This window comes from Monodelphis domestica, chromosome 8 (assembly GCF_027887165.1).
Source record: "Monodelphis domestica isolate mMonDom1 chromosome 8, mMonDom1.pri, whole genome shotgun sequence".
In the NCBI taxonomy this organism is placed as follows: Eukaryota; Metazoa; Chordata; class Mammalia; order Didelphimorphia; family Didelphidae; genus Monodelphis; species Monodelphis domestica.
Genome location: NC_077234.1, coordinates 107,047,166 through 107,119,254, shown reverse-complemented (window position 1 = coordinate 107,119,254; position 72,089 = coordinate 107,047,166). Strand labels below are relative to the sequence as shown.

Sequence of the window (72,089 nt, the reverse complement as noted above, 5' to 3'; positions counted from 1 at the left end):
AATAGACTTGAGGTAAATGTCCTTAGCAAGATAGTATATGATAAAGGCAAAGATCCCACTGTTTGACAAAAACTACTGGTAAAATTGGAAAACAGTATGGGAGAGATTAGGTCTAGATCAACATCTCACACCCTATACTCAGATAAATTCAGAATAGGTAAATGAGTTAAATAAAAAGAAGAAAACCATAAGTAAATTAGGTGAACACAGAATAGTATACCTATCAGATCTATGGGAAAGATAAGAATTTAAGACCAAGATAGAAATAGAGAATATCACAAAATGTAAGATGAATGATTTTGATTACATTAAATTAAAAAGCCATTGCATCCAAAAATAGAAGGGAAACAACAAATTGGGGAAAAAATCTTTATAACAAAAACCACTGACAAAGGTCTAATTTCTCAAATATATAAGGAACTAAATCAATTGAACAAAAAATCGAGCCATTCCTCAATTGATAAATGGGCAAGGAACATGAATAGGCAGTTTTCAGATAAAGAAATCAAAGCTATCAATAAACACATGAAAAAGTGTTCTAAATCTCTTATAATTAGAGAAATGCAAATCTAAACAACTCTGAGGTATCACCTCACACTTAGCAGGTTGGCTAATATGACAGAAAAGGAAAGTAATAAATGTTGGAGGGTATGTGGCAAAATTGGGACACTAATACACTGTTGGTGGAGTTGTGAATTGATCCAACCATTTTGGAAGGCATTTTGGAACTATGCCCAAAGGGTTTCAAAAGACTGCCTGCCCTTTGATCCAGCCATAGCACTGGTGGGTCTGGACCCTAAAGAGATAATAAGGAAAAAGACTTCTACAAAAATAGTTATAGCTACATTCTTTGTAGTGGCAAAAAATTGGAAAATGAAGTGATGCCCTTTGATTGGGGAATGGATGAACAAATTGTAGTATGTGTTGGTAATGGAATACTATTGTGCTAAAAGGAATAATGAACTGGAGGAATTCCATGTGAACTCGAATGACTTTCAGGAAGTTATGCAGAGTGAGAGGAGCAGAACCAGGAGAACATTGTACACAGAGACTGATACACTGTGGCACAATCTAAAGTAATGGGCTTCTCTAATAGCAGCAATGTAATGATACCAGATAATTCTGAGGGATTTATTAGGAAGAATGTTACCCACAACCAGAGAAAGAACTGTGGGAGAAGAAACAGAAGAAAATCATTTCCTTGATCACATGGGTCAATGGGGATATGATTGGGGATATAGATTCTAAATGATCACTCAAATCCAAATATTAATAATATATAAATAGGTCTTGATCAATGATACATGTAAATCCTAGTTAAATTGCTTGTTGTCTACATGAGTGGGGAGGGATGATGGGAGGGAAAGAATATCAATCATGTAGCCATGGAAAAATATTCTTAATTAAATATTTTTTTTAAAAAAGAGAATCATTACTGTCATTATTGTGAAGATGATTTTGTGTAAATGAGAGTGACAGGGTCTCATAAATTATAGTGACAAAGATGAGGAGTAGTATCCCCTTCTAACAGTGTTGCTCCAATGACTGAAAAAATTTAAATAAAACCGTATTTTAGTGGTTTTTGTTTGGTAATTTAGAACTATTCATGTGGAGGCAGAGTGGAGAAAGGGACCCAGCCTAGAGAGTGAGTAGAGATTCTTAAATCTAAAATAAGGGTGTGAGACACTACAGAGTAGAGACTACAGAGTAGTCACTGCATATATTTATTACACAAAGTTTCTGAAGAACATAACACAAATAAGTTAACTTTTTAGTATTTATTATAAAGAATTGACATTTTTCACCCCTATCTGTTAAATGTTCATTTTGCCCCAATCTTGAAGCTGGATGCTGGAAATGGAAACATTTCATCCACTCTATTTACTACTGTGCTGAAAACAAGATGAGCACTTGATAAATTAAAATAATAATGATTATGCTCATCATCATAATTATCTTTATTCCCCTAGGCAACTCCAATAGTGAATGAGAAAATGTAGAGGAGGCTCTCTTTTCTAAGAAATGGTCACCAGTTTGATGACAAAGAATTCCTTTAATCCTTTACTGTTTTCTCCTCAAGGCATCATTATAAATATGTCCTGAGGCATCTATGCCAGACAGTGATAAATGATGACATGAAGTAAGGAGGAGCAGAGGGGAGTGGAGAGCAAAATTACTTAACATCCAGATGATGTTATCTTTGCCTTAAATGCTCTTCAACATGATTGGTTTAAGGAGACAGAGTATCACTTCCCCTTTCAAAATTTTATATAATTTGTGCTCCATACCAGCCATAGGACACTTAGTCTCTGGTATAATGGATTAATTCACATCTCTCTGTGAGTTCCATCTCCTCAACTACATAGTCATAACTTCAGTGCTGGAGAATTTTTTTTTTAACTTTTAAAATTGTTGGTATATAGCATTATTTGGTATGAACTCAATAAATATATTTTTTAAACAATCATGATGGGAGGCAAGCTAGACTATTATGAGTCATGAATTTAAAAACCTACTTCCACTTCCTTCTAATCTTTGTGATCTTGGTTTCAGTTTTCTCATCTAGAAAATAATGGAAAGTGGACCAGATCAGGGAAGTCAAATTCAAATAGAAATGGTGATCACCTACTCTGTACATGAGAATCATTGGAGGCCACAGATTGACTTAGTTTAAACATGCAATATTAACTATCTCTTATTGGATTTTTATATCTTTTGTTAAATATTTCTCAATTACACTACATGGTTCAGGGTATATTCAAGCATAATATGGGTCACATGTGAGTCATGATTCGTACCGATTTGAAATTTCTGGCCTAGATGATTTCTCATGCCCCTTTCTTTTCTTAGGCAAGCAGGTAAGTGAAAGGATAGAATGTTTGGCCAAGAGTCAGGAAGACCTGAGTTCAAATATATAAAATTTCTTATTGTACGACCCAGGGAAAGTCACTGAATCTCTATGTTCTCAATGCCTTCATCTGTAAAATGAGGATAATAATAGCATCTAATTTCAAGGGTTTTTGTATAGATAAAATGAGGTGTTTATAAAATATTTAGCAAAATGTCATAAATACTAGTTATTATTATATATTATTAAATATAATTATTTATGACATAGCTGCACACATTTATTTTTAATGTCCATTTGATTTCTGGTTCCATGTTTTGCTACATTTTTAAGATGAAATAATTTTTTTTCCTCCTGTAACAAAGGCTGAAAAATCATAAGATCTAAGGGGACAAAGAAGAATTATCTCCTGCTGAGGAATTCAATAAATTGCTACTTCTCTTGCCATTGATGGAAACTTTATTATTAATTGATTATAGGTGGTATGTGTTATGAGAAATAGGCATATTTTTCAAGTTTTTCTACAGCAGCCTATACTTCCATAATCACAGAGTTCACTGAAAAAGATAGAGAACAGAAAATCCAATTGTATTTTTTTAAAGTAATGAATTATTTTTTCTTTGATTCCATGAGTTATCTCTTAAACAAAGACCTGGTATTGGAGTCTGGAAAACTTGTGTTCAAATTTTGCTCTGGACACTTTCTAAGTATATGACCTGGCAAAATAACTACATTTCACAGTCTCAGTTTCCTCCTCAATAAAATGTGCGGTTATAAATTACAACACTTAATTCAAAGAGTAGTTGTAAAAATCCAATGAGATAACATAAGTAACTGACTTTACAAACCTTAAAATTCTAGCTTTTTAAATTATTATTTTTGCTGTGACTATTAAAAACTATCTTCCTAAAAAGGATTCAATCAGGTAAATATATAAAAAAGATGATTCAGAGAATATATGATTTGAAAAGGATATAGGATAAATGATAGTCTGACCTTTTACCAAGTCTAAGGAATAGCCCTATAATGGCATTAGTAGCCCAAGAATACTAAGGCATGCCAGAAAAGCTCTAGTTCTTTTTCAAATGGATATTTATGGTAAGATTCATATATAAATTCCATAGGAGTAAAAGGCATGGGTAGACTGGGATATGCACTATTATGTCCATATTAGATATGTGGAGAAGACACTGAGGTTACTACTAAGGGTTTTATTCTGTGATTCAGTATAATACATGTAGGGGGTGGACCTCATGTACTGTAGCACCCACCCACCCATATAGCATTTGTGAATCCTTTTTGTCTAGACTTGCTTATGTATTTATTCTAACTTGCAGATCTAGATTCCCTAACAACTACCACCATGCAGTTACACTCAGACTCTCTCAGGATCTTAGTTATAACCATATTATGGAGGAATATACTTACTCTCTTAATCATTTCCACAGCCTTTGTGCCATCATAATTATGTTTCCACTAATGCAAAACTAACATTTTCTTACATCTAAAAAAAAAACTTGAGGCCTAACTAAATCCCCCCCATAGATTCATCCTTTATATAGGATTTTTCTCCTGAATTGATATTGTCGGGTATTATTAAAAATGATCTTTGAATTAACACTGTGCCATAGCAATTGGATTTTTGGTTATTTCCTCTGTATGCATGCTAAGAAAAATGTGATTACTATGACACATAATAATGACACATTTTGATCTTAAACACAAGAATTTACTTAATAGAAAAGTAAATAATAATAATTACACAACAGACATTCATCTATTAAAGCAAATACTCAATATATATCCACACAAATACTTAATACATATATACACACACATACCTGTCTACATGTACATTTAGGGAACATTCTCCCACAAATGCATTCAGAATCTAAGAAGAAAGGAATGAGCATACACTAAAGGCATCAATCTTGCCAAGGATACAAATGAGAAAAACCCATATGTTCAGGGTCACTCAAAACCTTAGAAATAAAAACTTACAGATTCTCTTTCTGTCTCACAAACTGTTATTAAAGTTCATCAACAAACATAGCTTTTATGTTGAATGGATGCTTCTTTTGGGAAGTTGAGATAATATAGAATGTGACTAAGACCTGACTAGACATGGAATAACAAACTAGCTAATCTGCTACTAAGCAGCTTTGTTTCCAGATGATTCCTTTCTTCCTTTGCACTTTCTCTTCTGCAATAATTGTACTATCCATCCCTTTCCAATTTTAGGCTTAGTTGGTACCATTTGGAATCCTGTTCCTTCTCTCCTCTCATCTTTCTGGATCAGGCTCTCTTTCTATATGCAAATGAATGAGCAAAGCACTTTTAATTGATTACTACATTCAAAGTATTATTTTAATACTTTGTTTATACTAAGTATATTTAGTATACTAAGTAAACTTAGTAATACTAAGTTTAAGGGATACAATAGACAGATAAGAAAGTTCCTGTTCTCAAACACTTCACATTCTTTTGGTGGAGAAAACACCTATGGAAGGTTTTCTTCTTTGCAAGTCAAAAGGAAAGGTCTCCTTTCAATATAGAAGCAAATTCAATAGTAATGCTTTTTTTTTTCAAATAATTTTTGGCTACCTTTCTCAGATACATATGGGCCTGAGGCAAATTTAAGAAAATACAAGCTTTTGTCAATTGATAAATGGTAAAAGGGTGTGATCAGACAGTTTTTAGAAGAAATCAAAATCATCAATAACCCCATAAAAATACTCTAAACCACTATTGGTTAGAGATATGCTAAATAAAACACCTCTGAGATACCAAATCACATCTATCAGATAGACTAAAATGACAGGAAAGATAAATGCCAAATTCTAGAAAGGCTTTGGAAAAATTAGTATATTCATGCACTGATAACTGTGCTTCAAACTTTTTGGAAAATAATTTGGGACTAAAATAAAAGGATTATAAAAAAAGTACTTACCTTTCTGTGCAGCAATGCCTCTACTTTATCTGTATCCCAAAGAGATCAGTGAAAAAAAAGGAAAAAGTTCTATCTATCTACCTATTTATCTATACAAAAATATTGATAGCTACTCTTGTTTTGTGGTGGTAGATAATTGCAAATCAAGGAATTACCCATCAACTGGGGAATGGCTAAAAAATCTGTGGTCTATGAATGTGACAGAATAGTATTGTGACAAAGAAATGATCAAAAGGATGTTTTCAGATAAATACTGAAAGTCATATATCTTAACAATGTGAAGTAAGCAGAACCAGGAGGATATCATATATGGTGTTCAACCGAGAAAAATTCAGGCACTCTAATCAACACAATGATCCAGACAATTACAAAGTCTTATAATGAAAAATTTTGTCACCTCCAGAGAAAACACTGATGGAGTCGTATTGAAGCATCCTTTTTTTTAAGCTTTCTTTTCCTTGTTTGTATTGTGTGTGTGTGTGTTTTCTGTTATAACATGACTAATATGGAAGTATGTTTTGCTTGACTTCACACATATAATTGATTTCATATTGCTTATTTCCTCAAGTATTGCTTGTCTTCTCAAGGGTTAGAGGAGGGATGGGAAGGAAGGAGAGAATTTGGAACTCAATTTTTAAAAAAATGAATGCTAAAAGTTCTAAATATAATTAGGAATAAATGAGATAAATATATTTTTTTTTAATTTTTCTCTCACTAAACCAAATGAAATTGATACTGAAAAATTTGGTAGTACCAAAGATTTTTATAATAAGAACTTTCTTTTGGGGACTATCAAAAATGTGGCTACAACACTTCTGGGAAAAGATGTCAGACTAATGATATCTGTAAACACTAGGCTAGAAATACTGCTATCCCTAAAGTTTTTCGTTTCAGGGATCTGGGTTGTCCTCATCAAGGTAGTAGAGAAGATGGTGTTCAAGATGGTAATGGTTTGATTTGCTTTGTCAATGTTTCCTCTAGTATCTCCCTTAAGGTTCTTCTTTTAGTTAGTTTAGTTGAATGATCCACATTTGCTTATTATTAGTAACTAAGTTCCCATCATTTCTCTATTGTTGAATAAACTACATTTATCCTACAATCCTAGAAAAGTTCTATTTATTATCTCCAGAATACTAGAACTTGTTCCAGTCAAAATAAGAAAAAAAAATTTTATAAAGAATTCTGAGTCAGAGTAACTTATTCTATTTGAACCCTGAGCAAATATGATATGGAAAGTATGTTTTCTAATTCTTTGAAGATGCTTTTAGTAGGTCCCAAAGACCATTAGGAAAATCTTTGGGAACATGATAAAAAACAATTTTTGACAAATCAGCATGCAACCCATCACCAAGAATCTGATTATAACCCCCCAAAAAACAGATTCTAAAAGGATTAAGAGCACTAGAAGCCTTGTAAAACTGAATTGACCCCTGACTACGAATCAAGGCTCTTGAAATATCATTCAGCCTAGCCAAGACTGGGAAATTGAACCTGAAGAGAACTAAAACATTGTGAATTGTTAATTGTTAATTCAGTGAATTAACAAAGCTAATGTAAAGAAATTTGAATCATTTATAAATTGCATCAACTAAATCTCTTATATTTTAAAGATTTGTACTTTAGTAACTTATCCTTTCTTATCCATCTATACATTCAATAAAAACTCATTAATAGCAAATTTAGTAAAAATTCTGAAGTAGGTTCTTGTGGAACTAGTAAGTTAAAGAATATCTTTTCATTTTAGAAATTTTAGAGCTTGTAATTATATAAGGATATGATAAAAGGACATCATAAAACCTATTCAGATAGTATTTATAATATGCCTTCTATAATAACATTGGTGTATATATAGTCATTGGTAAATAAAACCCTTTTTAAAGCCAAAAGAAGAATGGATGTGTGTTCATTTCTAGATCATCAGAGAAAGTTAGAGATACACTGAAATAGGGGGAATGAACTATGAATAAAATGAGGGGGAAATGGTGACAGAGCTGGAAAGGTGGAAGGATAGTTTAATTTTCCATTATATACCAGAATGATGTTCTATATGTAGCCAGACAGTATTTGGTTCTCCAAAATTTGAATGTAGGATGATTTCTATAACTTTACTTATTTAGTAGTTGTATAAAAACAAATGCACCCTGATTACAAAAAGCTAAGTCCTACGATTTTATTCTGATCATATGGATCATTCATAAATCTGAATCCTTTCAATAAAACTCTCACAATTTCATTGTCTAACTCCTGCCCCACTTGCATCCTACATAACATACAGGCTATAAACAAAGGATTACAGATTCAGAAAAATCAGTGTGATATCATTTACCTTTAAATTTTCATTTCAATAAGGAAACATAGCTAGAAAAATATGAACAACTGTAGAATGAGACCATTTGAACTAGTTACATAGTCCTGTATTTAAACTTACAAATGGACAAATGAAGGATGGTAATAGTCTAGAAAACCTACCACATAAGAATTTTAAATGTCTATCTGCAATAGATTTTGGAGCAAAGTTAAAAACCTCTCAACTTAGGAGCTTATAATGGAAATACAGAAAAACCTTTAAACACAAGAGGAGATTTTTAGCAATACAAAAGGAACCCTTTTCTAACAAAAGACTGAATGTATAAATCATTGTTATGAAAAATACCTTTCTTCTTGGTTATATTCAATCTGCAAATCATAAACTCATTTTTCCTAACAAGAAAAAAATCACCTGGATTTGATTTTAACATTTCCCCCCCCCCATGTGTTTCATCATTTTACATCTGTAGTGACTCTTTTTCCATCATTTTCTTTGTGATTGTTCAGCTTCATGTTTCCTATATTTGGTTAGACTAAACCATAATGTACTAAAAGTTTATATTGGCAGGTCCAAGCAGCTAGTCATCTCTGAAGCTAGCTTTCATCACAAATGGGCAAAGAAAAAAAAATACCAGCAGAAAATGGAGGTAGAGGGGAAGAAAAAAACACATTTATATTTCTGAAGTGGCTAATATGCTTTGTTGCATGAGTTATTCTAGAAGAGAATAACTCTCTCAGATAAGTACTAGCAGCTGTGCCATCTGCAAAGCAAGATACCTGTTTCAAAAATGTGCAGCCTGACTTCTTTTTCATGGTGTAATATCTGTCTCCTGTTTACTTATATATGGCCAAGCTGACTCAGTTTTGCTGACTTCATTAGCTTCCATTTACTCTGGTTTTGGCTTACCTTGTATACTTCTGTCAACAAGGAACTAATGGGCTTTGGGTGGCATCTGGTTGGGAAATCTTTTCTATCTGAAGCCCTTTCTGGTGTTCCAAGTTATTTGGTCGCCATATTAACCACTCAGGAGAGTAGCTTTCATTTGATTAAAAACAAAAAACAAAATGCTCAAAGAGCAGCAAGAAAAATCAGTCTTTGCCAAAGAAAGACACACACAAAAGAATTTATTTTTATTCCTGACTTTAAGAACCCCCTTGAATTTCCAGAGATTGCATGTGAAATATAATACCAAATTTTACCTGTTTATGCGAGCAGTAATTATATATTCCGGAAGGGAAGACGGCATTCTGCTGGGCTCTGATGAAGACTGTTAGTCATTTCATCATGTAATGCAGCATTGATCCTGCTGACTGCACACAGTACTAATAAAACAAGTTAATGGAGTTTATTCTGTCACAAATGCTACCATTTAAAAATGATGATTGCCAGGTACAGGAAATCAGGGTCTCTAACGCTTTCCTAAAGACATATAGAAGTCTGAAATACCTTCTCCCCTATAGAGACTATACATTAAAGAATACTAATCTAATGTACACACCATGGGCCCTGGCTTTTTACAAGGCAGCATTTGCAAAATCCTTCAGCAATCAACAGTGGCAAAGTCTCTGGAGAATGATAGCTGCTTATTTTTCATATTTACAAAATCCACAATGTTGAAATGATAGTTTGTTTGAAAGTCAAATTATCTAAAACACAGAAATGAGAAACTCACATTTTATGAGCGGCATTTAAACCAAATTGTACTGTTTAATAAGTAACTTGCAGCTTGGATTGATGTTGATAAAGATGTAGGAACCAAACGCTATTTCGCAGGCTGCAAAATTGCATGTTATTCATGCTAAAATATGAAGCTGATTATAAGATTCAATGGTAATCAGACTGAATTAATAGGAGTCCTTTAACAAACCTTCATTTTCTCAATAGTCTTGACAATTCTAGGAAGTAAATATTGAGAGAATGTACCAGCTCAGAAAATGGATTTAAAGTGTTACATGATGCTGTAGTATTGGTCCGCCTAATCAATATAACTGGCTAATTTAAAATATTTCTTAATGGGCTGGAAGGTTTAGTAGGGATATTTCTTTCTACCCATTCAGTCTAAACATCATTAGTATCTAATCAAGAACTAAAATGATATTTAGTTATTTGGTGTGCCTAAAGATCAGAGATTCATTTTCATTTCCAGAACATCACTATTTTAATTTAACACTTCCCTATAGAACTCTGTACTTCTTGGCCTGCTGCCAGGACATTTGAACTGAAAGAATGTAGTTCTAAAAATCTCAGAACCAAGGGTGGCTCATATTTGACAATTCTTTGAAGTTTCTGTTTTCTAGTGAAAGACTCTATTTAAGATTTAGAAGTTCTATAACCACATTTTGATGGCTTTGAATTTAAATCAGTAGAAGATGCAGTATAGCATAGAAAAAGGACAGCAAACTTGTAATCAGAAAAACCTTAGCCTGATCCCCCTCTCTTTTCCTTCTCTCCCTTTTCCTAGTTCTATGACCTTTGAGAAGTCAAGTGCTACCTCTGAACCCAGGTTTCCTCATCTGGAAAAGGGTAATAATACCAATAAGCCCACCCACCTCTAAGGAATATCTTATGAAAAAAAGCTCTGTAAACTCTCTAAAGGTGAACTATTACTAATTCAAGAGATTGAAAATTGCATGGTAAAGATTGTTCCTGGGGTCAGAAATTCTTGAGTTCCATTCTTGTCCTAGAATTTGAAGAGAAGGTGTTGATTTGAGGTGATAAAGGAAGTCCCTTATCTAATCATAGTTTCTCCTCTTTTTTTCTGTGTCTCTGTCTCTCTCTCTGTATTTCTGTGTACTCACTCCCCTAAATTCTCTTAACTTTTATAGTCAGGCTAGTAGGAAGAAACAATTCAATGAATTTTATGTTTTTACTTCAAAATTGTGCTTTTTATATATTTCAACTAAAAAAACCCTTTTATTTAGTCATCTTTTTTTTAGTTTTCCTTCATCAATTTATATTTATAATCTGTCAATTTCCATCTATATTTTAGTAGCTATTGCCTACTAGCCCCAAATTCTCTCTTCCCTTCTTTATCAAGAAGATTACTGACTTTTCTCTTTTGCCACAACTCCTATATTTATAGTGGAAGAGTTTCATTTATATGTTAGAATCTCCTTAAATAAGTAGTCAGCTTGCACTGTGGATAGAATACTGGGTCTGGAGTCAGGAAGACATCTTCCTGAGATCAAAACTGGCCTCAGACACAAGGTTTTTTGACCTTTGCAAGTTACTTAAATCTTTGTCTCAGGATTTCCTCATCTGTAAAATAAGATGGAGAAGGAAATGGTAAACCACTCCAATATCTTTGTACAAACAAACAAACAAACAAACAATAACAATAAAATGGGGTTACAAAAAAATTGACAAGACTGAAAATGATTAAAAATTCCCCTTCAAAAGACTTGCTAACCTCCTCATTTTCCATGACCATCATTTTCATTCCACCCCAGCTATACACTATAATGTAGCCTGGATATCACTACCCACAATTTTTCCATCTCCACAAGCCATAATTTTTAATTGTCTCTGACCAAAGATTCCTACTTGTCCCTGTGCCTTTCTTTTCCTAAACCCATTTTTTATTTCACTAAAACTTTCTCTCATTCTCCCTCTCCTGATTTTCCCAGGACATCACCTGTGTTCTGACTTCATTTTTTTTACCCTTCAATATTTTGACCCTTAAGTTAACCAATTCAGTCATCCCCTGACCTTTATCCTCAAATCCATGGCCTCTTCACCTGATCATGTCTCATCTCCCTTTCAAATAGTAAAGATGGATTACACCTAACAGTCACTTTTTCTATTTGGGGCTTTTTAGCACATCAGTGAAGGAAGTCACATAATGGTGTTAACTAGGTGCTCTGCCTAGTTCTTATTTTGCCTCAACTAGGTATTAACTCCTCAATGCCAATCATTTTATTCTTCCTTAAATGATTGCCTATTGGTTGTTTTAGGGGAAAAAAGGCTGTTAAAATATTTATTTCTCTCTTGAAGTCATCCTCATTACCCTTTCCTTTCAGGACAAAATGTTCACGTTTCGCTAAAATAATATCCATAAAAAGTTCTCTATTCTGTACCAGTCCATAGTCTCTCTTCCTCTGCTCAAGTCTCATCAGTAGAGGTGACCCTTCTTATCAATTCCACACCTATACAAAATAGTCCAAAATACAGAAGATTCCAAAAATCTCAGTGCAATATTAAGCTTCTAAATATTAAATGAGATGGGGATGGAGAAAGTCAAAGACTTTCACAGAGTTACAGAGACAGGCCAAGATTACATATCACCATGTTAGAGAACTAAAAAAAAAAAAAGATGCATAGTATGCTGATCTACGTCCAACATACTTCCTCAAGAGCCCCTACATATATCTTTAACTACAATTCCATAGCCAGAATTTCATGTATATCTCTCCTGAGAGAGACAAAAATGCCTGTTATTATTAGTTGTTGTTGTGTAACACACTCATCTAACCAGAAAGAGTAGACATAATTCTGCTATTTTGGAATCCCCTTATTTCCATGCATAGGGTGTGCCTTAGTCAGAAGAGACAACTCTTTCCTTGTGTATCAATGGAGATTTTGAACCTTTGGACTTCATCCCTCAGAAGTCCCTTAGTATTTCCCAAAATTCCTTTTAATATCTCCACCATGTTGTGTGGTCATATTTGTATAAATGCTGAGGCTTCACCTCCCTCGCACTCTTCTTTTACAGGCAGGCTGGGTTAGCACCTTTTTAGCTAGTTCCTTTTTACTTTTGCTATTATTAATAAATCTTATTAATATAATACTCGAGTTATTGTATATTAAATTTAAAAGCCACACTTGGAAATGTATAAACAATCATGACACATTTACAAAGGGATCACCGGAATGAAATCATCATGGTTCAGTTATACAAAGATATATTCTTCCACAACTTTAGGAGATTTGCTCCTACACTTCTTTATGGTCATCCATCTAGTATTCTATTGCAATACTTCCACAAGTGACAATTTCTCCTTCAAAAATCATTGCTTTGAAGGCATTATCTTTCTCTGCTTTTTACCATTAAATCAATTCCAAATGACATTATTGGGGTATTCTCTAACACCCTAAGCAGCAATGATGTCCTGATCTTCCACTCACAAAAATCATCGTGAAGGAGTCTCTTTATTTCCTGAGCTTTTATGATCTAAATTTCTATCTTGAGTCTTTTTTTTCAAATTGACTGCTTTAACCTCCCAGTTATGGTTGGATAGCCTATCTTCTGATTTTTTTCCCCTTCAATAACTTTGCTAATTCCTTTGGTATTTTATTCCTATCCCACTCCTAACTGTAATCCCAATTTATATGCTCACTTGCACATACACACACGCACACACACACATATACTACAGTCAGCTAGAATGAACTTCACATTATGCTTAGACACTGGACTTATTGTCCTTTCCGTTGGCAATCACTGAGTACTAACATTATTATTTCTTATCTCCTCCTGTCCATTAGATTCATTTAATACCATGAAAATAGATGATAGAACACACACACATGAAAACACCAATAAGATTTTTAACATGTTGTATTATCATGAGTTTAAGACAGAAGCTGAGTTTGTAGGCAAATATTGAAACTAAACTGTTTTATAAAGGTGTTATACTAGTTTCAACACTCTCCTTTTCTCTTTCTTCTCAAACCCCACTAAGAACAAAGAGACTTTGGAGGACTTTTACAAAATCATAGAGAATCTTTGTTCTAGAAGGCTTTCAGAGTTTCAAGGGAACCAGTTTGTTTGAGAATTAGAATATTTTAAAGCCAATGTTTTCAGCCAAGTTTAAGGGCACAATTTGTGGAGGCAAATGGAAGAAAGGAGTGGATGATTATATAGACCAGAGAACAAGACAGGTGGGATAGCTGCAGTGGACTGAAGCTAAGAGCAAACAAAACCAGCTGTTACAGTAATTGGTGAGAGGGAAATCCAGTTCCTTCCTTCTCCCTGTTTTCCCAGAGAACAGACCTGGAGAAATTCCCTGTCATGGTAAAAGCTGCCCAGTCCTGTTTTTTCAGTCCACCTTTCCACCAACTAGGAAGGTTAGAGGGAATCAGACTAATGGTCCTGGATTCCTATTCAAATACCTTGGCTTAGTTGTTTTTTGTTTTGTTTTTCCCCATGCCATATGATTGTGCACTAATAGTAATGTCTTCCAACTTTGTAAGCTTTTAGTTTAAGTTGGATAAAGAGGAGAACCATAATCTATGGGCAAAGAGATTTCCCAAGATTTATTTCAGGTTGATCCTCTGGCCAATTAGAGAAGTTATTTATATAATAACTGATAATACTCCAGAGAATAGATACTAGGCTGACTTTGAATCCAGAAGGGAAAAAATAAAGATATAAGCCTGGAGTAGGCAGTATAAGGAGAGGAGAATTGGAAAATAATCACTCCTGAGGTGCAAAATAGTCCAAACTCCCAACCGAACTATAACTTCATGGGAAAATCCTCCTTTGTCCCTTCTAATTTTTCAGAATCCCTTCTCCCTTCGTGGCCTATTTTCAGAATAGATGAGGATTTGGCATTCTAATAATTCATTGGAATGAATATGATTCTTGGCAAATAAAAATTAAGGGAATTGGGAAATAGGAATTAAGGAATATTTCCTTAATTCAGTGGCAGCTTGTCTTGGTCTCATTGCCCACTATTCATTTCCAAAGGTATTGGTAAGATGTGGGTTGCACCGAAAGGCATTCCGTTGTGTGGTAGCTATCTCTAGAAGGTGGGACACTCAATTAGTGGCTTATAAGAAGGTTCTCTGATCTGTGAAATTATTTGCTCAAGGCCACCAATTATTACTCCCCCCTCACTTTGATCTATTTCAATCTTAAATGTTTTCAAGATTTGCTTCAGTGCCATATTCTAGTCAGGAACTCCTAAGATCAGTCCTTCCAAGTCTTACATTCCCATCTCTCCCCAACAATTGCTAAATTTCCTCTAGGCCTGCCCAAATTACTTTGTACATGTTTTCTATTTGTTTATCAATATATGTGTTTTATTTCATTACTCTACTCTTCTTGAGGTCAGTTCTGATTCTTTTTTTCCTTTTTCTTTTTTTTTTGTCTTCGTATCCCCAACACATTGCATGATTCCTGAAAAGATTTGGCACTTATTACATAGGGACACATAAATGGGGACACACATATATAGGGACAGCTATGCAGCACAGTGAATAGAGTGCCAAGAATGAAATAAGGAAGCCTCATCTTCCTGAGTTCAAATCTGGACTCAGACACTTAATGTCTGTGTGATCCTGAGCAAGTCATTTAAATTTGCCTCAAGTTTCCTCAGCTGTAAAATGAGATGGAAAAGAAAATGGCAAGCCACTCCAGTATTCTTGCCAATAAAACTCCAAATGGGGTCACAAAGAGTTGAATATGATTGAAATGACTGAACAACAAAAACACATGTTTACAGTATGAATGACTAAATAATTTGATGAATGCAAGGTAGATTAGAGGGGGAAGGGCTTTATGTATTGCTTTATTCTGGACTATACTTCAAAAAATGAAGGGTGGTAAAAGGGAAAGTCTTACATCTTGACCAAAAGTAGAAATTTCTTGAGTCATCTATTAAATACTTCCTTTTATAGGTCAACAGAAAGTGATAGCTTCTCTTACAGACTATCTTAAATGAGTCTAATCCAGTTACTTGATTTGTAATCAATGAAACCTGTTCTCTAGGAATAGCTATACTCCAGGTGTTTTCCAGGTATATATATATATATATATATATATATATATATATATATATATATATATATATATATATATATATATATATATATATATATATATATATATTCTCCAGTTATATATCTATAATCTCAGAAGGAAGATATAAACAAAAATCTCAATATTTCTCCTCCTTTAAAGATCCTTAGGTTGATCTGGAACTTTATTATAGTTGGGGGCATATAAGAATATGGGTTAAAGTGGGTACCCTGAACTATGAAACATTTCAATGACTACCTCCAAGGAAGAACAAAAGCAGAACCAAAGTAGAGGACAAAATTTAGCTCTCACCTTATCGGACATGAGGTTTTCCTGTTTTGTTTTATAATTGGGATTTTTATGTCTAAATTAATTTACTTAAATTTAATCTCCTTGATCAATGGTGTTGTCCCCTTTAAGAGTAAATAATGGGGTTAATGCTGATAGAATCTTTCTTAGTCCTTTTGAGTCCTTCCCAGATATCTCTATTTGATGATGGTAGTTATTATAAAGAAGAGCTGTAGCTCAACTTTTTTTTTTTAATAAGGGAAGACAATAGAGCAGCAGGAGTTTCATCCATTAAAGAAATTTATTGGTCTTTTAAAATTTTTTCATAGTTTCATATCTCATGAAGTAAAATAATCTACTTATAAAAAGCCACATTTAAATGCATTCTGAGTAACCTTGCATGAATAACTCCCCCCCCACCACCTAAGTTATAAAAAGTCCTTAATGTTCTTATAGTCACAGTGAAGTTTTAAAAGTAATTTAATGCTTAGAAACTATTAAGGGGTCATCTGCCTCTAAGACTAATGACAATTTCTTTCAGTCATTTTATTTTTTCCTACGTCAATCTGCCTTAATTACATTTAACCTAAAAACCACAGAAATGTTCTCAGGTTGACTTTTTTTAAGGCTATAGAGTAGAAAATCTTAATATGGATGACTTTGGGGTAATAATCTTAAAGACAAACTTATAATTTATAGACAAACTAATCAGTCTATCGAGTATTTATCAATAAGCACCTTCTCCATTTCAGGCATTATGCTAAGCATTTGGGTGTTACTGTGTCTGATGCTATAGATGTTTTATATACAGTTTTGTTCTGTTTCGGAGAATACTGCATGGACCTTGGATAATATTTTGGGTAAAGATGTAAACAAGAGTTTTATCTCCACACCTTGAAAAGGAGATAGTTTAAGCCAATAACTAAAAGCAAGAAAAGCATATCCAGGATTTGGATTCCTTCTGTCAGTCTAATTGTGTCAGTGTGTTAGAACATAGGCACAGTACAATAGGAAGCATGATATCAGGAAGAGGAACTGTCAGGAAAGGACTTTTTAGGAATAGCATTAAGCTTTGAGAAGGATATAGCTTGATATACTAGTCTTTGGCCATAGAGTTTAATTTTCACTTCAGATAGTGATTAAAAACTGGAAATCCCTTACCAATTACAGATCAATCAATAAAGCACTTATATGTGTTCCTGTACTGTTCTCAGAACTAGACATACAAAGAAAGGCAAAACCATTTCCTGATTTCAAGAAACTTACATTCTAATGAATGAGAAAATATTTAAATAATGTTATAAACAAGAAATGTAGAGAAAGCAATGGTGGTAATATCTAAGGCAATAGCCCCAGGGAAGGTTGGAAAGGGAGAATAAGAATCCAGCTAAGAGAATTTGTTTCAGGTAGAATAATCAAAAATTATGAAAATGAATTGAGTCAAGATAGCAAGAGCAGAGATCTAGAACATCTGGACTCTGAAAGAAAGGTCACAGAGACAGAAATAGGGTTATATCTTTGGGGACTTTATAAAGAAGAGATCCCTTCTATCTAGGAACCAGAGAGAAAAGAAGACATCTGTGATCTCTAATTAGGGGGTCTCCAGTTAGCTATTTAGTGGAATGGCTACACTTGTCAGGAATAAAGGAGAGAGGAGCCTTCCCCAATCTCTTGGTTCTCATTCTCAAAGCTGAGGGAAATCAGAGTAATGAAGATCAAGAAACCACATATCTTGCCAGTCAGTTTACACATAGAGCAACTGAAATAACTTCAAGGACAAGAGTCATCAGAAAGAAGTCAGATAGGAATTAAGGAACAAGGAAGCATAATTCATTGGTTGATTCATTGACTGGTTCCTAAGACTATAAGAAGTACCCTATTAAACTACACATTTTGTCTTGTCATCTGATTATTTTATATTCTTCTGTCATTCATTTTCTATGAAGCTTTTTCTTAATAAATATTTCTCTTCAATAACATCAGCGTATCTTTCTTTTTCAATCTTTTAAGTAATTGGTCTTTTTTAAAGAGCACTGGAAAAGTAGGGACAAGAAAGGAAACAGCTTTTCTTGTTTGAGGGATTTAGATATTTATAGAATGAGAGGAAAGAAGAGTAGTAAAGTGTCTTGAGAAGACACTAAAAAACTAAGTTTTTGAGGTTTTGAAAGTTCTGAAGGGAAGTCATCACATGAATCAAATAGGAATGATGAGGCATCATTACCTTTCTCTAGATTTCACCTCTGACTTTACATAATAAAGAAAAAGACCTTTGTCTTCAATGTAAATAACAATGTTATGTGTTTTAGTCAGTTATGCTGAATATGTTTTAAATATCTGTGGATATTACTTAGAGAATTCTTTGGCTAATCAATATTCATTTAAGTAATGCATAAGTAAGATGGACTCTAAAATAGGAGTTAAATTATTTCAGCTAAAAACCGGAAAGAGAGGAGTTCATATTGAACTAAATAGCACAAGTGATTAACAGAAAGATAACTAAAGTGAGTTTTTGAATTGACAATTTGCTCTGTTTGGCTGGATCATAATCTATGTGTAGGAAAATAATGAGAGATGACTAGAAAAGTAAGCTGAGCTCAATTTATGGATGGCGTTGTACAATGAGCAAAGATATTTTGACCTTATTTGGAAAGGAAGAGGAACAGGAGACTGCTCTGAAAGATATGCCAGGAGCATGAAAGGTTGAGTGACAATATTAGGGGCAAAAGCAAAAATATATTAATTATTTTGGTATCTCCTTTAGTGCTTAATATAGTGCTATGCATATAGTAGGCTCTTAATAGATATTATTAGAATATGACTTTTTGAATTGCCCAAATAGTAAGTAATCTGAAGTTCTAAACTAATATGGTACAAAGCAAATGAAATGAGGTACTTGCTTAATTTGTGATCCCTTATATCTGAAATGCGTATTTAATAGAGAGGTAGCTAGGTACCATAGTAAATTTAAACAGGAAGCTTCACTAAATGGAGTCAGAAAACAAAAATATTTATAGCAGTTCTTTTTGTTTTGGCAAAGAACTGGAAATTGAAGAGACATGCATTATTGGGAATGGCTGTACAAGTTGTAGTATATGCTTGTAATTGAATTCTGTTGTGTACTAACACATGACAAACAAAATGATCACCAAAAAATGGAAAAAACAGGAAAGACTTATGTGAAGAGATGCAAAATGAAGTGAGCAGAACAAGGAGAGCATTATACATATTAATAGCAATAGTATATGATAACCAACTATGAATGGCAAAGATTCAGGACAATTCCAAAATTTAGGGCATAAAAAGGATATCTCCCACTGTAGAAGGAACAGACAGAGCCTGAATATAAATTGAAACATACCATTCTTTGCTTTATTTCCTCCATGAACTTTTCCCAATATAAGCAATATGAGTCTTTTCTCAAAATATGACAAACATGGAAATATGTATTTATATTATAATATATTTACCACCTATTTCATATTACCTTTCTTCTTGGAAATGGAGCAGGGGTGGGAAGGAGCAAGATAATATGGATTGTAAAATATTAAAAAATGAATTTTTAAAAAATATGTTGACATTTAGTCCAAAAAAAATTTTTTTTAACGTAATAGTAATCTTTTTTTTTTTTTAAGATTCTGGAAGAAGAGTCAAAATCCTGCCTCAGACACTATTGCTTTGACCCTAGGCAAGTCATTTGAACTTTCTCAGTCTCAATTTCCTGATCAATAAAATGGGGATAATTTTAGCACCTATCTCACAGGATCAAATGAGATAACACATGTAAAACTCTTTGCAATCAATAAATGTTAGTTATTATTATATTAATTCCCCCTTTCGCATTCCTCCTTCATTTTATAATATGTAGATTTCCCATTCAATCTGTATATTTGTCTTCCATTTATGGCTATCTACAAAAACTGAATAGTTTTGTCAATTTGGTCCTTTTCCCAACCATTTTCCTGACTGGTTGCTTTTAGAATAATAATGGGGAAATCTGAGTCATCATTTAACATGAAACAAACAAACAAAAAAAACCTTATGATAATGAATATTTTTCTAAGCACATGGACAATCTTAGTGAATTTCTATTTGGTATACATGTAAATCTCTTATTATTATTGCAATAACTGCCTTTATGTTTCATTCAACTAAATCTGCATAAACATTTCTTCTGAAAAATTTTGAACATACTTTATGTATAATAGAGCCTTTTTTTATTTTTTGGGATTACATAAAGTGTATAAACCTCTTGTACCTCATTTAAGAACTATTATATGTGTCATTACCATCATTTTGGAAATTGTGATATAATGCTCAGAGATATATGGTTTTACACCAGTCACTAATCAGTGAGGGTAGTAAGAAATAGAACCCAGAAGTATATATCATCATCACTGCCATCATCAAAAATATTTTATTAATCATTTAATTTGATGTAATGTTGTACAATAAGACCTAGAGGCACAGTTATTTGACCTCTAGCAACTTATAAGACAGGCAACACTACTGATGCATGACCTATAGAAAGAGGAACAATAACAATAAACTAGTGCATCAGAAGACAAGAGAACTCAAAAAGAAATATTGTTTCATAATTTACAACCTCATTCATAAATTTAGATTTGAAAATACTTGAGTACTTAAAAGTTAAAAGTGATCTAATTTTTATAATTAAAAATTAATCTATGGAGATTTTATACTAAACTTGTAAGTATTTATTAGTAAAGAGAAATACAGGAAGAAAGAAAGATAATATCAGATCTTTCTAACTACCATAGTTTCCTAGGCATGCTGCTGCTTCATCATATCCTAGATTTCCAACCTGCCCTGGTCAGTTTACCAGTGGCAACATGGAGCCCCAGCTAACCACATGGTCTGGCCAGATTAACTAAGGCTAGCCAAGGAGTGGGCTTCAGTTCAGGAAGGGACCAGAGCTAAAAAGACAGTTCTCACTTGTCCTGAATCATATCTCTTATGAAATTACACCTAGTTGGTTTTTGATTGGAAAGTCTGGGGCATGTGTTCTGATTTCTAGGCATGTGATCATGCTTTGCCACTGGGTCAGAGGTCATGCAGGGGGGCTTCTACTAGTCCATTCTGGAATTTAGAAACTACCCTGTCTCTCTGTATCCTACCTTAATATGCTTGTGCCAACTAGGAGTTATATTTTTATGTTAATTTCACACATAATCCAAGCATAATGAGTAACTCAAGGTAAGGCAGAAAGGATTGGTATACCCCTAAAGACCCACTTTAATTTATAGACAAAAAATGATTTAGCAGAAGAATCATCATCTATAAATGAGATTTCTGATTTGATCAATCGTATTTGGGAATAGTTGTAAAGAATCATGGAGTCATGATTTACTTGAGTTTGGAGGAACCTTCTTAAGCATTACTCTTCAGCTAATTAATTTAAACTAAAACAAACAATTTTACTCTCTATGAAGGGAAGGGTTTTAGAATAAACAAATTTCAGTCAACCAAGTCAGAATTGTTTTAATAACTTCTAATGTCAAATTCAGATAGATGTAGTGTATTTTAAGGCAAATAGCGGAATGTGTAAGGGTGATATTAGAAGATAAGTATTGTTTTATTAGTTTAGAGATAAGGAGTAAAGTGGCTGCTTGAGAAAAGAACTGGATTTTGAAGCAGAGCTGAGAGAGCATGTTAATTTCAACTAGTGACAGTTATAACCATTTTTATATGTCAATTACTCTCTCAGGCAGTTGGCAGAGACACACTCTCAGGGACTCTCTCTCAGGGCTGGAGGAGGTAACATCTTTGCCTCTATCTCTGTCTGAGGGAAAGATCTGAAGTAGCTCAGTGTTTTCCTTTCCCAACTTGGGAAACACTATTGACTATATATGGTGGGTTTTATAGATTCGTTTATATCTGAGAAAACCAAAGAAAGATCTGGTCTTTGGTTTGGACTCTGAATCTGAACAGACACAGAGTCCTAACTGGATTCTTGTTGAGACTCAACCAGCTAGACTTTTCTATTTCATAATTTGAAGGCAAAGTTAAGATTTATAAGGTAGTTTTACTTTGATAGTATATATTTGGGTTAGTCAGACCAGGGAGGATTAGTGTAGTCTGTGAAACACAGGAGAAGCAATTGCAGAACCTGGGAGTTTATTTGGGTGGATTCAGAATCCCTTATAATTCCAAATCCTTTATTTATCTTAATATATTTCAATAGACATTTTATGTTTATAATAAGAGTATCTTTAGTGTCCTTGCACCTGGTCCTGAAGGGAAGTTCATATTTGAGCTTCACTTCATCACTGAGGATACTTTTGATTACCTCTATCAAAAGTATCTGAACAGTTTGAACCTGATTGGTGAGTTAAACAGTTTTGAACCTATATTGGAACAGTTTTTCCATCTAAATATTTTATTTTTATAGCTCATCATATTTTATTTTTACAAAGGGGAAACTAAAGGAAAAGTATATATAGGCAATCAGGAACAGATTGAGGAGATATTGTAGAAGATCATATAATGCCCTGTCTTCTCTCCACTATATTGATTTTTATATATGTTTGCCAATAATGAATGATGGTCTGTCTGATCATTTTCATTTAATTATAATATTAAAAAATAAAAGGTCACACATGAAGTAATTAAGGAACTCTATTTTCCTTGAGATGTTATAGTGCATGATAAAGACATTCAAGATCATCTTTAAATAGCCATTTATTATTATTAACTGGCTTCACTATAGTGAAATTCTTCAGTTTCCCCTAGGTATTCCCCCTCTAAGGATGATATTAGAAATTGTCTTGTTACATTAATTTAGAGATAAGAAGTGAAGAAACTAGCTTGAGAAAGAATTGGAGTTATTGATCTGAGACAGTGTCAGTTTCAAATGTTGACAGGATGTGGGGCAGGTGTAATGATTTTTCTGTGGCAGTTACTCACTCTGGGTGTGGCTGTTGCTCTGAGTTAGTTGGCAGTTACTCTCTCTCTGAGTGATGGGAGCAGGTGACATCTTTTCTCTCTCACCTCACTTTTTGAGGCAGAAGTAAAAGAGGGAAAAAAAAAACCTGAAGTAGCTAAGTGATTTCCTTTTCCAACTTGGGAAACACTAGTGACTGTCTATAGATGTTTCATAAATTGTTTTATCTCTGAGAAGACCAAAGAACAACCTGGTCTTTGGTTTGGACTCTGAGTCATCTAAGGCTCAGAGTCCTAACCTGGTTCTTGCTGAGGCTCAGCCAGATAGCTTTTGTTATTTTTATAACTTGGAGAAAAAGTTAAGACTTATATAGTTCCTAGAAGGATTATAGTATTAGTTTATTGTAGAATAGAGAAAATTTGGATTAGTCATATCAGGAAGGATCAGTGTAGTCTGTGGAAACAGGAGGAGCAGTTCCTTCAGGAACCAGGGAGTTTTATTTGGGTGGAGTTAGAATCCCTTAAAGTTAGAAATTCCTTTGTATCCTTATATTCTCAATAAATAGTTTATTTTTGTATAACAAGAGCCTCCTTAGTGTCCTCCACTTGACCTTGAAGAGAAGTTCATTTATGAGCTTCACTTCACTTATATAAACTGAAGATACTTTGTAAGCATAGCAATCAGTGTATCTAATCAGTTTATAATCAATAATCAATTCATTGAGACATTATTTTTATAGTCATTGACATTTTTACACCCATAATATAATAATCATTATCATTGTTATCATCAAAATCATTTTATCTTAATCAAAATAATTTATTAACATTATAGGACAGTAGAAACAGAAGAAATCTTAAAGAATATCTTATCAAAATAGTCAACTTTCAGTTTATCAGTAGTCATTTATTAAACCCTGACTTTGGCCTAATCATTGTGATTAGTTCTAGAAATAGAAAGAAAAAGAATAGTCACAAACCAAAGTCTGATCTCTAGAAGCTCATAGTTTAATAGGGAGACAATATAAATAACTTTGTCCATATATATATGTAAATATATATACATATATAATTGTAGTTAATAAATATTTAAATAGATATATGCATATATCTTATATGTATTATATATATTATTTTAAAGTTTGAAAAGCACTTTACATGTATCTCATGTGATCCTTAAGACAATATTATGAGGAAAATATGATTATTATTTCCACTTTATAGGTGAGAAAGTACAAACAAAAGTACAGAGTGATTAAGCAACTTACAAAGGGTTCCAATACAACTAAGTTGATAAGCCTGAATTTGAATCTATTCCTTCTTGACTCCAAGTTCTGCACTGTAACCACTGTACCACCTAGATGCTTAATCTCATAAGGAAGGCATTAAAATTATGTAGGGCTAATAAAGGCTTCTTACAGAAGATGGAATTTTAGCTAGGCCTTAAGAAATCTAGAAAAGCCAGGAACTGCAGATAAGGAAGGTGAAGATTCTAGGAATATAGAGTAGCTAGTGAAAAATACAGAACTGGGGGGTGGGAGGGGAGGAAGGTTAATAGGAATCTGTCCCTGTATTACAGAATATAATAGAAGAGAGTAAAAGTAAAAGGAACCAGGAAAGGTAAGAAACTATTCAGGTTATGAAAGGCTTAAAATCCAAAAGTGATTTTTTCTTAAAAATGAACTAATAAATAAGATATTATTAGTTAACTTGATTTTAAAAAAGAAAGAAAACTAAATTACCAGTATCAAAAAGGAGAAAGGCAGAATCACAACCAATGAAGAAGAAATTAAATAGATACTTTATTTAGAAACAAAGGGTAACATCATAAACAAATTTGGGGGAACATGGAAAAGTTGTTGTTGTTGTTTTTTATCTGTTGGACTTGTGGATAAGGGAAGAATTTATGACCAATTGGGACATAGAGAATATTGCAAAAAATGATATGGATAATGTCTCTGAAGTGTAGTTATGCTGGAAATCATAGTTTTTACGTTAACAGATTCTAATTTCACAACCCACCCTGAGATCCTTTAAGAGTTACATCTACCTCTGTTACCCACTCTATGCCATCCTCTAGGGCATAGGGCACTTACAGAATATAAGGGCCAGAATGTGAGGGGTAAAAATAAAAATAGCTGGATAAGATATTTAAGAGTGTGGTAGCCACCAGGAATTATTACTCAATCCCAAATTATTTTTTATGGTAATATAATTACAAAGGGAGAAATAGTGAAGGTACAAAAATCAGAGAGAGTAGATATTTACTACTGCCTGGTCAGAATTAGGCAGGGTATAAGAGACCCCAGCAAAGGGTGCCCATAGGTAAATTAAACAAGGGTTTTATCCACAAGCCCCCTTCCAAGGCTAGTACCTCCAGAATAAGCTAAGGAAAGGAGTCAGCTTTTTTACACTCACACACGTGGTAGTTCTAATAGAAAATCGAAGTAGTTGAAAATCAAAGCAGTCCTCAGCCAGATCTTCAGGGTCAAGTTGAAGGCGCAAGACCCCTCCCAGGAAGTTCTTGGCATTTTTAAAGACCATTCCTTTTATAACTTCCTGTGCCTTCCTTCCACTTTTACATGGACCAATTATAGCTATAGTTTTGCTTAGGATTGCCCAAGAGGCAGTCTGCTTTCCCTCACATGGGGCACAGACCTCTCCCACTTAAGGATAAATGAGATGTATACACTTTTGGTGATTAAGTCTAAAAATTGGCAGGGGAGTGTTAATCCCATCTTCACAGAAGAGAGACTTAATTTTCAAATGTATGGAAAACTGAATCAAATTTGTAAGAATTCAACGCATTCTCCAACTGAGAAATAGTCAAGGGATAAGAATAGGAAGTCCTCAGAGGAAGAAATTAAAACTATTCATTGCATTAAGTAAAGAAGTTCTGAATCATGATTGATTAGAGAAATGCAAATTGAAATAACTGAGATACCACCTCATACCTATCAGATTGGCTAACATGACCAAAAAAGGAAAATGATGGATATTGGAGGGGATATGGGAAGGTTGGGGCACAGGTGCACAGTAGTTGAAACTATGAACTGGTGCAGTCATTCTGGAGAATAATATGGAACCAGGCTCAGGGGGCCATAGAATCATGCATTCCCTTTGGATCAACAATACCATTGCTGGGTTTGTATCCCAAAGAAATCAGAAATAAAGGGAAAATAATTACCTGAACCAAAACATTTTAGCCATTCTTTCTAATGGCAAAGAACTGAAAACTGGTGGATTCTCCATCACTTGGGGGATAAATGAATGAGTTGTGGTTTATGGTTTTAATAGAATGGAATGCTTTTAATGGAATAATATTGTGCCAAAAGAAATTATCAACAAGATGAGTTAAGAAAAACCTGTAAAATTTTAAATTAACTAATAAAAAGTAAAGTTAGCAGAACCAGGAGAATAATGTATACAATGACAGAAATATTATTGATGATGAATTGTGAAGGACTAAACCATTATCAGTGAAGTACATATCCATGACAACAAATAATTCCTGATGAAAATGCTATCCACAGCCAAATAAAGAACTATAGGGGTCTGAATGCAGATCAAAGCATGCCAATGTCCACTTTATTTCCTTTTTGAGATATTCATTGTATATGTAATATGTGTCTTCTATCATGCTATGAACAACATGGAAATATGTATTGCATGAAAGCATGAATGTAATTTATATCAGACTATTTACCACCTTTGAGGGATGGGAGGATAAGGGAAGAAGGAGGTAAATCTGAATCCTAAAACATCATAAAACAATTGTCAAAAGTTGTTTCTACATGTAAGTGAAAATAAATTCATTAAACTTCTTAAAATATAAACATATATTATTTTGTATCTGATACTGGATATAATATGGATTAATAAATTATACATATCAGAGAGTTTATTATTTGCTCTATATCATAAGAATTCTATTTGGACTAGAACTGAGTCTTGTTGAGTCTTTCTTTAGTGTTCTTTCTACCACATTAACTATTTATCTAAGTATGGTCAAGGTACTATATAAACTGATGAATCATTTACTGACTAATCTTTGTACACTTATGTAAGAACAATACAAACCAAAATCACAGTTAACTGGCATACACTGCAAGTCAAAAAGTTTATGTTCAATATGTTTTTCTGTTACCTGAAGATTGTACTATAATTTGAAACTTGGTTCTCAAAAGTTTTGGAATTTGTCAAATTTGGTATTCAACTAATTTTGATGAGAAAAAAATTGTCCTAGTATTCATCATTTGCTTGGTAGAACTTCTTGGCATTTTGATCTCAGGAAGCATATGCCCACTCCAGCAGAAACAAAGAATCATGTGTTAGTTAGAAAGCATAAAGAAGAGCTGGATACTAAGGAGCCACAGGAACTTCAGAGGGAGCAGCAACAGTCAGTGGTGAGAGAGTTTTCTTTAGATGGGGAGGAGGCAAAGGAGGATTCCCCTACATCATTAATCAAGGAAATGTGTGCAAAATGGGTGCAAGTACAAAACTTTGTTGAAAACTATCACCCTGATAAAGCTTTAACAAGCAGAATTGTAAATTTGTTAAATGACCAGGCCAGTTCTTACTTTAGAGAAATTTTGAAATGTAGATTAAAAACAAATATCATTGGATAGGTTTCCTGTGAAGTTTACACTTGGTGAATCTTAAGCAGGGTTCAATGATACAGAAGGTACAGAAAAGAGAAAGAGAAAGAACTCCAGAAAGGCAGTTGCCCTCAGATACATATATGGAAGGAGACTCCTCTTATAGAAAATAACATTTATCCTCCCTCCCATACTTTAGGCCATGAACTCTTCCCAGTACAGGTAAAATTAGATTAATTTATTTTAATTATTTAGTATATAATTAACAATTAATCTAGTTATTGTTTTTGTCTATATTATTAATGTTTGTTTAGCAAAATACAACTATACTAATGTCTATGATGCCTTATAAAATCTTGTTTTTCTTGGTGTCTGTAATGAATTAATTCAATTTACACTATTTCTTATGGGAAATATTCATTTGGTGTTTGCCCTTTTTGGTATTTGACCTTCTCTGGAACTTATGATTTAATTAATAAATAGCAAGTATTTCTGCATTATCAAACCTAAATACAAAATCCATTCGTATTCATGGTTGCCATCTTCAATACAGCACCTTAAGGACAGTTTTTTTTTTCCTTTCCATGATTCAGCTCTCCCTTTCAGGGTGGTCATTCAAAGATTTGACTAAATGTGAACTAACCATTCAATATAGGACATAAATCTTGCTGTTCTTATTTTTGAACCTTATGTGTCTTTTTTTGTTGACGTGCTCTTTTTTTCTCATCAAAATTGTTAACATAAGACTATCTTCTCAGTTATTACTCTGATAAAAGAAGGCCAAGCAAACAATATTATAGTATCAGTAAAGGTATTTAATTAGAACAGAAAAGGAAACATTAGAAACACTTGTAAAAATGGAGACCTGAACTCTGGACTTCAAACCCCAGGAGTCCTTGCTAGCTCCCAGAATGCCCTCATTTCTCATTGAGATTTCCACCTGGGCCAGATCACAAATTATTATTTAAAGGAGTTCTCCTACTGAGGTCTCTCTTTTCCTACTTCATCTTCGGAGCAGATGTGTCTCTCATGATGTGAGTGAAATTGAATTGGGCCTCTCGGCCCACATGGCACATGCCTTTCTTACTTGTATTTTCTTTATATTTTAATATTCAATAAACCTCTTAAAATATAATACTCCTTGCAGAGAGAAACTAATTTCTACCTGTCTCCGTTTCCCAAAATTTTGATCTTTACACACTCAAAGCACTCATTTCCAAAATGAATGGAATCTGTTATAGAGAAAAACCTAAGGGGTAAGGTAAAGTTTACCTTGCAGGTGGTAACTCCTTATTACTTTTCCCCTCCATTCTAATTAGCTGACATGAGGATCTTCCATAGCCTCCTTGAAACCACTATTCAACTTAACTAGCATCATAAGCTTGGCAAAATTCTTCACTGCTTCCACTGTTCAAATTGATACTCACTTAGTTATCAACTATCTCTTGCCAAGGCTACACAATATTTCACATTTTTAGAGGAAAAATTTATATTTTGTACATCACAAACACAGTATTAATATTTTCACATACTTTTGTGTAAAGGAAGATTGCATATGAAATTGCAAGTCTAATATGTACAACTTGTGGCTTTAAATAGTACATAATGTAAGGAATTAAATTTTATGATGTTGGACTAAATAAATGAGAATTTTAAGATAATACTGTGGTCATTGATTTTAAAATTAAGACAGCTCAGGTCAAAATGACTTCCAGTAACTTTATTTACAAAGAGGTGGAACGAGTGAAAGTAGAGAAATGTGAAAGAGGGTAGAGTAAGAAGTCTAGCTTATCACCCTAAATGTTACTCTGGTCCTCAAACATTGCTCATTAACCACTCAGCCAAAGGACTTGATGGTGAATTAAATAAGGGTTCAACCCACTCAGCCTCCTCTAAGAGGGGGAGGCCTCTCCAGAACTAATCTTTCCAGAAGCCAGGAAAGGAAGGTCAACTTTTCACTCACCAGGAGAAGATCCAAAGGGAGAAGATCCAGGAGCAGTTTTACCAGACACAGACCAAGAGCCAAGTTCCTTCAACCTGAAAATTCAGACAAAGACTCTTGCACAGGAAGTTTATCATCTTATAGTCCTTTTTTTAATATCATTTCCTGCCCCTTCCTCCACTTTATGGGGACCATTTGCAGTCTTTAAATCTTCTTAGTACTACCTGGGGGTGGGGGGGGGCAGGGAAGGAGGTAAGTGTTTGTAGGTGCCATCTCTTGTCCTATGAGAGTATAAACTCTTATCAAAGGATTCACAAGTTTCTGACTGAGTTGAAGGGGTGGAATTCTCTAAGTGACTTGTGAACTCCCACTCCCCCACCTAATGCCAAGTAGGGGTGTTCAAACTTTGGTTTATTAATTCAAAAATAGGCAAGGGGAGAGTCAATCCCATCTTCACAATAATTAATTTAAAATGTTATTTTCAAAGCTATCATTTTTGTCTGTGCTGAACTACTTTATTTACTATAATTTTAAAAAATGATTTATTGATAAACTTTTCTTCTTTTCCCTATGCTTCTTTGTCTGAAAATAGGAAAAAAAGGTATCTAGTTTTTTTCTGGAGAATCCATATGTTTTTTTAATTGATGGGAGATTGAAGTTTATTTACCAAATATATGTCATGTCAGACTCAATAGAAAAGATTCCATTTACATAAAGTATCATCAAGATAAAAAATACATATTATTTGTATTTCAAAACAAATGTCCAAAAGCAATCTATAATACAGATATATAATATAATTAATATATTTATATTTTATAATTATAAATAAATAATATAATAAAATATAATGCAGAATACAATTAATTCTCTGCCAGTAAGACTCAAGCTGAAAGGGAAAAAAAGAACCAAGTGTTCAAGGTTTCACCAATTAGAAAAGTAATCCAAAGATTATGAAAGTAAACTTGGGCAGTGTTATTTCCCAACAGTCAAATATAAAATGTTTATTTATAAGGTCATTCATTTGTAGGTAATTGTGTTCATTACATGTAGATCTGGCTATTTTCTTCAGAATCTTTGTCTACTTCTTCCCTTCCAGAATCTGAATCTTCAGATGCTAGCTTGTCCTGTAATTCAAAGCTTTCTACAGACTGCCCAGTTAGCCGTTCTATTATATCTGTCATATATTGTACAGATCCTGCTAGTTCTTCCAGTTCCTTATTTTATTCTTTTAGTTGGGTAATTTCATTGTTCTTCTGTTCAATTTATTTATGTAGTTTCTCATTTTTTGTAGTACTTCATAAAGAATCTTCCTCTGTTTTTCTGCCACTTCTTTCTAGTATTGAGAAGAAGGGTTTTCTTTAATCATGAGATCAAAAGCTTCTTCAGAGAATCTGCATGGTTTTCATTTTCACTTTGCTCTGCCTCTACAGTAACATCAGCATTAGAAGACTTGGATATTAGTTAGTCATTCCAAACTTTCCTTTTGGATAAGACCTTCATAGAGTTTGACTCAATTACACTGCCAACCAGAGAACCAGCTGCAGATGGCTGAATCATCTTGAGTGTTCATCTTGTAGAAGACTGTCATTTGCTTTGTCCAATAAATAATTCCTTAATGTTTCTTTGGGTTCTTGTCTTTTCTGCTTCATTCAGGGAGTCATTAAAAGGAGGAGAGTGGTGCTGGGTGCTCACAGAACACACAGCAGCACAGAAGAGGTTACCAGAGGAGAGGCCTGGACTAAGGCACAGTGACTCCATACATTTTAAACCTCTTACTTCTCAAAAAATTATGGAATCTTTGATTTTTATCAGGATGGAACCTCAGAAGCCATGCAATTCAAATCCTTCATTTTATGGATAAGAAACAGAGAAAGAGGAAAGTAAATGTATTACCCACTGTCAAAAAAAAAAAAAACAACTATCTGAGACAGCTTATGAATGCCAATCATTTCCCTTCAGAGTCACCATTCTTTCTAATATTATGCATTGCATCTCAATCAGAGTACTTGATTGCAAATCCATTATGTCCAGGCAAACAGCAAAAAGAATGCTAACATTTTTACCTAATGAATACTTTCTCTATCCAAGAATCATAAAAAACTGTATTTTGTTGAATTCTTTTCTCAATTCATTTCTACTACAATAGAGAAAATCTAGGGTTAGAAGTAATCTAATTCAGCACACACTTGAATAAGACTCCCCTGTGCCACACTCCAAAGAAGTCTTGATTCTCTTGTTTTAAAATGATTCCTTTCCAATATAGTCCTTCTAACATGGAATTTTTCTCTCATATGAAGCCTAAATCATTTCCTTGTCACTTCTATGCATTGTTCCTATTTCCAGTCTCTTAAGAAAAGCAGATCAAGTTCTTTGATCCAGCCATACCACTGCTGGTTTGTACCCCAAAGAGAAAACAAGGAAAAAGACTTGTAAAAAATATTTATAGCCATGCTTTTTGTGGTGGCGATAAATTGGAAAGCGAGGGGGTTTCTATTGATTGGGGAATGGCTGAACAAATTGTGGTATCTTAGGGTGATGGAATACTATTGTGCTGAAAGGAATAATGACCTGGAGGAATTCCACGTGAACTGGAAAGACCTCCAGGAATTGATGCAGAGCAAAAGGAAAAAAAAAAAACAAAACAGGAGAAAATTGTACACAGAGACTCATACACTGTGGTACAATCAAATGTAATGAGCTTCTCTACTAGAAGCAATGCAATGATCCAGCAAAATCCAGAGGAATTTAGGAGAAAGAACATTATCCACATCCAGAGAAAGAACTGTAAGAGTAGAAATATAGAAGAAAAACATATGATCGATCACATGGTTCAATGGGGATATGATTGGGGATTTTTGATGTTAAAAGTTCACTCTACTGCAAATATGAATAACACGGAAATAGGTTTTGAAGAATGATACATGTATTACCCAGTGGAATTGCTGCATCAGCTCTGGGAGAAGGGATGGAAAAATCATGAATCATATAACCATGGAAAAATATTCTAAATTAATTTTTTTCCTTTTTTTTGTTCCATTTGAATTAGTTTATTTAATCAATTTAGAACATTATTCGTTGGTTACAAAAATCACATTATTTCCCTCCCTCCGTCCCTCCCCTCCACCAACCCTTCCCACAGCACTGTACAATTTCATTGGGTATTACTTCTGTCCTTGATCAGAACCTATTTCCATGTTGTAGGGGTTTGCACTAGGATGTTCATTTAGAGTCTACATCCTTAACCGAATCTCTTCAATCCATGTATTCAAGCAGTTCTTTTCCTTTGGTGTTTTTACTCCCACAGTGTTTCCTCTGAATGCGGATAGTGGTTTTTCTCCTAGGAAGTTCTTCAGGGTCACTGCATTGCCACTAATGGAGACGTCCATTACATTCAATTGTACCACAGTGTATCAGACTCTGTTTAGAATGTTTTCCTGGTTCTTCTCCTCTCACTCAGCATCAATTCCTGGAGGTTGTTGCAGCCCCCATGGAATTCCTAAACTCTATTATTCCTTTGATCACAATAGTATTCCAACACCAACATATACCACAACTTGTTCAGCCATTCCCCAATTGAAGGGCATCCCTTCGTTTTCCAATTTTTGGCCACCACAAAGAGCACAGCTATGAATATTTTTGTACATGACTTGTTCCTTATTATCTCTTTGGGGTACAAACCCAGCAGACAGTCTTTTAGCGCCCTTTGGGCATAGTTCCAAATTGCCCTCCAGAATGGTTGGATCAATTCACAACTCCACCAGCAATGCATTAATATCCCAACTTTGCCACATCCCCTCCCTCATTCATTACTTTCTTTGCTGTCATGTTAGCCAATCTGCTAGGTGTGAGATGATACCTCAGAGTCGTTTTGATTTGCATGTCTCTGATTATAAGAGATTTAGAACACTTTTTCATGTGCTTTTTAAAAGTTTTGATTTCTTTAACTGAAAATTGCCTATTCATGTCCCTTGCCCATTTATCAATTGGAGAATGGCTTGATTTTTTGCACAATTATTTTAGCTCTTTATAAATTTGAGTAATTAGACCTTTGTTAGAGGTTTTTATAATGAAGATTATTTCCAAATTTGTTGCTTCCCTTCTTATTTTGGATGCATTAGTGTTGTTTGTACAAAACCTTTTTAATTTGATGTAATCAAAATTATTGATTTTATATTTTGTGATTTTTTCTAGCTCTTGCTTTGTTTGGAGGTCTTTCCCTTCCCATAGATGTGACATGTATACTACTCTGTGTTCACCTAATTTACTTATAGTTTCCTTCTTTATGTTCAGGTCATTCACCCATTCTGAGTTTATCTTGGTGTAGAGTGTGAGATATTGATCCAAACCTAATCTCTCCCATACTGTCTTCAAATTTTCAAAGCAGTTTTTATCAAATAGTGGGTTTTCGTCCCCCAAACTGGGATTATGGGGCTTATCATAGACTGTCTTGCTGAGGTCATTCACTCCAAGTCTATTACACTGATCCTCCTTTCTGTCTCTTAGCCAGTACCAAATTATTTTGTTGACCACTGCTTTATAGTATACTTTAAGATCTGGGACTGCAAGTCCTCCTTCCTTTGCATTTTTTTTTTCATGATTTCCCTGGATATCCTTGATCTTTTGTTCTTCCAAATGAATTTTGTTACTTTTTTTTTTTCTAATTCTGTAAAGAAGTTTTTTGGAAGTTTGATGGGTATGGCACTAAGTAAATTAATTTGGGTAGGATTATCATTTTTATTATGTCAGCTTGTCCTACCCATGAGCAATTGATATTTTCCAATTGTTTAGATCTAGTTTTAATTGTGTGGAGAGTGTTTTGTAGTTGTGTTCATATAGTTCCTGTGTTTGTCTCGGCAGATAAATTCCTAAGTATTTTACATTGTCTAGGGTGGTTTTAAATGGAATTTCGCTTTGTAATTCTTGCTGCTGAAATGGGTTTGAGATGTATAGAAAAGCTGATGACTTATGGAGGTTTATTTTGTATCCTGCAACTGAGCTTAACTTGTTGATTATTTCACTAGCTTTTTGGTTGATTCTCTAGGATTCTTTAAGTAGACCATCATATCATCCTCAAAGAGTGATAACTTGGTGCCCTCATTGCCATTTTTAATGCCTTCAATTTCTTTTTCTTCTCTAATTGCTACTGCTAGTGTTTCTAGTACAATGTTAAATAATAGAGATAATAATGGGCATCCTTGTTTCACTCCTGACCTTATTGGGAAGGATCCTAGTTTATCCCCGTTGCAGATGATGTTTGCTGATGGTTTTAGATAGATACTGTTTATTATTTTTAGGAAAGGCTCTTCTATTCCTATGCTTTCTAGTGTTTTCAATAGGAATGGGTGTTGTATTTTATCAAAGGCTTTTTCTGCATCTATTGAGATAATCATGTGATTTTTGTCGATTTACTTGTTAATATGGTGAATTATGTTGACAGTTTTCCTAATATTGAACCATCCTTGCATTCCTGGCATGAATCCTACCTGGTCATAGTGAATAACCCTTGTGATGACTAGCTGGAGTCTTTTTGCTAGTATCCTATTCAAGATTTTTGCGTCTATATTCATTAGGGAGATTGGTCTATAGCTTTGTTTCTCTGTCTTTGACTTGCCTGGCTTTGGGATCAGTATCATATTTGTGTCATAAAATTATTTTGGTAGGACTCCTTCTTGACATATCCTGTCAAATACTTTGTACAACATTGGGGTTAGCTGTTCTTTGAATGTTTGATAGAATTCATTTGTGAATCCATTAGGATCTGGGGATTTTTTCTAAGAGAGTTCTTTGATGGCTTATTCAATTTCTTTTTCTGATATGGGGTTGTTTAGGTGATCTATTTCTTCTGCTGTTATTCTAGGCAATTTATATATTTGTAAGTATTCATCTATATCACCTAGATTGCCATATTTGTTGCCATATAATTGGGCATAATAATTTTAATGATTGCCTTAATTTCCTCTTCATTAGAGGTGAGGTCTCCATTTTTATCTTGGATACTATCAATTTGATTTTCTTCTTTCCTTTTTTTAATTAGACTGACCAGTATTTTGTCTATTTTATTTGTTTTTTCAAAGAACCAGCTTCTAATCTTATTTATTAAATCTATAGTTATTTGACTTTCAATTTTATTAATATCTCCTTTGATTTTTAGGATCTCTAATTGAGTCTTCATCTGAGGAATTTTAATTTGTTCACTTTCTAATTTTTTTAATTTGCATGCCCAATTCATTGACCTCTGCTCTCCCTAATTTGTTAATATATGAATTCAAGGATATAAATTTCCCCCTGAGTACTGCTTTGGCTGTATCCCATAGGTTTTGAAAGGATGTCTCATCATTGTCAATTTCTTCAATGAAGTTATTAATTGTTTCAATGATTTGTTCTTTAACTGGTTTTGGAGAATCGTGTTGTTTAATTTCCAATTAATTTTTGATTTACTACTCCATGTATCCTTACTAATTATTATTTTCATTGCATTGTGATCTGAGAAGGTTGCATTTATTATTTCTGCTCTTTTTTGCATTTGTTTGAAATGTTTTTATGCCCTAACACATAGTCAATTTTTTTTAATGTACCATGTGCTGCTGAAAAGAAGGTATATTCCTTTTTGTTCTAATTTATTTTTCTCCATATATCTACTAACTCTAATTTTTCTAAGATTTCACTCATTTCTCTTACTTCTTTCTAATTTATATTTTGGTTTGATTTTTCTAGTTTGGATAGAGGAAGGTTCAGGTCTCCCACTAGTATAGTTTTTCTATCTATTTCATCCTTGAACTCCACTAGTTTCTCCTTTCGAAATTTGGATGCTATGCCATTTGGTGCATACATGTTGAGTACTGATATTTCTTTGTTGTCTGTACTGCCTTTTATCAGGATGTAATGACCTTCTCTATCTCTTTTAACTAGACTTATTTTTACTTTGGCTTTGTCAGATATCATGATTGCGACTCCTGTCTTCTTTTTATCAGTTGATGCCCAATAGATTTGGCTCCATCCTCTTAGTTTCACCCTACACGTATCTACCTTCCTCAGGTGTATTTTTTGTAGACAGCATATGGTAGGGTTTTGGATTTTAAACTCCTCTAATATTTGCTTGCTTTTTATGGGTGAGTTCATTCCATTCACATTCAGAGTTATGCTTACTAGCTGTGTATTTCCCAGTATTTTGATTTCTATTCCTGGTCCTACCTTTTCTTCTTTCACTATTTCCTTCTACACCAATGTTTGTTTTTAATCAATCCCCCTAATTCCCACCCTTGTTTTCTTCCCTTTCTAGGCCCTCCCTTCTTATTCCCCCCCCCCATTTGCCTTGCAGTCTTTCTAAAACTACCCCACCCTCTCCCTCCCTCCTACTTCTTCCCTCTCCAACAGTCCATTTGTTACTCTTCTACTCCCCTATAAGGCTCAAATCTATTCTCTGCCCCAATGGATTGGATTGTTTTTTCCTCTTTGGGTCAATTTCAATGCACGTAAGAGTTGAGTATTTCCTATATCCAACCTCTTAGCCCTTCCAGTATATTGATGTTCTCTCCCTTCCTGCCATGAGCTTATTTGTGACATACAAATTTACCCCCATGTTTCTTTCCCAATTTCTTTTGGTATTAACCTCTTTTTTAACTCTAATTGTATATATATACATACATATATATACATGTATATGCATTTATACCTATTGTCTATATAAATATACCTATTTATGTCTTGTCATTTCATCCTATAAAGTTTGTCACTATTCTCTCTAAATGTAATTCTTCTCTCTGCCCAGTTGAAAATAAACATTTTTTAGAGTTACCAATGACCTCTTTTCTTATAGGGATACATATCATTTTAACTGATTGAGGCTCTTTTAAAAAAAAGTGGTTTTTGCTTTGTTTTGTTTTGTTTTTCTTTATTTGCCCCTCTTTTTTAATTACCTTTTGATGATTCTCTTGATTTCTGTGCTTGTCCATCAAATTTTCTGTTCAGGTCTGGTCTTTTCTTTACGAATTCTTGGAATTCTTCTATTTTGTTGAATGACCATACTTTTCCCTGTAAGAATATAGTCAGTTTTGCTGGGTAGTTGATGCTTGGTTGTAGACCTAGTTCCCTTGCTTTCTGGAATATCATATTCCATGCCTTTCGGTCCTTTAGTGTGGATGCAGCCAGATCCTGCGTTATCCTCACTGTGGTTCCATGGTATCTGAATGACTTCTTCTTGGCAGTTTGTAATATATTTTCTTTGGTCTGATAGTTCTTAAATTTGGCTATAACATTCCTGGGTGTTGTCAGTTGGGAATAAAGAAAGGGAGGTGACCTGTGGATTCTTTCCATCTCCACTTTTCCCTCTTGTTCTAGAATATTGGGGCAATTTTCTTGAATAATTTCCTGTAGTATTATGTCCAGGGTTTTTCTTTGGTCATGGTCTTCTGGTAGACCAATGATTTTTAAATTGTCTCTCCTGAAATGATTTTCTAAACCCTCTGTTTTGTGAATGAAATGCTTCATATTTTCTTCAATTTTTTCATTCTTTTGGTTTTGTTTTATAGTGTCCTGCTGCCTTGTGCGGTTATTTAATTCTAGTTGTTGTATTCTGGTTTAAAGCTTGGATTTCATCCCTGGCTTTTTGGTCATCCTTCTCCTTCTGGTCTGATTTTCTTTGGAGGTCATCTTTCATTCTCTTTAACTCATCTCTCATCTTCTTTGCCTCATCATTCATCTCCTTTGCGTCATTTTCAAGCTGGTTGATTCTGGATTTCAAGCCACTATTTTCTGTTTCTAGATGACTTATCTTGGTTTTTAAATTCTTTTCCCAGTTGTCTTCAACCTCTCTTAATTGTGTTTTGAATTGCATTTTGAGTTCTTCCAAAGCCTGTATCCAATTCGCTGGCATTTTGGTTTTATTGCTTGCCTCTTCCTGTGTTCCATTAGTTCCTGGTTCATTGTCTGTGGAGAAGCTGTCAATTGTAATTTCTTTCTTCTTTTTCTGTTGTTTGCTCATATTTGCCCCTTCTTTCCTTCCCGTATTTGTCTGTGCTTTTGCTCCTCTCTCTCTTTTTTTTTTTTTTTTTTTTTTTTTTTTTTTTGGAGCTTTGTCAGATCTCTCCATGCAGTCTCTGGGGGAGGAATGTTGGAGTTTGAACTTCCCTGTCCTCTGGAGTCTTTTGATTGGATTAAAGTCCAGCAGTCAGTGAGGGAGGGATGTTGGAACTTGGGCTTCCCTGAGCTCTGAAGATTTTTGATGGGATTAAGTTCAGCTGGGTTGGGCTGGATGTGCTTTGAGACCAAAACTTCCTGGAAGGCTAGAGCAATATGGAGGGTCTCAGCTGTTCTGACTAAGCTGTCAGCACTTTGGTCCCTCTCCAGCTGCTTCCCTGCCACCTGTGTTCAACGCTCTGAGTCTGGCACAGCCCTGCTCACAGAGTACACCCTCTAGACCAATGCCTTTGCCTGCCCAGAGCTTCCCACTGCTGCTGGAGGCTTAGCACTCTAGGTGGGGGTAGGGGTCTTGGCTTCCCTGAGCTCTGAAGACTTTTGATCAGATTAAGTTCAGCTGCATTGGGCTAATTTGCTCTGAGGCCAAAACCTCCTGGAAGGCTAGATCAATATATGGAGGGATCAGCCTTTCTGACCAGGCTGCCGGCTCTTTGCTCCCTCTCCAGCTGCTTCCCCACCTCCTGTGTTCGATGCTTTGAGCCTGGCATAGCCCTGCCTGCAAGGTACACCCTCCAGACAAGGGTCTTTGCCAACCCAGATGTTCCTGCTGCCGCTGGAGGCTTAGCACTTGGGGGAGGAGGGGCTGGTTTCCTTCTGCCTTCCTCCTAAACCTGAGAATTCTCTGATTCTGACTTTTTGGAGGGGGTACCTTTTGAATTGAGTCCAGCAGGAGGGTTCACTGGCTCTGTCTTGTTGTTAGGTTTGATATTAAGTCCCCTAGGAACATTTAGTTTGTGATTGGTAAGGAAGGGTTTTCAGAGGTCTGAACTATTGCTGTTCCCAAGCCTTGACTCTGCCTCCTAAATTAAAATATTCTAAATTAAAAAAAAAAAACAGAAAGAAAAAAGAATAGGAGATCAAACCCAAATCTTGTAAGTGAACTGGAATCATGATCTTTCCACCACAATAGTTATTCCCATTTTGTATTTGATATTCTGTACAATATCTTATTGATAGGTACATTTGATTAGTTTGCTCTCATTTTATTTTAATCACCTCTTGATTAGATCAACCAATTATTCAGAAATATTTATATTAGAAGTTAACATGTCAAGCACTGTACTAAGCCCTAAAAATATAAAAAAGGCCAAAAAAAGTATATCATTATTTTATGTGGCTTGGATGCTAAAGAGGATGACATAAATAAATATATTTTCATTAGATATAGAGTAGAAGGAAGGAAAAAAAAGATTTTAAAGTCTCAAGTGACTGCTCTAGAATACAGAATTTTTGCTGAGTCTTAAAAAAAAAGCCAGAAATATCAAGAGACAAAAGTGAGAAGGAAGATCATTCTAAGTAAGGATGAGACAGATTTAGTTCAAAAATCCAAATTCTGTGGTCAGACATCCTATTCTAATCTACTACTTATTCTCTAAATCTTTATTTTCTAAACCTCCTATTTTTAATCGGCAACACTAACAACACACAAGCCTATATGATCTTATTTATTACTTTAAATTTCATTATCCCTGGCAATATAGGTAGTCTACTTTTAGTTGTATCATCTGTCTTCATTTAAATCACTTGAAGTGGCAGGCTAGAACAATGGAATATCCCTAAGAAAATAAAATTGAAAAGGCATAAATGTATAAATTGGGTTGATGTTTCAAGTGAAAAATGGCGAAGCATGTTTAAACAACTTTTTGAATATATAACTATTTTGATGTGCTTTGAGTTATGTATAATTTGATAGTCACAAAAGCTTATGTCCTAGACATATTGAAGTGTAACTTTAGGAATAAAGAAAGTGATATTCTCATTGTCTTTATGCGACCACATGTACAATGTTTTCTTTGGTTCTGAGTGCCACAGTTGAAGGACATAGATAATCTGAATATGGCAAAGAAAAGAACTCAAATGCAAATGTCTTCAAGTTCACGCTTTATAAGTAGATTATGGAAAATCTGGGAACATTTAGCCTGAGCAAAAGGGAAGTGGGGATCAGAGAGCTCTCATAAGTTAGTTGAAGAGTTGTACTGTGGCAAAAAGAATTAGATTACTTTTTCTGTTTGGCTTCATGGGGCAGAACTAAAAGTAGTGGGTCAAAGTTGCTAAGATGTTGAATTAGACTTGATATAGGAAAATCAAACTAAAAACCTTCCATAAGTGGAATGGGCTCTTTTAGGAAGTAATGAGTTCACAATATTTGGAGTTCTTTAAGAAAAGGCTGGATGACCAGAAAAAGGCTTGGTATTCAGAATGAATTGGCCTAGATGTTTTGAAGGGATTTCCAAGTTCTCTGATTCTCTGAAGTGGAAACTGGTAATCAGCTATTATAGGTCTAAGAGTTTTTCATTATTTTCTGGATATATGGATGCTGCCACTGGTAAATAGCAGCCCTCTTCACTGTTAATCAGGCAACAAATACCTTCCCCAGTACTCTCACTAAGATCGACCAATCATCAATGCTTATCATTTTTCCCTCTCTAACCAAGCTTGAGGATCGACATCAACATTCTAATAGATCTTAAACTTCTTGAGGACACATTATTTTTTCCTTTTATGCAGCACATAGCATAAATCTTTCTACTTCTCAAGCATGTATGTACACTTTCATGAAGGTTATCAGGATATATAAGAAAATTCATTCTCTTTTCCACAAGAAGACCTTTATTCTAATTAGAATAAAACTGAGTATTTAATAATACTTCCTTCCTCTATGCCATATTTTTCCACCTTCCAAATACCTGATTCAGGTCAGGATTTCCTTCTACATGTTCAGATTATTTTTATTTTATTTTACCTTGAAAACCTCTCTCCATTCTTTTTATTGTCCACGGGTTTACTGAGATGTACTATCTCTTCCACATCATCAGTTATCTTAATTATGGTTTATAACCGAATTTTTATTTAATTTAATTATATTTTATTTTCGTTGCTTTATAGGCTTCTCAACCACACTTGGGTTTTTTGTTTTATTTATATCTATGGGCACATAGTCATTATATTTACAATATTACCTCCCTTCTGGTGAATATTCTTCTAGACTTTCTTTTACTAGTATTATTAATTTCTTTACTATATTAGGACATTTTTGCTTTTGTTTTGTTTTCTTTTTTACTGCCTTGTTCTGACAGGTCTTTCTAAATGTATTATGGTAATTTTATGCTAAACTTAAAAACACCAAATAAACTGATCATTTCCACAGTAATAATTTTCTACATAGTAGAAGAGAAAAAGAGGATTGAACATAAAACTGTTACTTCTAAGTACAGAATTTTAAAAATTGTAATATATTCAGCAAGGAACTTATTAAAAAATTCATTAAACATTTATTAAGTACCTACTATGTGCCAGGCACTATGCTAAGTTTTGAGGATATGAAAAAAGGCAAAAGATAATCCCTTGCCTAACTTATCATTTAATGTAATTATAAAGCTAATTTTCAACCTCTACAATTATTTAAGAAGAATTACTCTATTTTAGATTTTGTTTGTTGTTATTGTTCATACTCCATTTTGAAGAGGATCAATAATATCACAAAGGTATTGTCTTAACATACATGTGAATTTGATTTAAATATTGCAAAGTTGCATAAAGAGCCTTAGACTCTCTTCCAGAATCATCAAAGTCAGGACAAAAGTCAGGATGGCTGTAATGGATGAATTTGGCATCTGTAATGTCTGACCAAACCTTAAGTGACCCACCACACATGCTTTAGCTACCTTCATGGCTACCAGAGCAAATTGTTTCCACCTTCCAATTTTTATGGGAGAAGTCTTCACAAGCTTGAGATAGGCAAACCAAATTCATTAATAGATTTGAGACCTGTCAGTTACCATCAACTTGGTTTAACTTGTCTGCAGAAAATTTTTTAATAAGCAATTTTTACAGTTGTCCATAATATATTTGCTTCTTCCTGATATTCTTTCTTTTCTTTTCCATGAATTTTCAAATAAAATACATCAATAATCCTAACTTTTCATTATTTGTGTTTTGGATGTCTTAGCCCTAGCACCCCTCTTCTACCACCCCCAAATCTGCAAAGTAAAAGAGAATCAGTATAACAGACAGCTGGGTCTAAAAATGGCTGTTTTATTTTATATCTTGAATTGATCACTTATATGTCAGGATGTAGACAGTATACTTTATCACAAGTCCTCAGGAATTTTGGTTGACCATTGAATTGATTAGAATTCTTAGATCTTTAAAAATTATTTTTGTTAGTAATGTTATTATGTAAAGAATTTCCCTGCTCACATAACTCTTAACTGATTTATATAAATATTCCCCTTATTCTCTGAAACCATCACTTTCATCATTTCTTGTGGTCCACTGAATTCATATATCCTGATTTGTTAAGCTATTCCCAAATTGATACTCTCTTGAATTCAACAAAAATATACTTAGTAGGTCCTTCTAATATCCCAGATCCATACATTTTCTCTGGCCAATTCTGTCACCCACCATAAAGATATTGATTCTTTAAAAAATGGCTAAAAACCATTAGAGTATCTCCATAATGGGATAGAATCAGGGTGGTGGAATACCAGCAACAATCAAGTTGAACTCTCCAAACATTCCCTTCCAAACAATTTCAAAATAATGTCTCAAATCAAATTTTGGATCAACAGAGCCAATAAAAATTCAGGGGAAATTTTCTAACCGAAGACAAATTAGGGCTATTGCAGAAATGGTCTGTGACATTGAAGTGGAGGCCTATTGAGAATATATGCATGATGTAGTAGCACTAACAGCAGAACCTGGGGATACACCAGGAAAAGAATCAACAATTTCAGAATTTCTCATTCCAGAGACAGTGATGAAGTTGAAGAAGAGATCAAAAAGAGATTATAGGATAAAATGCCTTTTCTAGCATTGGGTATATCCAACATTATTTCACAACTCTATTGCCTATATCCAGTTCTGTGCTGTAATTTTCAGGAAGAGAGAAGCTCTTATTATTACTAAAAAGCAAGTGGGGACCCTAAATGCAAATTCCAAGGCAAGAAGTACAAGTATTTATAGCTGCAGGTGAACAAGGCATCTGGCCACATTTGAAGGGACAAGAGGATTAATAGTGCTTGAGGCTTTAGGAAACAAGTATGATAGGCCACAGGACCTAGGAAAAGAGGAATACTAATGTTTCCTGGGTAAAGACTTCCTATTTAAAAACAAGAGAATAGAGCAGGAAAGTAGTAATCATAGCTGACCCTGGATTATCTAAACTTAAAAGCACTGAAAACATGTATTCCTGTAGAACTAAGCTCTAAAAAAAACCACCTCATAAAAGCCTAAAGTTTGGAAAAATAGTCTTCTCATACACAACTGAGAAGATTCCAAATTAAAATAAAGTTAAAGATCAAGAAATAGGCTGGGAAAATGAACAGACAACAGGAACAAGAACAAAGAAAGAAATGGACTATAAAACTCGGTTATGGTGGCCGAGAAGATGAAGAAAAAACTCAATAGAAAATAATGTAAATTACATTCAAAATCTCAAAGAAAAATGTTAATTGAACCCAAAGTCAACAAGAATCATTAAATAGTTTTAAAAAAGAGTTAAGTTTGGTAGGGAAAATTTGGGGAAAATGAGAGTGTTACAAGAGAATTAAGAAGAGATAATTAATATCTGGTAAAAGAGGCAAACAAGAAAATTAAATAAAATGATTACTTAAAAAACAAAATTGGCCTAAGAGTAAAAGAGACACAAAAAATTCACTGAAGAAAAGAACTTCATAAAAAAAAAAAACAGAACAGGACAAATGGAAAAGGAGGCACAAAAATTTATTGAACAAAATAATCCTTTTAAAGCAAAATTGGCTAAATGGAAAGAGTCACAAAAGCTCACTGAAGAAAATAATTTCTTAAAAAATAGATTTGGACAACTAGAAACTAGAATCCATGAGCAATTTAAAAAAAACAACAACAATAAGACAAAGTCACGAGAATAGAAAAGAGGAAGGAAATGTTAAATATATCATCAGAAGAAAAATTGTCTTTGAAAATAAATGAAGGAGACTAGTTTACAAATTACTGGACTACATAAACAAGATGATCAAAAAAGGAGCCTAGAAATCACATTTCAAGAAATTTTATAGGAAAATTATCTTCTAAATGAGATTCCAAAATGAAAATTCTGAGAGATAATATTGCTGAATTCCAGAGCTCCCACATCAAGAAGAAAATATTGCAAACAACCAGAAAGAAACAATGCAACTATCATTAACAGTCCACAGTTCACAGACAGTTCCACAGTCAGGATCACACAAGATTTAATAGCCCGCATATTAAAGGAATGGAGTAACTGGAATGTGATGTTCTGGGGGTAAAAGAGCTTGGATTACTGAAAAGCTGATCATAATCCTTTAAAGGACAAAATGGATATTTAATGTAAAAGAAGACTTTCAAGCATTCCTGATTGAAAAAAAAAACAGAGATATACAGAAAATATGACATTCAACTACAAGTCTCAAAAGAAGCAAAAAAAATGTAAACATGAAATGGTAATCATGAGAGATTTAATAAAGTTAAACTGTTTACATTCCTATATGGGAAGGAGTTAAATAAAAGTCCTAAGAACTTTATCATTATTAGGTCAATTTGGAGTCTACATATCAAAGAATATGAATTTAAGTTAATTATGAGCATGAGGGGGTACACTGGTAGAAGCAAGTAGGGAAGGTGTTAAGGGTAAATTTTAGGGTTGAGACTGAATATATTATTTTAGTGGTTGCCAGGGATTTAATTCTAAATTCCAATGAAATACTCAAGTATGAATGAAATTTTATGATGGTTTATTTACAATAGAAGGAAGAAATTTAGAATGAGGGAGAGAGAGAGGGAAGGGAAGATCTGCTTCAACCTGGTCTGAGCCTGGGGGAGTTCAGAGGCCTCAGCCAAGGGTCCTTCCCAAAACATTAAATCTAGCTCAGTTTCCAGCCACAAGGCCTCCTCCAAGATGATGGGCCTCCTCAGAGGCTGGTGCCTTCCAAAAGGTCAAGGGAAAGGGGATTAAGCCTTGCACTCACCACGTGACAGTCTAAGGGAAGCAGTCTGAGGTCTCATGCTGGAGCTCCTCCAAGTCAAGTTCCACAGCCAAAGACCACAAAAGTCCCTCTCACAGGAAGTGACATGAAAAATAAAGGCAGTTCTTTACATCACTTCCTGTATCTCACATGTATCAATGGTGGCTTAAACTTGGCTTAGAACAGCCCAGGGGGTCAGTCAGTTGTTTCTGATTTGTCACTTACTAGCACAAGGGAGTCATAGACCATTCTCCTCCACAGTTAATCCTTAAGTGGGGGTATATACATTCCTGGTTGCTAGAATTCTAAGGACTAACCAGGGTGGAATAAATCTAAAATTCACAAATGGTAGAATGGAAAAATATTCTCACATAAAAGAGACATGAAAGGAAGAGTTCTAAGAATGATGTAGAAAATCAGGTGGGTAATAGTAGGCTCTTGAACCTAATAGTTCATTGGAACTGGTTCAAAGAGGAAGGGATATGCATAAACATAGTTGTATATAGAAACTATCTGAATCAATAGGAAAATAAGAGAGGAATTGGTTAGGACTATGGGGAGATATGATAATAGGGAGAGTTCAATTAGGCTATGGTCAGAAGCAAAACATCTTTTGAGAAGGGAAAAGATAAAAAGAAAAAGAAGGATAAACATAAGAAAAGACACAAGGTAGTTGGGTGGCTCAGGGGATTCATAGCCATGTCAAGTGATGGAAGATCATGGGTTAAAATCTGGCCTTAGACATTTCCGAGTTCTATGACCCTGGGCAAAGCACCTAACTACCTTTGCCTTATCCTTACTGCTCTTCTGCCTTGGAACCAAAACACATTATTGATTCTAATATGAGTGGTAAGAATTAAAAACAAAATAAAATAGAATAGAGGGAAATACAGTGTAATCGTTACTATAAATGTGGATGGCATGAGCTCACCCATAAAACAAAAGTAGAAAGCAGAATGGATAAGAAACCAGAATTCAGCAATATGTTATTTACAAAAGACACACTTTAAACAGAAAGACACATACAGAGTTAAAATAAATATCTTGAGCAAAATCTGTTATGCTTCAATTAAATTTAAAAAGGCAGGAATAGTAATCATGACCTCAGACAAAATAAAAGTAAAGATAGACCTAATTAAAAGAGATAGTCAGGAAAATTAATTTTGCTAAACTGTACCCAAGATAATGAATATAGAAAAAAACTCAGCATATTTTTTTCTGAAAAATCTTTTATTTCTCAAATGTATAGAAAACTAACAAAAAAGTTAGGAAAATAAGAGCCTATCTCCAGATAATGAATGGTCAGAGGATATGGATAGGCAGCTTTCAGAAAAAATAATTTGAAATTATTCATGTGTACATAAAAATTCTCTAAATAGTTATTAAATAGAGAAATATAAATTAAAACTACTCTGATTACCACCTCCCACCTATCAACAATGGCATATGCTGGAATGGTTGAGGGAAAAGAGTCACACTAAAAACTATTGGTGGATTTATACACTATCTCAATCATTCTGGAGGACAATTTGAAACTATGTCCAAAGGGCTATAGACTATATATATATATATATATATATATATACATATATATATATATATATATATACCCTTTGACTCAACAGCAACACTTATAAGTCTGTACTCCAAAGAGTTCAAAGCAGAAGTCAAAAAACCTATATGTATAAAAAATATTTCTAGCAGCTTGTTTTGTGGTAATAAAGAATTGGAAATTGAGGAGATGATCAGCAGTTGGTGAATGGCTAAAAAAGTCATGATAGAATATTATCGCAACATAAGAAATTATAAGGGAGGGTGGCATCATACACAAACATGAGAAGATCTATAAAATTATTGTAAAGTCAAGTGAGAAGAACCAGAATTTCATTGTGCACAATAAGAGCAATGCCATAATGATAATCAACTGTGAATGACTTGGTTATTCTGATCAAAACAATGATCCAAGACAATTCCATTATGAACAAAAAATCTATCTGCTTGCAGAAAGAAAACTGATTAACTTTGACTACAAATTGAAGTATAACTTTCTTGCTTTATTTAGAATTTTTTGTTTTTGTTAAATATTTAATATGAAAATGTTTTACATGATTTCACTTATATAAGTAATATCATTTTGCTTGTATTCTCAGTGGTTGAGGGAGAGAGAAAATATGGAATTCAAAATTTAAAAAGATAAGAAGATTAAAAATAAATAAAAGAATAATTTTTAAAAGGATAATTACCTAGAGGCAATCAGTCAGCATGAGTTGAATTGTTATAAGCAATTTTATATAAGAGAAGTAAAGTTCACTTCATTCAAACAAATATAAAGTTTGACAATTGAACAAATCATTTACCATAGTTTAGATTATGACCTTTGTCTTATCTATGAATGATGAACATTAGTTAAAAATATAAAATTTAGAAAATCTCTATTAATCTTTTGCATTTGGCCCTTCAGGCTATGTCTGTATCTGTGTGGTATTAATATACATTTGGTGAAAACTAAACTATTATTACTTGTATTTTCCACATGGAATATTTAGAAAAATTTTGACATTTGAGAGCATTTTCCACTTTCCTTCCAGATGCATGGCATCATGTGAAAACAGATTCAATTCAATCAATAAATTGTAGGTTGTACTTTGATAGTATTTCACATCCTGTTCCTCAATAAGAAGTTTTCATTACCATATACATTTTAGCTTATTTGATATCTCAAGGAAAAATGCTCTAGTAAAAAATGCCTGAAAACTATCTTCTGCCCTTATCTTTTCAAAAGGAAAAGCATGTGCTGAATAGATGAATTAAAAAGAAGATAGGGCACCACAGACTGCCGTTTAACAGAAACCATTGATCTTTACAAATTAGACTGACAACAGGGATCCATTAAAGTCCATAGCATAGTGGAAAAATTTCTTTTCCCTCTGACTACGTTTTGTTATCTCTTCTCCTCCTGTCTAGCTTCTCTCTTCTATCCTCTTCTGTCCTTCAGGACTGGCACTAACTGTTGATGAGGTAATACCTGATAGTGCCTCAGTCTATCCCACCTGGGAAATTATTTCTAACTTCAAATATGCGGTATCATTTTTTTGGTAACAATTTGAGTGATAGCATGCTAGCTATGGAATTGATTACCTAGCAAAGAAAATATAAACTGAAAAATATGGGTGGATTACGTAATGCTGCCACACCAATTCAGTAAAATACATTCATAACTTCAATATTGCTTATGTGTGTATTTGATGGAGGGGAGGTAGGGATTGGAGGGTGAGTTGGAAATTGATTATAATGTTCCCACTGATTCCTGGTGACTTCACTCCTCTTCCAGTTTTTGTTATTGCTTTTAACAGATCAAAAATGAATGTAGATGAAGCCACTAAGACTGTCTAAGAAGAAGTCATTTAGGTTTGACCACTAGAGAGAAAATCTAGTCCTAAAAATCAGATGAAATATCTCTAGTATAGACAAGGGTATCACTCAGCACTTTCACATTTAGCTCTGGTTAAAGATGTGCAAGTTCAAGTATAGGAACTAAGGGTGAAAGACAGCAGTGATGATGGATTAGTGAGGCAAGTGACTATAGCTGAGGTTGGGTAATATCAGCATCTTTCCCTCACATTCATATTCATAAATTAGCACCATTTATAGAATAGAATAGGTATAGATAAGAAAGTGGGGTAGAACATTTGCTTATGGAAGGGAGGTTAATGAGAAAACATACTGGGAATCTTTTCACTTTTTAGTCAACCATCTCAGTTGTTGAACCTCTGCCTTTACATTTTAATTTTGGACTTAAATCTTTTTTTTTCCTTGTGTTTGTGTAGTGGTGGTCATGATCATGATGTTGTAGTGGTTGTGTCTATTCTATGTCTTAGTGCTAAACCTTGACTCCTTTCTTGGGTTCCATTATGGTTGTAGAAGACTAGCTCATCCAGGAATTCATGTTCCTAAGGTAAAGGTAATAAGTACTGTAAGGGCATGTTGCAAAGGGAAAGATGGAACAATGAAAAGAAGAGATGATTGACAGCAAAGGCCATTAGTAGCAGAGGATACTGGGAGAGAAGAATGGACTTGAAGGAGCTCTGAGAAGAATTCTGGGCTTTTGAATGCAGATCTTGAAGCTGTAAGAAGCCTGTTCTTTGCTGGAAATCTTGCCAAGAGCCAATGGAGGATTCACCTGTGTAAATCTTGAAATCTCTCAGACTTGTGAATGTTAAAATTTCCCCATCAGGGAATTCTTAATTGGAACAAATTCCCTACTGAGAAACATTCCCCATTTTGATGTGAGAACTCGCCAGGATCAGAAATGGGAGGACCTCTACACCACCCGTACTTAAGACTGCTTTAGGGGAAAAAAACCTCCTTGCTAAACAAAGAAAGTACTTGGATCCATGCTTATGGTGGGGCAAGGAGTTCTTTGAGCCAGGCCTGTTTTTAGAATTGATACAATGAGAGGTTAGGTACCTAAAAGGGTCGGGCAGGTTTTATCTTAATGAGATTAGTTGACTCAGCTGTGTTTTCACTGGTTCAGACTTACTGAGGAGATTTGTCAACTTAGCAGGAATCCATATGGGCAGTCCTTTGGAAAGCGTCTACAGTGATTGGTAGATGTAGGGACTTAGGGGAGGTGACATGGGAGAAAAACCCCTATATAAGAAAAAGCAGAATCTCTTGAAGAGATTCCTTTTGGAGAATTCCTTTTGGAGGATCTCTGATGAGGACCACTTGGGAAGAATCTCTTGAGAGAGGCTCTGGAGAAGGGAAACTCTTGGAGGACAATCTCTAAGGAGGTCTCCCTGGAGCTCCTCTAAGGGGACTCTGTCCCTCTAGAGGCTCTGGAGAGAGGCCCTTTGGAACAGTCTCTGGCTGGAAGGCTCTCTGGTGAAGCCAGCTGAGATGGAACTGGCCTGGTGTTACTAGAATCCTTGTTTAGTCAGACCTTGTGGTGAGTGTTAAAAAAACTGACTGATTTCTCTCTTAAGACTCAGGTCTAGGCCATATTGGCTTGAGGCCCTTCATACTTATTCCTTTCTTACTCTCTCTCTCTTTCTTTGATTACTCATTGTATTGTTAATTAAAATCTCTATAAAACCCAATTGACTGGGGTATTTGAATAATTGGGAATATTTCCCTGGCGACCACCTTATATTTGATTTAAAACCCAAGACGCTGTAGTGAAACATATTTCTGCAGTCAAATTTACTCACCCTCTCTTATATCTATCACAATTTATATCTTCCATCATTTTAACTCACTACAGTTTATGGGCTTCACTATTTTAAATCTCACACCTGTGACTAGCACTGAGACTACTCCTACAAAATATTTCAACAACGTTGTACCTCTGAGAACATCCAACCAAAATGTCAAGTTTCTTCAGTCCCAAGAGGGCCCTGGACTCTCTGCCTGACAGCCTGGCTCTCTCCCCTTAGTGTTTTGTACCTGTTCTGATTATTCCTTAGCCCCAGTAGTATTATATTAGGAGTGAGAGAAATAGTGGGAAAGGGGAGGAGAAACTCTGGGTTGCTTTACAACTCCCAGAGCCAGGGACCTTGAGGAATAGAAATCAGGGACTCTCCCCATCATTGCTTATATTCTTTGTCTATTAAATATTATAACATGCAGTCAGATTTATTTAAGTGGCTTATTATAGGAGCTAGAGGAAGGTAACTTGTTGAGGCTACAGATCAGCCATAACAGAGTGCAAACTGTAAGGATAATTTTAGCATTGTGATTTGAAAATCTAAATTAATTTGTTGCCAGGGAAAATTCCCAAATAATAAAATACCCAAGTCAGCTGGAAATTGTGGTGATTTAATTAATATATAGAGAAGGGATTAAGGAAAAGGGAGAGAAATAAAAGAGTTAATTTAAACTGCTCTGGCTCAAGCTGAGCCAGGCAGGAGTTAAAGACCTTGGCCAAAGTGGCCTCCCTGAGCCCAAGGGAAAGGGAGTCAGTCTTATCACTCACCACGAGACCATCTCCAGGAAGCTGTCTGAGGGAGATCCTCCAGGCTGAGTTTCAGTCCTGAACTGAACTGAACTCAATTGCCTGAACTGACTTTTCTAGCCTCCTTTTAAAGAAATTTTCTCTTATGTCACCTCCCCTAAATTTTAATGTCTACCAATCACAGCAGATGCTTTTCTCCAGGACTATCCACTCTTTAGTTCTCACCTTCTCTGGTTAGATTTTATCTTCTGAGGTACTTCACACTTCTTTGTTAAGCTTACCTTTTGTGAGTTACTTGACCTTTTTGTGATTAATTTAACCTTTATAGGTACTTAACACTTTTTTGTATTAGATCTAAAAATAGACTTAGCTTAAAGTTCTAGCTTCACTATGAGGTATGAGTTAAATACATTCATTGTTCAATCATGAGTTTACAACTTTATCTTCCCTAAAGTATGTCTAATTAGGGTGGAGTAATTTTAAAATTTACAAAACCAAGTCAACAGACTCAGGAAAGTCTCATCTCCTTGACCTCCTTGTGCTAGGGAATTTAAGGGTACCCCTTACAACCCAAGAGAATGGAGACTTTCCTTAATCTTCCCATCACCCTCTTATAGCAGGGAATCCCCAATTTCTTGAGAAATACCCATTGTTAGCACAGCCCAGCAAGAGTGTAAGAAAGAGAGAGTAGGAGTCATCTCATCAAGATTCCTACCATTCAACACCTTCCTCCTTCACAACAAGCTCCTCTAGGCCATCAGTTACCATCTTCAAATAATACCAGTGTCTGTTCATATATAATCCTTACAGTTTCCACCTTACCTCTCTCACTTCTATAGATTCAGAGGACAAATCATTTCAGTTCTGTGACTGTGAAAATATGGTTTCAAGACAGTGTCTTGAGTTAAATAAAAAATAAAATGGTCACCATGCGAAAATTCCCAAATATTAAATATACCCATGTCAGCTGGGTTTTTATGGAGATTTTAATTAATACAAATAAGGAATTAAGGAAAGAGAAAGAGAGAGTAAGAGGAAATAATGGGAAAAGGACTAGGCCAGCTTAAGCCAGCCTAGGCTTAAGCCTTAAGAGAGACTAGTCAGTCTTTTATCACTCACCACAAGATCCTTCCAAGCAAAACTCTAGTGTTCAGAGAGATCCAGCTACTCCAACTAGTCCAAGCTCCAACTCAGCTACCAAAGCTGAATTCTTTCAGCCACTGAGGACTTCCAACCTCCTTTTAAAGAGAATTTTCCACTATGTCACCTCCCCTAAGTTTTCACATCTACCAATCACAGTAGATGTTTTCCAAAGGACTGACCATTCTTAATTCACACCTGAGTAGACTAAAACTTTTGAGTAATTCACACCTGAGTAGACTAATAGTAGACTATGCAAGTTGCCTGATTAATTTGATTTTCATAGGTACTTAGTACCCCTTTGTATTAGATCTAAAAATAGACCTAGCTTAAGGGTTTTTGATTCACTTTAAATATGGGTTGAGTACTTTTCAATGTTCAGTAAGGAGTTTACAACTTTATCTTCCCCTAAAATATGCTTAAGTATGGGTGGAGTAATGTAATGTTCTCACATACATTCCTGACTAAGTACCTCCATTGTTTAAAATGGGGTATAGCCTTAACCAAATGTTCCAAGGTAGAGTCTGAGAAGTTTTAAGATTCACAATATGAGAAATTTTAAGATTCACAGTTCCAAAAGACATAAACACTCATAAGGATAGAGGCATAATCAACCCTAGACTCTGATTGGTGTTACTACCTTTCCTGCAGTCATGTCTCTGCCCTGGTCTTTTGGGCAATATATTCCTTGAAATGAAATGATACATTTTCTCTGGCTTCCCAAGAATTAATTGGATTAATATAATGAAGACCAGCATCAAGGCTGGTCCTGAATTATTTAACTGACATTGTTTCTGAGTAAAACAGGAGACTAGTGATAACTGTCCCCTGTTACAATCTGGCCCCTACTGGACCTATACTCTTGTGTCCTACTTTTCAGTATGAATTCAAGCTCTATGTGTATCTTTCTTTCGATACTACATGGGATTACAATCTATCATCATTTTCTTTGGGCTATCATAGATGGAAATTATGTTTTTTTATAAACACCCCTTTTATCTTCTTCAAATTAAATCAGCTAGTATTTATTATGAATGTACTATTTGCAAAGTGCTAGAGAAATTACATAGTTCATGTTCTCTGAGATTATATTCTATTGAAAGATCCAACATGAATGAAGTTAAGAAAATGCAAATAACCTGAGGATGTACTATTTAAAAGGGCCTGGGTTGGTTTGTAACTGTGCTCTCCATCATCTTACTCAAGCCTGCTAATCAGAGGAAGTTGGGTGCACTGCGGCCAGTTGTTGATCCCTCACCTGATCCCTTTCAACAGAAGACATAAAGAACTTTGAGTCCCACCTTTGCCATGAAAATTATAGGACTCCGTTTGTGAAAATGTTGTCAAGGTACCAAAATCTACATTATTCTAAAAAAAAGTGAACAATTTTCTGGCCCTTCACTTCATTTCTCTCTGGGTAGCCATATTGACCTAATAGGGTAGGGGATGTGGTTAATCTAGATTTTACTCAATCAGAATAACATCCAAGCCCTCACAGGAAATCCTCAGCTCTTTCCATGAACTTGTGTTTCACTTGGAAATAATGGGGCTGATTCCCCAAAATAATATGCTTAGATACTGTACATGGTGTTTTGCTCTTAGAATGGTACCAATAAAACAGATACATAATAAATAATTAATCAAATAAATAATTAAATAAATATATGCCTGTCATTTCTCTCCCAATTTTTAGTCATTAAGTCAGCTGTCATGATCTTAGGAGTTCTGGGAAGATTAGATTAAAAAAAAAAACCTCCTCCCAGAAATAAAAACAATTTAGTTTCTTTAGTTTTCCTAAATGTTCCTTCTGAGAACAGGTAGAATACAACATGATGCACATCCAAGGATATGTTTTACTTGTACAATCCAGAAGAGCTATCTTTATATTAAAGGCTCTCCACCTAAGAACTCACCACCTAGAAATAAACTTTTCCTCACTGCACAGGAAATGAACTTAAAGTTTCAAATGGCTAGTTTTCCATTCAGTATACTGTTGCTGGAAGGAACAACTAATTGCATTTCACTGTGGCAAGTTCATTATTTATAAAGTAATATAAGTGAACTCTGAAACAAATTTTGGCAAGAAACAGCAGGTGGCCTCCATTCTACTTTGGTATCTCTCACTCAGATCTTTCTTTAGTTTTAAGCTTTTGTCTTTCCCTTTAAGTTTAGTGGGAATTAACACCCTTCCCTTTCCACACTCTCAACATACCTTTCACTACTAGTCAAATCCCATTTCACCAGTATAGAAACAGCCAAAAGAAAAGGGAATGTCATGTTAGCACTTCTAGGACCTTTCTGAGTGAAAACATTATTTTTACATCTCATGGTTATTAGCCAGACATGGAAGCTGTAACATACTGTACAGAATAATTGAATGTCAAAACTAAAGGGGACATCCAATTTTTACTTAGTTATGATCCATATTTTTATATCTGTCTTTTCCTAAAAGCACTTGCATTATGTGATTTGATACTGTGTTCACAAGATTTTAACACAGTCTGTAATTTGTCACACCTATTATATTGGATATTAAACATACTTTTTAAGAAGTGTCAATTTTCACAATTCTCCCCCTGATTAAACCAATGTTATTAATAATGTCTAAATTGGGCACTGAAATGTGTTTATCTCCACCTCTTAGATAAATTTCTGAATTTTTCCAAAGGCGTGGTAGCATATTGCAGTTGTTTTGTAATATTCTAAGTTAAGTCAACAATCATTTATTAAGCCTTCAGGATATGTGAAGCACCATACTAAAATGTGGGAATGAAAAGAAAGGAGAGAAAAATAGTCCCTTCCCTCCAAAAACTCACATTCTAACAAAGAAGACTACACAGAAACACCTATGTTCAAAGATAAATATTACAAGATAAACTTGCGGCAATCTCAAAAGGAAGGTAGCTTAGATAAGATTTTTTTTTTGAGGAGGACTTTGAAAAGATCTTTTAAAGAAGATAAGATTTTATTAGATGAATTAAATTCACAGACTACTTGGAGAGGTCAGTTCTTCGCATAAATACTCTCTTGACTCTTATAGTTTGTGCTAACCTCTTCATTTCTGTTTCTCTCTCTGTGTATATAAGATTATGAAGTTCACTTTGCTCTAACTCTCTCCATTCCATATACTATTCATATTTTTCCTCCTTATTTTGAATTTTTCCTCTTTAAATTTTGGAGTCAGTTTTATTCTGGTATTTTATAGCTACTTTTCCCATTGTGCCATGTTCCAATTCTAAAGAAGGTGGAGGAGTTGTCCATGTTATTTTTAGGAGCTGATAACACATTCTTCCAAGGTAATGGGACACCATGAGGTGTACTCTTGCATATTACTTCCAATACTAATTAAATTGAATGTGAGAGTGAAAGCAGGTTGACATTGTTAAAGTAAATGACCCAATGCTTTAGTAATGAAGACACATCTAGACTGAAGTTTATTGTTTTAATTTTAATCTTGAACAATTTGCACACTACTGAGTAGGTTGTTCTAAAATGCCCTGCAGTGCATCATTTCCAGTGAACTACAGTGCAGCACAATCTTGCAATGCATGTAAAGTCATCGAGAAGAAGTTGTGCTTGGGGATGAGATAGCTTATTTATATGTGGAATGAATCAATAGAGTGCATTTATCCATTTCCTTTAACAATTTCCTCTTCTTAGTGGGGTTCCTCAGAGGGCAAAGATGTTAGAAAACTAAAATATGTTTCAGTTATGCCCCATAAACATGTTTATGAGGTTCAGTTCTCTTTTGATAGAATGTTCATTACTAAATGCTTTGAAAATGTACATGAAAGTGCTTTAAAAATAAGGGTACTATCTAAATATTAGGTATCCTGTAACCCAATTTCCCTCTGAAAAAGCACATGAAAACAATTTACAGAGGTGTGAAAAGGAGACCTACTTCCTTCATTCCTTCAGGGAGAAAATAAATTAGCCAGACTATGTAAATGCATGCTACTGAATTTAATCTACCAACTTCTCTCTCTTCTGTGAACTCTCTCAACACTTTGTACCTTCAATGAACTTTTCACTTATGGCCTCTTTTGTTATTTTTGTGTGTGTCTGTATTGTACACTCCTACTATTATGTAAGTTCCTTGAGGGCAAAGACTACTTCTAATTTCTCATTGTATACCCCTCAGAATCTAGTATCATTCTTACACAAGGCAGCCACCAAATAAACTTTTGTTGCCTTGAATCAAAACCAATCCACTTCATGTCTGGGAAAATTGGGCTTTTTTTTTCCCTTTTGATATATGGAAAATGCCTTCTTTTATTTCCCTAAAAGGTAACATGAAAAATAAAGTTATTACTGCAGCCTTGCATCATGAGCCCTGCACTGTGACATATTATCATGTTGCCCTTCTTGACATGTAATAAATCAATCTCGCTAACTAGCTAGTTATTTTATTCCTTCCAAACTATATGAAGGCAACTTACAACATTAATGGAGTTAAAAGTTCAGACAAACACAAAATTTTCTTTTAAAATTCAACAGATCTGGGAGCCGCTGAGTGGCTCAGTGGATTGAGAGCCAAGCCTAGAGTCAGGAGGTCCTGGTTTCAAATCTGAACTCAGACACTTCCTGGCTGTATGACTCTGGGCAAGTCACTTGATCCCCATTGCCTAGTCCTTACCATTCTTCTGCCTTAGAACACATACACAGTGTTGATTTTAAGACAGAATATAAGGTCTTTAAATACAAAAGAAAATTCAACAGATCTGTTATCTCACTGATGAATTCTCTTTACACTACTTTAGACTATAACCCATTCAGCCCTTCTATTTATCTCTTTGACTCTTGTCCATGTTCCTGTAATCACTAAAAGAAATCTGGTATAGTTCTTATAAGTCTTTTGCTATTATATGGGTATTGATGCAACTTAGGTGTATATTGTGAAAGGAAATTTTTGGTTCTTTTTGTCTATTTTGAGTTTGCACTTGTAAAAATGGAATCCTTTGTTCTCTTTACCTAGTTGGAATAACAATAACTTATGTACCCTTACTTTGTACCTCACTAGACTGAAGACAGGATTAACTCCCTTTGTCTACTTTTGAGTTAATCCCCAAAAGCAAATACACCCATACTTAACCCTAAAGTAAGGGAAGTCCACAAACTCTTACTCCTAGGAGGAGAGTTAACACCTTTAGAGGTGAGAAGGCAGCAAGATACTTGAAGAGCTCCACCCTTTTTTCTAACTCAGTCAGGAACTTTTGGATTCTTTTAAGAGTCCACATACTCAGAATATGTGTGAATCCAAAGGTGACAACTCAGAAACATGTGAATCCTAGGAGGAGAGTTGCCACCTTCAGAGGATGACAGGTGTGACAATTTTGGAAACTGTGAATTGGCCCCTGTGAAGAGGGGTGGGGATAGGAAACCACCATAAAAGCCACAAAATCCTTTGGCTGGGAGTCTGCTGAAGAGGAGTCTTTAGGAGAGTGTCTCCTGGAGATAGTCTTTGAGGGAAATTCATTGGAGACTGCAGTTTGGATCCTGACTTCAACTTTGACTTTGACTCCTAGACTACTTGGTTGGGTGAATGAAAAGGCTGACTCTCTTCCTTGTTTCCTAAGAGACCAGCTTCCATCTTGAAGGAGGCAATGTGATTACTCATTACTGGCCCTCCTGGCTGAGAACTAGTATAGGCATTTTCTCTAACCTCTTTCACATTTCTCTACTTGATTGTTTCCCCTCTATTTTGGTAAATAAACTGAGTCCAACCATTAAATTTAACCTTTACAGTATGTACTCCCTATACATTTGGCTTTTTATAATTCTATTTAAATATGTCTGTTTGATGCTCTGGTATTTAATGAGAATTCAAATGAAATAATGGAAACCTAGTGAAAAATTCCTACAGAAAGGTTTAGAAAGTTGTCCAACTTTGCCATAGTTCAACTCAAAACTCTCTTAACTGTATTCTTTGTGCTATAAATGGACAATATTAACATTTGGAATGCTGCGAAATATTAATTTAAGCTATTCTTCTGGCTTTGAATATCCTATGTATCTAGGAATCATCTAAAAGAGAGCTACCTATCTATATATCTATCATCTATCTTGTTTATCATACATCTTTTTTATCAGTTATCTAATGAAACTATACCAATGGCAGACATTCTTTCTCATCACTATGTCATGTAGATGGACTATAAAGTTACAGTTAGAGAAGTTATCAGAATCATTTTGATGCTGAGCACATAGACACAGCATTTAGCTTAATGTCTTTTTGGCTCACACCTTTCCTGGGAACAAAGAGGTAATTAAATGTTTTGTTTTAAAAGGCCTTCTGTTCCAATTCCTACACAAGTGAAGATAGCATGTGATGAGAAAAGTAAACAAAGATGCTGATAATGTTTACAAATACTATAAGTAACTTAAGTAGATACAAATTTCAACATGAAGTAGACATTAAGAGATTTTTTTAGAAAAGGTATATTGGAGATAAATGATTTTCCTTTGAATAGTAGAGTTGATTAAATATCTATTTCATGACTGTAACTTTAAAATATTCTGAAGGAATTATAGAATGTGAGAACTGGAAGAGTTCTTAAGGATAGATCACCTACTTCAAATTTCCCATTTTACAAATGAGGAAACTGAAGCTTAAATAGGTTAATTGTCTTATTTTATATAAAAAGATAAAAGACAATTCAGGTTTCCTTATACTTTGTCCACTGTCCTCTGAGCTTTTCAAACTCTTTAGAATTAGTGAATATTAGAAACTTTTTATCACAAGGCCCTAGATAAATGAAAAATTTTTATTAGAGGAGGGAGTAGTAGGAAAGGAGGATATAGGACATTTCATATAGTGTATAAGTCCATTTAATTTCATTACTATTCCCATTACCTTTCAAATGATTACTTCTAATAAGATTCAGTGTGGCATTATGGATAAAGAGGTAAACTTGGAATCATAAAGATCCGTTTTCAAGTCCTGTCTTAGAAATATACCAGCTATGTAACCGTATGCAAATCCCTTAGTATCTCTCTGCTATATATAATTCTCTAAGCTAATGAACTGGAAAATGATTATTGATCTTCATTTTTTGGAAGTTATTTCAGGACTGAAAATTTCCTATATCAATGAAACCAAGAGTCTGACAGGAACAATATTCCATGGATAAGATGAGGTCCAGGAAAAAGCATAAAGAAAAAGGCAATTATTTCTACTCTCTGTTTCAAGGGTCATCATGATCCATCTCCTTGGAATTTGTGGAATTAGAATTTTGCATCACAGGACTCTGTTTCCCAGAATCTCATATTCATCCTCACGTTATTTCAGTATGTTTTAGAGATAAAGTTTCTATAATACCTCCCCCTCTATGCTTCTCCTGCTATCATGATGGAGAAAAAAATTCTCCTTACTCAGGTTTTACTTTTGTCTTTTTATTTCCTCTAATTCAAGTAATTATTAATAAATGTTATAAAATATAATACTTGAAGTTATTGGATATTAATTTAAATTTCACATTTCTGGCAGTCACCAAAGATGGAAAAAAAATTCTCAATTTTTTACCCAGATTGCCTTTGAGTAAAGATAATGAGTTTTCCAAGTAATGAGAACCTGCCCAACACAAGAGTAGGGTAGCAGGTTCTCTGCCCACCCTGTGCTCTTACTGCTAATGCTCCTATAAAAATGTAGATTTGAACCCTGGACTCCAATTTCCAGAAGTCCTTGGTAGTTCCCAGAATTCCCTAAAATCTCACCAGAGATATCCACCTGGGCTGAGAACAAAATGGGTATTTAAACTGACTGTACTGTCTACTTGCTCTCTCTGCTTCAGCTTCTAAGCACACGCAGGCAAGATATAAGTGGTTGTGAATGGGCTCTTGGCCTAGGCATGTGCTTTTCTTATTTTGTATTTTCTTTATTTCTTAATTCTAATAATCTTTAATAAACCTCATAAAATATAATCCTTTTAGTAGAGAAACTAATTTAATTTTAACACTCCTCACTGCTGCCCCTGAGCACTGTGGATTCCCAGAGGTTCCTGCTATGGAAGGTGAGAAGCTAAATAGATGGCCTTCTCCCCACACCCACGTGGGTCTTAAGCCTGTGCTAGGCTCTTTTCAGCAGGTGAACACAGTGTGGAGAAGCCAATCAAGACTATCCACCCCAGGCCCCTCCTAACTTCCAAATTGATTTTTAAGCTGACCTAGGGTTTTTTTTTTTCATACCCCTGGCTGAGAGGGTGGAAACTGAGGGTTTAGCCTGCATGGGGGGTCTCCTGTGTCACTCTCTTTACCCTAAAATCTAGCATTACACAGAGGGCATATAGCAATTCAGTGGATTTGAAGCAATTTTTTTTTGGAAATTAGTCTCTGGGTTTTCTTGACCCAAATCTAAGGTGTAGCATATATTTTCTATTCAAATATCCTTTTGTTCTCCCTGGTAGTTTTTCCTCTAGGGAGAAGGGGAAGGAAGAATACTTTTCCAAACCTCTTAGCTAACTCCTAAAAGTTGTTTGTTTGTTTGTTTGTTTTACCTTCCAGTAAGGGTCTTTTATTTTCCCTGTAATCAAAAGCCAGAGAGCTTATCTGAGAACTAATGATGTTATGAATGTAAGGGTGAAAATAAAAAGTTTGGACTAAATGTAGAAAAATGTTGTTGCCAAAAATATATTACTCAAGTCAGAATGACTTCTCATGACAGTTTATATACAAAAGGAGAGAGAGTGAAAGTAAGGGTAATATGAGAGAGAGAGAAATAATTACTCTAGATGCCAGCCCAGTTCGAACCAGGCAGGGCTTCAGAGGCCCCAACAAAGGGGAACCCAAAGCTAAATTAAACAAGGTTTCCAGCCATGAGGCCTTCTCCAAAACAGAGGCCACTCCAGAGGCTAGTCCCTCCAAAAAGTCAGGAGAAAGGAATCAACCTTTTCACTCACGATGTGGTAGTTCAAAGGGAGAAACTCAAGAACAATCTCATCAAATTTCATAGTCCCGGGTCCACAAAGCAGACCCTTCAACAGCCTCCAACTCTATCTCCAATTCTGAAATCCAAAGTACTTTCCCTCACAGGAAGTTGCCACTGGTTTTAAAGACACTTCTTTATGTCACTTCCTGTTCATTCCTTCCACTTTATGTGGACTAATTGTAGCTTTACCTTTGCTTCGGAGTGGTCAGTCATTTCTGATTAGTCACCTACTTTTGCATATTTGAGTCACAGACCTCCTCCACTTAAGGATAAAAATGGGGTGTATACACTTCTGATGATTAAATCTAAAAAATAGGCAGGGTATAGGTAATCCTTTCTTTACACAAAGCATATTGAAACTCTAAAGGAACAGGTTTTGTTCCTAGGGGATTTTATTGAGTTGGAAAGCTCATAATTTTAGATGGGCTCTGTTTTAATTCTGTTCCAGGGGGTTCTTATATTGATAGGATACCTTTCAGTTGATAGCTTAATTATTCTTGAGATACAGAGGAGAGATTCATCTCCCTACACTCTCTTGCAATTTTGACCTGCCCAATCTCTTTTGGCCTTCCCAATATGGGGTTTGTCCACACTGTGCCCAGTGTGGTTATGGGGAACCACAGAAGTGTGACAAAAGGAATCTAAATGGATGAAGATACTTTGGAGAGGAAGGAATCTTAAAGAGTCTGGAGGTAAATTTTTGAGCCTTTTCAGACTTGATTGCTTTATTCATATTAACTGTTGTTAGTTTTTTCCCATCCAAATAGTGAAGAAGTCTCTTTAATGCAGCTATCAGAACTGGAGAAAAGTATTCTTGAATTCAGTACCTTTGTCCTATCACATATATTGCATTTGCTGATTGTGGGTTTTAAGATTTAATTTTGTTTGTTAAATTCACATATTGATCAAATCTAATATATTTTGTTACACTGAATCATTTGAAATTACTGTGCTTTGGCCATTAGCTATATCTGCTGTTACATTGTATATATTTGTACCTCCCCCTACTGGAGAAAGTACCATTGTAAAAGTCCATAAACAAGTTAGACAAACCCTTTTTCTATGGCAAAACCATAGGTGCTTATGTATGTTGGGTTCATCACCAGATCCATTGAGGTAACATGTTGACTTAGCCTTTTATTCCTTTTTGCCTTTGTTAATTGTTACATTGATATTGATGGATTGATTCCATCAAACTGGTTACAACCTGCATACAACCTTTGGAGAATTTAATGATATAAGAATCTCAATTGCTTTTAAGGGGTCTTCAGAAGTACTTTTTAGATATCCTAGTAGCATCACTACTATGAATCTTGAAATTTCTCAGACTTGTGAATGTTAAACATTTTCCCATTGGGGAATTCTCAATTGGAACAATTCCCTACTGGGAACATTCCACATTTGGATGTGAGAACTCTACTTGGATCAGAAATGGGAGGACCTCTACTCCACCCATACTTAGGACTGCTTTAGGGGAAAAAACTCCTTGCTAAATAATGAAAGTACTTAAACCCATACTTATAATGAGGCAAAAAAATTCTTTAAGCCATGCCTATTTTTAGTATTAATACAATGGGGTGCTAAGTACCTATTAAAGGTCAGGCAACTTGTAAACTTGCCAGGAGCAAAGAGGTGAAAACTTATTCAGAAGTTTTTTCTGGTTCAAACTTACTAAAGGGATTAGTTGACCCAGCAGTGTTTTTTTCTGATTCAAACTTACTAAAGGGATTAGTCGACCCAGCAGTGAATTCAGAATGGGCTGTCCTTTGGAAAACGTCTACTGTGATTGGTAGATGGAAGAACATAGGGGAGGTGACATAGGAGAAAACCCCCTATATAAGAAAAAGCAGAATCTCTTGAGGAGGATCCTTTTGGAGAAATCTCTTATGAGGATCCCTTGGGAAGAATCTCTTGAGAGAGGCTCTGGAGAAGGGAAGCTCTTGGAGGATAATCTCTAAGGAGGTCTCACTGGAGCTCTCTCTGGTGAAGTCAGCTGAGATGGAGCTGGCCTGGTGTCACTAGAATCCTTGCTTAGACAGACCTTGTGGTGAGTGATAAAAGACTGACTGACTGATTCTCTCTCTCTTAAGACTCAGGTCTAGGCCATGTTGCCTTAAGGCCCTTCATACTTATACTTTTTTCCCTCTCTCTCTCTTTCTTTGATTACTCATCGTATTATTAATTAAATTCTCTATAAAACCCAGTTGACTTGGGCATATTCATGACTGGGAATATATTCCCTGGCGACCACCTTATATTTGATTTAAAAAACCAAGACACTGTAGTGAAACATATTTTCTGTGGTCAAATTTACTCACCCACTCTTATATCTATCACAATTTATATCTTCCAACCATTTTAACTCCCACAATTTATGGCTTCACCAATTTTAATTATAACACTACCTATGACTGATCATTTGCCTACCTTTGAGTTGTTTGTAACAAGAGGTAAGGGTCCATTTAGTAGTTGAAGTGACATGCAATAGCACTATAATAGTGTTCCCCACCTCCTCATTTATTAAAAATGTAATGGATGAAACATCTGAAGTGATTTTCACTATTGTAGACCTTGCCTCCACATTGCAATGGATGGGACATATAAAGACATGCCTTTTACTCTATTACTGTCTCATACCAGAAGAGGGGGGTTTCCTAAGGTACTTGGTTACCCTGTGATGGGTTATAATCTCATCCAGGAGATGGGAAGGATTTTTCCAATGAAACTTAGTGGCTCCTGGATGGTTTTTTATATTTGTAAATCTTCAACTTACTCTGCCCTTCCACCAGAATGATCTAGATTCTTGGTGACATTTTAGACCCAAAAGGTTTTCATCAGCAATGCAGAGGTTTTTCTGGGCTCTCCTGCCAAATTTTAGAATGATGGCAGTAATAGACTTTGTTAAAATATCTCAGCCAGGTTTGAAAGGTTGGCTAGATCTGGATAACTTGTGACAAGTATCCATGAGCTTCAGTGGCTATAGACTCATGTGAGTAATAATGATAGTGGGTTTGTTTTCTATTGACATTAAATGGCCTATTATGATTTTGGGGATTTTGGTACTTCTTTGAATGTGCATTAACTACTGTACTACTTTTTTTAAAAATTCTGTTTCTTGTTGAAAATCATGTGCACTCACACTTTGGATCACGGCCAATTTAAAAAGGAAATGGATCTCATTTTGGAGTGGGAAACCTTTGTATTCTGTCTCTCCTTGGCTGACACAGTGTGTCACTAAGTGTGAACTCTATTTTTTTAAAATTTATTATTGTTTTTCCTTGTATACACAATAGAGTATTTTTCTTTTTTCTCTCTTTCTCTTTGTGCTTGATGCACATGTTACCAATATTAATGGATTTTTAATTTTGTACTAGGGTAAGTTTAAAATGTCCATTATCCCTAATGTCAATGCATACCCCAAAGTTTTAAACTATGAAAACCTGCCATTGATTTTTAAATATTATTGGACTTTGATTAATGATTAAGTCTGATTCCAGGAGAAGGGATCACAAAAAAGCCACTGCACAGTGCCATGGAACACAAAGTTAATCAGCACAGTGTTTAATGAGCACAAGGTCAAAGAGACCAACCAATCCTGGTTGGATTGATGAGATTTTGTGTCAAAAAAGAGGACTTGAACTTATTTTGGGGTTCAAGTAAATAGCTGTTTGCAAAGTCAGATGCAGTATTTTCTTGTGCCAGATCCATATTTCTACCAAGTACATCACTTTGGCAGCCATTCTGACTCCCCTATCCCTGATAGCAAAGGTAAAATCAGACCAAGGAATGCTATTACTCATTTGATTTACCATCTAGTCCATTTTCTGTCTTTTCATCATGTGGCAATTTTCTATAGTCCTGGCTTCTGATTGGGTAAATGCATAATTGCTACTATAGGCTTGTGGGACATAAATCACTTTAATTGGGCCCTAATTGAAGGACCTGCTATAAATTTATTTTTCTTTACTTAGAATTTTATACATGAGACTTTATACATGATGAAATATTTCATATTGCATCCAGAAGTTACTTTTTTCTCATTTATTTGTTTTTTTTTATGTTTTTGATTTTTTTTTTGACAATTGATTCATATACCTCATAACTCAGCCATGTATGCCTGGGTGATCCATATGTTTGTCAACACCCTCCTCAGGGGGGATTGTATTATTATCCTATAATGCAAAGTTTAAATTCTTTTGAGAGTAATTTTAGGATAAGAAACTTGCTACCTCCCCAAATCCAGAAAATGAACTGTTTGGAGAAGGCTGCATAAAGATGCATGCAAAAATCACACTGCACCAAAAGATCCAGAGTGATCTTTAGAATGTGGCGATTTGAACTATGGAGGGTTCAATGCATTTATTTTGAATGTACACTCTTATGTCAAAGGGGACTGCCTCTAATTGTTTTTTGTCAGTGGTTTTGTTCTTTCTTTCTTCTATTTTTCCTCTTATCCCCAAATTATTGCAATTTCCCCTGGATTGTGTAATTAGAATTTTGTACCCTAGGCTTACATTTCCCAGAATCCCACTTTTGTCCTCACATTATATCCTTACATTTTGGAGAAGAAGTTTCTGTAACCCCACCCCTCTGCTCTTCTCTGATTGGGAAAAACTTCTCTTTACTCAGGCTTAAATTTTGCCTTTTTATTTCCTCTACTTCAAGTGATTATTAATAAATATTATAAAATATAATACTTGGAGTTATTGGATATTAATTTAAATCTTACACTACTTTAGGCATTTCCACCCTGCTTCTTTCTATGTTTATTTTCCTGCCCACTTATTTTTTTAATCTTGTTATTCCTCTTGTGCAGTGAAACATGTCTAGCTTTATGATACTAAATGATTACTATTAAATATGGACAATTGTAGAAAAAAAAGGTACAAACTCAAATGAACCAGTAAAGGCTAAAAGGCAGATTTTATTATGTATGTTTGTGGCAGCCATTTGAGTGATTCTGCATAATGGTTTTAAAGGACTTTCAATAATGCTTCCTGCAGCTGTGCAGACTTTTAACTTTTAACTCTTCATTTAAAAATACATCTAAATATAAATCAAGCACTATACACTTCCAATTTAGCTGTTTCAATGGAAAGAGAAAGTTGAAAGCTGGAGCAGTCATGAGTAAGTGCTATAGAAAGCTGTAGCCGACAGTTACAATTTAAAACCAATCAAGTGGGCAGGGGAAGGGAAACACAGAACCTGAAAATAACTGGTAAGCTTGAAAATAGTTTTAAAGCAATAGCCACTATAATAATGGTCATGGCTAATTAGGAACTTGTGTGCCTTCCCTTTGGAGGAAGTATCGTTCTGAAGGTTAAAAGAAGAGTCCAAATGTAGACTCTTAATTCTGATGTGAAATATGCTCACTGGACTTAATTTTCTTCATTGAGAGAGATCTAGTTAAGCACTTCTCTTGACAAAGGGAAAGATCAGATCCAAGATTGATTCATTCAATCGTGTGTTGCATGAAAAAGTACTCTAACTTCTGGCTTCATGTCGTTCTGAAGCCTTATTGAGAAGTTAGGAAAATAAGCAGTATATTAGGGTGGCAAAAATCCTCACTCTGCTAGGGAAACCAGAGAGAACACTGATGAGAATACATTTCCAGCATGTTCTTTTGGGAGTGTTATGCTTCCAAGGGTAAAAAGAAGCAATATTAACTCTGCATTAGAGAAGAAACATCAAAAGGCTTTTGTTTTAACACCATTCTTGGTATAGTCTACTGTAATATCCATGTCAATAATATCGGAAATATTTTTAATAGAAAGAAAAGAGGAGGGGAAATGTGGGAGTGGGGAATGATTTAAATGCCCTCCTAGGTAAGTAGTAAAATATTATTGAACTGTCTTGGAAATGAGAAAACTAAGTGCCACTCAGTATAATGCAGTTGGTAAGCTAAGGTTCTAGATCTGATCTTCAGATCCCTAAGGAAAGCAGTTCTTTTACCCATTGCAAATGTATATTTCTTCTCAAGTTTTCCTTAGTAAAAGTAAACTAAATGTCAATTATAACTTCCATTGGAGACCTGGATTCTGACTGAAAACCTCAGTTTACCAACTGCATAAGATCATTCAATAGCTGCTTCCTGACAGTCTGATTTTAACCATGAGCAAGTCACTAAAACTAAAGAAACTTATAAGATCATTTGATGCAGAAAAAGTGAAAATCTGCATTGCAGAGGAAGTTCCACTCCAGTGTTTCCTTATTTCATTTAATCACATATCAAACAAATAAATAAGAATTTTAAAAATAACTATCCAACCTACATGATAATGCTGTTGTGACAAATAAATGAAATAATGTTTATGAATATACTTTTAAAAAGAGAGGGTTTGATGACTGAATTATTATGACTTATTTGTTTTACTTTACAAATACAAGAATTACAAATATTTTTTAAGCAAATGTTGGGAAGATGTTTTGGAGACAAATGTTTTGGAGACAAAAACCCCGAGTGATACTGATCTCTTCGTATGCCTTTGTAGCATGGAGCAAAATGTGGAAACTAGCTCCAGAGAATTAACGGTCATCATTTTTTTAGGCTATAAATTTAATTGTATATTTTAAAGGGTTTTTTTGGAGGGGATCTACTTTGTTTTAGAAAACCTGCTTTTATTTCAGGTTCCTTGAGCTGTCAGTATCTTTCTTGCTCATTTCCTACATTACAAAGCATGCCTCTTAAATTATAAAATCCCAGAATATCTTCATAATAACCCTAAAAGGCACGGAATATAATTAACCTATAATTTTGCTTAACTATAAGTAAACTGAGCCTGGGAAAGATTAAATGGTTTCTCAAGGGTTATACAGTTACTATGTATCTGAGGAACTATGTGATATGAGGCCTTTATGACTGCCAGTCTACATTCCTATCCACCTCACATCAATCAATTTTGTAGGGGAAAAAAGAAGGTAAAATATATGTTCATAGATAGTACAGCTGGTAGAATATGGTCAGGGCTTTCTTTTATTAAAAGATAGAGGAGACGTGAGTGTGTTTATAGACAACTGAGGAAGAACCATTTAATAAAGGAGATTTAAGATTAATGGAGGAAGGGAGATGATATTGGGGGAAATCAGTGTCAAAGACGAGATGGAGTGGTATCAAGGATACATACAGAAAATCTGGTCACAGTGAGAAGATGGATCATTTCCTCATTAGAGACGGATATACAAGGGAGGATATAATGAGCAGCAATCTCCAAGAATTTTGATATAAAGAGATGGAGAGAATAGTTTCCTATCAGCCAGCTAATGAATTTAATTTTTTCCAAATATATGCTGAACTCAAAGATTCATAAGTTCATTGACACAGACTGAAAATAGGATATGGTAACTTAGAACTATTATACTCTTTCAAAAGTTTGAATTCTACCATATCATCATGAAGTGTGTTGCTTTATGACTGGATGGTCCATCACATATATTTCACCTTAGCCTTGCCCTCTCTCATTCAATGTAGATTTCTTTGCCAGCCAAGGCAAGGGAGATGTTACTCTAAAACAGAAATTCCTCCTACCCCCCAGTCAACTCTGATCAAGGGACCTAGCATCTCTGATTTCACAAACTTACGAGGATTTTTCCAGGCTTAGACACATCTGTCTCAGGAACTAAACACAAAAAGGTACACAAAACAGAAGTGGTGATTAAGACTCTGAGATGGAGTATCAGGCTTACCTAAACATGTACTTACCTGACATGTTCTTTAGTGACCATTTGCTAAAAAAATTTCATATGCTCAGAAATACAGAATGGCATCAGTTACCACTCCATTTCTCCAAAGATTGCTCAAATAGTTCTAACATAATGGAAAGGCAGAGATTTAGAGGGCAGAGTCTGCATTTCTAAGAATAAGTAAGTCAATAGCTTTTCCAATCCAACTCCAATCCAATCTCTACCCAATAAATCTTAATCAGGCCACATATTTGCCTTCACAGCTTCATTATAGACTATGGTTTAAAAAATAATTTATAAGGCAAGGTTGGGTAACTTCTAATTTTTATATTAGAAGACAATGACTCAGATATAACTTAACAACAGGAGGTCACAAAGAAATGGGAAAGAATTAAAATTCTGCATTTAATCCTGAAAGAATTATAATTTTTTTTTTTTGGAGAGCATGAGACAGAAAGACATATAGATAGACAAACACTGTGTGTGTGTTTGTGTGTGTGTGTGAGAGAGAGAGAGAGAGAGAGAGAGAGAGAGAGAGAGAGAGAGAGAGAAATACTCAATTTATCTGACTTTAAATTAGAAAAGAATAAGCAATTCAACAATCCAGGACAACTCCAAAAGGCTCATGATGAAAAATGCCATTCACTGGCATAGATGGAATTGACTAAGTCTGAATGAAGATTTAAGTATAGCATTCTTCATTTTATTTCCTCCATGGATTTTTCTCTGTTGTGAGCAATATGTGTCTCCTTTCACATACACACACACACAGAAATATATATTGCATGATAATACTTATACAAGCCATTTCATATTACTACCATATTGGGCAGGAGTAAGTAAGTGGTAGAGAACACGGATCATAAAAATGATAGAAAATGATTATTAAAAGTGATATCAACATGAAAAAGGAATAAAAGAGAAATAAATATTTATTCAATAAAATATAGCAAAGACTAAAAATTACTTAAGTTCTAATTTGCCAATTACTAAAGGAAAATGAAGAGAGAGAAACAAGTGGAAAATGTATAGCAATGGGATTAAAGAAGAAGAAAACAAAGAAAGATTCAGTCATTACTCTGTCTCTCCTGTCAATTTATCCTCCTCTCACATTCATCACCTGTTATTATTGCCCTTTGAGAAACTAGTAAGTTCTGCAGCAGTTTGACCTCTGTTCATAATTCTTCAACAAATGTTTTTATTAATTTTCCATCTTAGCTTTGAATGGAGTGGGAACAGCAATTCACTGTGACTGAGGATAGGAGTAAAGGATTTATTTTCTGGGCTTCAGTGTATTATTTCACTCCATAGGATGGATGCACTCATAGGGTTCACAGTACCAAAGGTCAGAAAAACTAATTGTTGCTTGGGGAAAAATCTGATGCTGAGGTCTCATATCAATTTAAAGGTTAGAAATATTAGACCTAAGGACTAATTTAATGGAATGTAAAGAAATGCTTCTGCAATAATGCAGATATATAAATATATAAAATGATATCATACTAATTATGATTGTTCTTTCATAATAAGTTCATCATGTGTTTAAAATAAATAAAACAGGCATTAGTTATTTTGTTTGTGGCAGAAGGATAATACTCATATAGTTTATGAAGCTGTATGGCTATCTTTTGAGAAAAATGGAAATGTGATTGCTCTGGTTTTTCTACTTTTAATTTGTCATCTTGGGCTTTTATATTTCCAATAGTGGTAATTTACAATATTAGCTTCTTTTGTGAACTCATAAATTACACTTTCAAAAGTAAAATGATTTAATAGGAGGAAAAAATAGTGTTCTGAAACAGAAGGTCATTGTAGACACCCTGCAGCAACTGTGAAACTCTACATAATTACACATATCAAGAGAGCAACATTTACACAATTAAACATATTAAGATAAAGCAGGGGTCTGCTACTCTTTTTGAGAAATACCACAAGATTATAGTCTTAGCACTCTAATGAGCCTGGGTTAAGTACAAGTTGCAAGTGCCAGGAATTCATCTTTTTGGCTGCTTTCATCTCCATTTTGTGATATGTATATGTGAGACCTGTAATTGATGGGAGGAAAGCTGAACTAACACATACTAAAGCATTTATATCTTAATCATTTTAAAAATGCTAATTGAAGCTAAATTACAAGGAAATTCATATAGAATTATATCTAATGTCCATTTTAGGATTATTATAATGAATAATAATTGAATGCATTTTTTTAATATTTCAAAGGCAAAAGAGTTTGAGGATGAAAAGAAATTTAGGCAAATGTGATCTAACCTTTTAAGTTAGTTGTTTTAGAAAAGTATTTTATAATATATGTTTATATATTTATACATAACATATTAGATATGTCTATATGCATATATAGATAAATTAAAGAATCTAAATGTTTTAATAAATATTAATAAATTATAATTTAATAAATTAAAATATATGACATTGTTTTTTAAAGTGTTTGGATATTTAAACTGCCTCTGTTTTTATTTTAACTTTTTTAGCATGAATATTTGAGTTCACGGTGCTATGAAAATTCTTCCAGTTTAGCTGATAAGAAGATACTCCCTTTGAGAAGAGATGGTATTAACCATATCATAAGAGACAGCAGCAAATTCTGCTTTTTTTGCCCTGCATCCCTTGTGGTGTTAAATGCCAGATCTC

The 72,089-nt window shown here is 34.5% G+C and overlaps 1 pseudogene; it reads right to left on the bottom strand.

The window, feature by feature from the left end:
* Positions 1 to 30,526: 30,526 nt before the first annotated feature.
* LOC130455887 (geminin-like) lies at positions 30,527 to 31,239 on the bottom strand (annotated as a pseudogene).
* Positions 31,240 to 72,089: the final 40,850 nt, after the last annotated feature.